This window comes from Eurosta solidaginis, chromosome 5 (assembly GCF_040869045.1).
Source record: "Eurosta solidaginis isolate ZX-2024a chromosome 5, ASM4086904v1, whole genome shotgun sequence".
NCBI classification, from domain to species: Eukaryota; Metazoa; Arthropoda; class Insecta; order Diptera; family Tephritidae; genus Eurosta; species Eurosta solidaginis.
The window spans coordinates 160,639,822-160,711,910 of NC_090323.1; the positions used below are offsets into that span (position 1 = coordinate 160,639,822).

The following is a 72,089-nucleotide window of genomic DNA, read 5'->3' on the forward strand; positions in this document are numbered from 1 at the left end:
TAAAAAATCTCAGTGTTTTGAGCTGGCAATGGCACTACATAAATAAAATTTTAATAAATAAAAAATTAAATAGAAACAATTTGAAATCATATTTCTCATTGTATGTTTGTACATTAAAGAAAATTAATAGCATAAATTATTATAAAAAATATATGTAATTTAAAATTTATCTCGATGTGCATAAATTAACGGTACTCGGATTAAATAAATCCGAAGAAAAAAATTTTAAGTATATAAGTGCATGTGTTAATTCTCATTAATTCATGGATGTTGAGAAGTAAGTTTTAGTGTGATTAAGTATGCAAAATAATTATAAAAAACATAAAAGAAATTGAAAAACAAAAATTAAAAATGAAATTGAAAAATAAAACGATTTCAAAATTCAAAATATTGCCTTTTACTCTTTTTTATTATTTTTTGGCCGGCGAGCACTTCTGCATCTTACCAACAAATAAATATAAAATTACCTCCATAGATTGAGTATCCCCCCAACAAATAAATAATTTAAAAATATAAAATTTATGAAGACAAATATTTCCCAAAATAGCCACTCATCATTCTTTGTTAAACCACACAAATTCGTATTCTTTCAGTGTATTCTCTTTGGATTGCACTGGCGCATCTAATTTGCGAAAACGTACACGCGGTTGATAGCCAAACTCATTGGCAATATATTCAATGGTGCGCTCAACATTATCATCGCCAATAGCGTAATAATTGCCTTCCTTATTGCCACTGCGAGCGCCTGTCTCTCTATGACCATTGTAATCGAGTATGTATTTGAAACTGTACAAATCACCCGTTTCGCTGGGTGTGCTACTACCACTCGTACCAGTAAAGCTGCTACCTCTGTCTTTAATTCCACCAACGTTGCCACTTTGTCCGCCACTCACACCCTGCCCGACACTGTTAAAACCACCATTACTACCACCTCCATTACTACCACCACCAATTCCTTTATTCGTATACGGCCGACTTGGACCACCGCCACCAGTGTTACCACCAGGAACTGCAGGCACTGTTAGCTCTTTTCTAGGGGTTGTTAAATTATTTATTGCTACCGTCGGTCCCGCAGATGGCGCTGCAAATATATGGATGAATATAATTTTAGTTAAATTTCTACTATAAAAAAATGTATTAAGGTTTAAATTAGCTTTAAATTTGGTTTGCCATAATTACCGTTTGAGGGTGCTTTTGGTGCATTTGCACCACTGAATGTGCTTGTTGTTGGTGTCTTCGCTTTAGGACCTATAAAAATGAATAAAAATTATAGCAAATTACACATCTTTTATAAAAAAGTTGTTTTGGGTTCTTCTATCGCTGAGTGTACACTTCGTATGAAAATGATACACGCAATTCCTTAAGTTTTCGGGTCATATGGACTTTTATATACGTTCCTATTACATTTTCCTCTTCATTTAAATGTTATACTCTCATTTTAAATTCACCGCACATTAGACGTGTTTTTTACACGCGTATACGTTTCGTTTGCGCGTGAAAAAAACGCCTATCCTCGCTTAGATAATGCTTAGGAGACCCATCTAGCGGCTGTGGTTAAACAACTAGCGACAGCAACAGGGTGTACCGAAAAGCGGAGACACAACGCTCCGATGGTCATAGGGTATAACATATAGCTGAATCAGTTGCGATGAATTGAGGACACACATAGAATATATAGAATTAGTGTAGAGGGTGAAACAAAGCCACATATTTCAGTTACATCTGAGTATAATGCGTATTGAAATTTAGTATGACAAAATTTATGCGCAGCAATTTCAGAGGTGTATTTAAAGTTTGTAGCAGTCCATATAAAGTTTAAGCGTAAACGGACATACGCGTGTTAAAAAACACGGCTATTAATCCAAAACATTCGATTGCTAAGTAGAGCATCACCCTATCTCCGAATATATTTTCAAAAACAAAAGGCCGTTTTGGCAAATTCTGAAATGGAGCGTTTTACAAAAGTTTTTTGAGGTGTTTTTGAAACGGCTGCCATGAAAGGGGGTGATATTCCACTCAGCCGTCGATTTAAAACAAGACTCCTATCCAATAAGTGCCTAATCTGGTCAACAAAGTTGAGATACAAATCAAAGCGATTTCAAGTCAAATCTCAGGAAGGTTTTCATCGACTGCTACTCGATGAGTGGCTATCATATAGAAAGTCCTTTGTGAAGAATGTTGTACGCTTCTGAGCAGAATCAGCTGCAGAAAACCTTGATATGCTTATAGATGTTCACTTTCTGGTTGAATCCACGGGTGCGAATACGGCACATCTAAAATCACGTTGTGTGTCAATCGAAAAAAGTTAGCCGAAAAGAATATTGCCTGCATTAAATAGATTATCTCTGTAAAAATCGGCGCGGGTAGATAGTACTCTTATCATTTATATTGCAGGAGACCCAGAAAACTTTGGTTAAGGAGCTAAAACAAATCATCACAATCACACACCGACTAGCTCAAAGTCATGCAGAGAGGGCATTAGCTGGTGGCCTAGGATTGCAGGACAATAAGTATCTCACTCGCGACTGCGTACACATAAAGTATTTGCTTCGTTATTCGAAACAACATATGTATTTTTGGGTGGGGATGGCGGGAGGGGGGGCAGTTTAATCTGGTCACATTCGTTGATGTAGACGGCAATTTCAACAAAGCGTACGCAATTGCGATATAATACGCTCGGAGGAGGGAGGTGGTGGTGCGGTCAATTAGGAATTAAATATTTTCTCTTTTCATAGCCGCAATATATCAGCTCTCTCGGCAAACGAAAATCATACTCTACAAGTCACTTATCGTTCCCCTCCTGCTATATGGTGCAGAAGCATGGACCATGACAACATCAGATGAAGCGGCTCTGTGAGTGTTCGAGAAATTTCTTCGAAAGATTTATGGACCTCTACGCGTTGGCGAAGAAGATTTAACGATGAGCTGTACGAGCTATACGCAGACATCAACATAGTCCAGCGAATTAAAACGCAGCAACTGCGCTGGCTAGGCCATGTTATGCGAATGAAAGATGACGCCCCGGCCAAGAAAGTGTTTTTATCACAACCCGCTTATGGAAGCAGAGGCAGTGGGCGGCCCCCACGCCGTTGCAAGGGCCAGGTGGAAAATGATTAAAACTCCCTTGGTGTGACCAATTGGCGCCGGTTGGCAGAGAGAAGGAGCGCCTGGAGCGCCATGTTGGTCGGCAATATCCCTTTAAACTGATAAGCGCCAATTAAGTAAGTGAGTAAGTAATATATCAGCTTAGCTAAGCGGAGTAGTAATAGTAGGTAGGGAAATATGTATTGGCAGACTACTGTTGGGGCTCATTACGATATATGATATGCTAACAAAGCTTAACCCAAGTGGTTTGAAGGTAGTGGAACACGGTAAAGATGGGGTAATTCTGACTTCGGACCGCTTCTCTTTCTGGAAAATTAAGTCGTTAAAAGAACGTTGACAAACTATGCAGGGGGCATAGAAATGCCGCCATGTCGTCCAGATCAAATGCGTTTACTACACTTTACAAGGTTAACAATCGATTGTGAATGTACGTTCGGTAGCAAATGAGGTATCAACGAGATGTTTGTGTTATAAGAACATGATTCAGTGGTGCGACCGGTACTAACACATTTCTCTACATAGAAATTACACACTGCGTACGCTTGCCCCACCGAATTTCTCGACTTTCTGTACATCGGCGTAACGTAGTGATCATAGATGCTGGAAGGATGCATAGCAAGCGCAGATTAGTTCCCTTTATCTACTTCCAGCGGCTTCAACTAACTAGATTACTTACCTCGGACGTTTGGGGGTAGCATTAATACTATTCTTATTGTTGTTCTTACACAACTGTGCTCTCATTTCGTATGCTAAGCACGAACAATCACTTTTTGGAAGCCCCTAACCTATACCGATAGGTTCAACGTAGATTAAATTATGGACACTGAAAACTACTCGAACTTCGACTTGAGCATTTCCTTTCTGAGAGATAGGCAGTAACAAGAGCGTTAATTGTATCCCACAGAAGCTCAAAGCTAGCAGTTCATACCAAATTTTACCTTCGTTAATTGAAATTTTATAAATTTCCTTTATCTGGGTTCCAGGTCACAGACGGACCGATGAAGATAAGATGATCGAGTACGTAATGGCATTGCCGAAGTAGGTTGCCAGACTACAACGAAAAAAGTACAAGAACTTTTACGGGCAGATGTAGAGCCGATATCTACAAGGTGAGAACGGTCTGCCCCGGTCATTGGTATATCAGCGGGAGTCGGGAACAGGTAAGTATTCGGTATAATGAACACTGAGGAAGCTGTAAAGACGTTACTACCACAAAGATAGTGAACATTTTCTATATAAATTTTTAACTCTATCTAGAACACATCTAGATTCCTTGGAAGCATTTTGGGAAAATCTGAGTAGGATTAAATTTTTATTTTTTTTTATTTTACAAGCAACTTGGTTGTAATTTATACCCAAACTAACATTCAGAAGGTTCAGATGAGTTTTATGTTATAAAACTGGCTTTTCAATAACTTATTGTTCGACCCGGTCAGCCGCCGTTAGACCTTTGTGTATACCTCCAAGACTTTCAATTAAAAATATATAAGTTTTGCTGCATGGTTTAAAAAAAAATGTATAACCCTTTTAGTTTGATCACTCCTTTTAGGTCTTATACAAAATCGTTAGGGAATATTTTGTGAAAAAGCTACTTGGTATATAACGGACAACGAAATTGAAAAGTATTTCGTAGGCAGATAAGCTTAAGAACTTTAATCCAATATCTCCAATTGTTTTGTGCGACTATAATTTGGATGCATAGTGTCTTGGTAAAAGCTTTCTATAAATTTACATACTTACTTGGTTCTCGAAAGGCTACTGTGAAAGGATTCAACTGGTTTGTGTCTGCGCTTAGTGTTTCAGAGGGTTGAGATGTTGCTTGTAATTGTGTTGGTGCATTGAGGGGTAGGTTATTTTGTGTGCTTTCTAAAGGAAATATGTTTTGTATTTGTGTTGTTGTTTGTGTACTTGGAGATGTTTCGTATATTTGCTGTGTTATTATTTGTGAGTTTTGTGTTGCAGCTGGCGCTTCTTCCACATCTTCTAAAATTTTCACTTCAATTCTGTTTGCCAAAAAATTGCTCTCATCAGTGGAAACCTTAGACACATGCGCTGCTGCTGCATTGACATTCTCTAAGCTTTTTGTTGTTACTTCTATCTCAAGTTGTTGCATTTTTTGCAAGAATTCTGGTAAAACGGTTTCTATTATTTGCTTACCATTTTGTGAGCTAACAATTGGAGGAATTAATGGTTTGGATAAAGTTCGTATTTCATATTTTTTATCTTCTGGTTTTTTTGTTGTTGTTGGTGCATTATTCTTAATAAAACAACCCGAACAACCTTGCACACTGAAATTATGTTTTCCGAATGGTTGCGGCTTTGCACGTTCTGTTGTTGTACTGGATGGTGGCGGTGCAATGGCTTTTGGTGTTGTTGGTGGTTTGGCTTTTGGTCGTACAATCATATCAATAGTTTCTGTGGAATAGATGCCGAGTTTAAATTCGTTTATTAAATACTAAGTTTGATATTTCCACTTACTTGGGTGCTCTTCGTAGGGATAACTACGCATAGCCAATATTCGAAACTTGCCTTCCTCATCTGTTGCATAGACGGTTACGTGATAAATGCCATCGGCCGTTATGAAGCCGAATTCGCCCATAACGATGCCACGCTCATCTAAAAAATTTTAAGCAATATTGCATTATATTTCATTTATTACATTTTAAAGTCTCTTTTTAAATGTTATCTTAATTACAGAAGGGTTTCGATAAAATATTCTACTTATTAAAAAATATGTGCTTAGATATTTTTGCGTACTTTGCCGCCCTCTCCTCGGAAGCACGTTGAACTCACTGCGTTTTACAAAAACTAAGAGCTTTTTAAACCTGAAATAACTTGAATAGTTTCCAGTTCATTTCCTCGCATGACCCATTGACAGTACTAATACCCGACAGCTTAGATAACCAGAATTCAGAAGTGGCCTAGAAGGGTTTGGGTTCAAAAACCATAGCAAGAACTTTTCTCTTTTATTGGTATATAATGTAATTTCTAAGTTTTAAGCAAGGAGAAAGAACTGACCCAATTTTATCGACTAGGAAGTGCCCTCAAGACGGTTTACTTTCTCCAATTTTGTGAACTTTAGACGTAGACCACTTTCCTTCCTAGCCTTAGAAATAGAGAAATAATACTAAGATGGTGTTTTTTTTTGGGGACAGGAAGAATAACTTCTTACGAGGAATGATAATTGAGTAGATTACATCCTTAAAGCGGAAATGGGTTTCTTCGCATGAAATCGACTTCACGGTAGCACTTTGTGATTCCTAGTTCGGCGTTGTACCGCAGAAACGGTTGGCGTAATGCAAAAACGTTTCATACAACACTTGTTGGGAGTAACATGGTAATAAATGAAGCCGTAAGGTCTTAGAAAACTACCATTGACCTTGCTTACTTACTTACTTAATTGGCGCTTAACCGTCTAAACGGTTATGGCCGTCCAACAAGGCGCGATAGTCGCTCCTTCGCTCCGCCAACCGGCGCCAATTGGTCACACCAAGGGAGTTTAAATTGTTTTCCACCTGGTGTTACCAACGGAGTGGGGACCGCCCTCTACCCCTGCTTCCATCGGCGGGTTCCGATAGAAACACTTTCTTGGACGGAGCATCATCTTTCATTCGCATAACATGGCCTAGCCAGCGCAGACGCTGCGTTTTTATTCGCTGGAATATGTGGATGTCTGCGTATAGCTCGTACAGCTCATCATTAAATCATCTTCGCTGGATTTCAGTGCTGATGTTGTTGCTAGTATTGATGCTGGTTCCCAAATAAACGAAGTCTTTTACTATTTCGAAATTATGGCTGACAACTGTAGCGTGGTTGCCAAGGCGCGTATGCGCTGATTCTTGGCTCGATGACAGCAGATACTTCGTCACTTCGTCACTTCAATGTCATCAGCATATGCCAGTAATTGCACGCTTTTATTGTATATTGTTCCAGTGCGGTTAAGTTCTGCAGCTAGTATAATTTTCTCCAGCATCATATTAAAGAAATCGCACGATAGGGGGTCACCCTGTCTGAAACCTGGTTTAGATTCGAACGGCTCGGAGAGGTCCTTCCCAATTCTGATTGAGCTGATGGTGTTGTTCAACGTCATTTTGCACAGCGGTATAAGTTCTGCGGGGAAACCAAATTCAGACATAGCGGCATATAGGCAGCTCGTTTTCGTGCTGTTCTCTTTTCACGGTTTTTTTCCAAGATTTGGCGCATTGTGAAAGTCTGGCCTATGGTAGATTTACCAGGTCTGAAGTCGCACTGATAAGGTCTAAGCAGGCGGTTCATGGTGGGCTTCAATCTTTCGCACAATACACTTGACAGGACCTTTATCCGATATTAAGAAGGCTGATTCCGCGATAGTTGGTGCATTTTGCAGTATCCCTCTTCTTGTGGACTGGGCAAAGAACACTTAGATTCCAATCGTCGGGCATGAACTCGTCCGCCCATATTTTGCGGAGAAGCTGCTGCATGCGCCTTACCAACTCCTCGCGCCCTACTTGAATAGCTCCGCAAGCAATCCATCAGCGGCCACGGCCTTGTTGTTTTTCAATCTTGTTATTGTTATTCTAACTTCGTCATAGTCGGGTGGGGGGACATATATTCCATCATCATCGATTGCTGGATCGGGTTCAAATTCAAATTCAAATTCAAATTTATTAGTTGAACAAAGTGGTTGTGACAGTTAGACGGAGTCTTTTATAGCACATCGTCCGTTTTATAAATACAATATAAATACCATAAAACTAAATTCGAGTTTAAAATTAACAATAAAACGATTTTCTTATAATTCAGATTAATGTTAAAACTAAATTTAGTGTTAAACCTTAAATACACACTTAAGACTAAAGAGTAGAGCCATTTAAATATGGTAGGAAAGAAAAAACCGAGATAGGAAGTGAAAGAGATATAGTCATGCAGTTATGTTAAAATAGCAATATTCACACTGAGCTGAAGTAATCATGGATCACCTTTTTGTAATTGCTCCTACTCAAAGCACCCTTGAGAAAATAAGGTATAGAGTTCCAAAGCCTTACATCATTTACAAAAAATAGCCCCGATGAGGCCAGGTAGTAATGTTTTGGGGATTATCAGATTGCGGAGCCCACAAGACTTTGGGAATTTAAGCTTTTCGTAAAGATTTTGAGGGGTTTTGAACTCGATGAGCTTGAACATATAAATACAGTTTCGCGCCTCAATGTACTCAAAAATACTGCATCCTAGTATTTCGCGCTTAAATAGAGAGATGTGATCATATTTCCTTAGGTCGTAGACATAACGCGTGATATTGTTGAACGCAACATCAATTTTGTGGTACGAGGGAGAATCAAACTGACTATAAACTAGCTCAGAGTACGTTATGTGTGGGACTATAAGCTGAAAAGCTAGCTTTTTTCTTGTCTCTAAGGGAGTAAACGAGGCAGACATTCTCAATCTACGTAAAACCGAATAAATATTACTCACGACTTTATTAACGTAGTCAACACAGTTCAATTTAGAATTTATCACAAAACCCAAATTCTTAATTTTGTCAGCAAACGGAAGAACACTATTGCCAACTGACAATTTAGGAATATCTTCAACGTGCACAACACTGTTACTAATGGGCAACACATAGGACTTTTGAGCATTTAGACAGAGACAGTTTTCAAACGCCCATTTCGAAATTGCAGACAAATCACTATTAATTTTAAGACACAAATCCTCGACGAGACCAACACGGCTAGACAAATATAATTGAATGTCATCGGCATAAGCATGGCCATTTACGTACTGGCAAACAGAGAACACATCATTGACAAAAAGACTAAACAGGAGAGGGCCTAGTACAGAGCCTTGTGGTACACCCGAGGAAACAGTACATGGTTTTGATGCAGAGCCTTTGCATAACACTCTCTGGGTCCTTCTCGCCAAATAACTAGCCATAAGCTTCACAGAACTGTCAGAGGACCCAAAATGGGACTCAAGCTTTTTGCATAGGAGACTATGGCTGGCTGAGTCAAATGCCTTAGAGAAATAAAGGAGACACAGGAGAGTAAGGTCACTATTATCAAATTTTATTCTTATATCGTCCAGTATTTTTATACTCAGTTGAGCAGAGCTCACAGAGTATATTAAGTTTGATTGGATAACGGTTGGTTGTACATATATAAAGGAATCGAGATATATATAGACTTCCATATATCAAAATAATCAGGATCGAAAAAAAATTTGATTGAGCCATGTTCTTCCGTCCGTCCGTTCGTCCGTCCGTTAACACGATAACTTGAGTAAATTTTGAGGTATCTTGATGTAATTAGGCGTGTAGGTTCCTGAGCACTCATCTCAGATCGCTGTTTAAAATTAATGATATCGGACTATAACCACGCCCACTTTTTCGTTATCGAAAATTTCGAAATACCGAAAAAGAGCGATAATTCATTATCAAAGACTGATAAAGTGACGAAACTTGGTAAATGAGTTGAATTTATGACGCAGAATAGAAAATTAGTAAAATATTGGACAATGGGCGTGGCACCGCCCACTTTTAAAAGAAGGTAATTTAAAATTTTTGCAAGCTGTAATTTGTCAGTCGTTGAAGATATCATGATGAAATTTGGCAGGGACCGTTACCCTATTACTATATGTACGCCTAATAAAAATTAGCAAAATCGGAGAAGGACCACGCCCACTTTTAAACAATTTTTTTTTTAAAGTAAGATTTTAACAAAAAATTTAATATCTTTAGAGTATATAAGTAAATTATGTCAACATTCAATTCCAGTAATGATATGGTGCAAAAAAATACCAAAAAAAAAAGAAAATTTCAAAATGGGCGTGGCTCCGCCCTTTTTCATTTAATTCGTCTAGAATACTTTTAAGGCCATAAGTCGAACAAAAATTTACCAATCCTTGTGAAATTTGGTAGGTGCATAGATTCTACGACGATAACTGTTTTCTGTGAAAACGGGCGAAATCGGTTGATGCCACGCCCAGTTTTTATACACACTCGTTCGTATGTCCTTCAGCATGGCCGTTAACACGATAACTTGAGCAAAAATCGACATATCTTTAATGAACTTAGTTCACGTGCTTACTTGAACTCACTTTATCTTGGTATGAAAAATGAACGAAATCCGACTATGACCACGCCCACTTTTTCGATATCGAAAATAACGAAAAATTAAAAAAATGCCATAATTCTATACCAAATACGAAAAAAGGGATGAAACATGGTGAGGTAATTAGATTGGTTTATTGACGCGAAATATAACTTTAGAAACATTTTTTTATAAAATGATTGTGACACCTACCACCTTTATGGCGATATCTCGAAACGGAGTCCACCTATGGAACTAAGGATTACTCCCTTTTAAAATACTCATTAACACCTTACGTTTGATGCCCATATTGTACAAACAAATTCTAGGGTCACCCCTGGTCCACCTTTATGGCGATATCTCGAAACGGCGTCCACCTATGGAACTAAGGATTACTCGCTTTTAAAATACTCATTAACACCTTTAATTTGATACCCATATCGTACAAACGCATTCTAGAGTCACCCCTGGTCCACCTTTATGGCGATATTTCGAAACGGCGTCCACCTATAGAACTAAGGCCCACTCCCTTTTAAAATACTCATTAGCACCTTTCTTTTGATACCCATATTGTACAAACAAATTCTAGGGTCACCCCTGGTCCGCCTTTATGGCGATATCTCGAAACTGCGTCCACCTATGGAACTAAGGATTACTCCCTTTTAAAATACTCATTAACACCTTTCGTTTGATGCCCATATTGTACAAACAAATTCTAGGGTCACACCTGGTCCACCTTTATGGCGATATCTCGAAACGGAGTCCACCTATGGAACTAAGGATTACTCCCTTTTAAAATACTCATTAACACCTTTCGTTTGATGCCCATATTGTACAAACAAATTCTAGGGTCACCCCTGGTCCACCTTTATGGCGATATCTCGAAACGGCGTCCACCTATGGAACTAAGGATTACTCGCTTTTAAAATACTCATTAACACCTTTAATTTGATACCCATATCGTACAAACGCATTCTAGAGTCACCCCTGGTCCACCTTTATGGCGATATCTCGAAAAGGCGACCACCTATACAACTACCACCACTCCCTTTTAAAACCCTCATTAATACCTTTAATTTGATACCCATATCGTACAAACAAATTCTAGGGTCACACCTGGTCCACCTTTATGGCGATATCTCGAAACGGCGTCCACCTGTGGAACTAAGCATCACTCCCTTTTAAAACCCTCATTAATACCTTTAATTTGATACCCATATTGTACAAACAAATTCTAGGGTCAACCCTGGTCCACCTTTATGGCGATATCTCGAAACGGCGTCCAGCTATGGAACTAAGGATTACTCCCTTTTAAAATACTCATTAACATCTTTCGTTTGATACCCATATTGTACAAACGCATTCTAGGGTTACACCTGGTCCACCTTTATGGCGATATCTCGAAAAGGCGACCACCTGTGGAACTAAGGATTACTCCCTTTTATAATACTCATTAACACCTTTCTTTTGATACCCATATCGTACAAACGCATTCTAGATTCAACCCTGATCCATCTTTATGGCGATATCCCTAAATGGCGTCCACCTATAGAACTATGGCCCACTCCCTCATAAAATACTCTTTAACACCTTTCATTTGATACCCATATTGTACAAACAAATTCTAGAGTCAACCCTGATCCACCTTTATGGCGATATCCCTAAATGGCGTCCACCTATAGAACTATGGCCCACTCCTTCATAAAATACTCTTTAATGCCTTTCATTTGATACACATGTCATACAAACACATTCCAGGGTTTCCCTCGGTTCATTTTCCTACATGGTTATTTTCCCTTATGTTGTCACCATAGCTCTCAACTGAGTATGTAATGTTCGGTTACACCCGAACTTAACCTTCCTTACTTGTTATTATTGCAGTAGAGCAACTATGCTTGGATCTATACCCTCATTGGAATGGGCTTAAAAGGTGGTATTCTAGGACATATTTTGAAATTTGGGCAGCCATCAAGGACTCACACACTTTTGCAAAAGCAGATAAGATGCTAATAGGCCTATAATTACTAAGCTCGACTGCATTATTTATTTTGGCGACGGGAATAATCAACGCCTTTTTCCATTCATTTGGAAAACATGACGTTGTGAAGCAGTGGTTAATTATATGTGTGAGAGTTCCTAAAACATATGGCAGCACTAGTTTCACGAACTTCAAACATATTCCATCTTCACCAATTACATTGGACTTAATGGCCATAAGTGGTTTTAGAACCGCTTCCTCCGACACTGCCCTAAACTCAAAGTTATTCTCCGGTGAATTGTTTCTAGTTATATGATTGGCCCGGCGGTTGCCTGAGCTAACAAAATAGTCATTAAGAGTATCCAGATCAACCTGACACTCGGATTGCTGCTTACCGTGTATATTTAGATTTTTCAAAATGCGCGATAAGTCTTTTGAAGGTAGTAACGGGTTTAGCTTATAATCGCAGTAGTGACTTTATTCCGGGCGGTTTTATACTGCGACCAGGCAAACTCGGTTTTGCTCCTCTTCCTCTTGGGATAAAGCTTGTTACGATTTTTAATTGCATATCTCACTTTTTCGTTATACCAAGGAACAGGGTTAGTTTTAACACTCACTTTTTTTAGAGGGACGTGTGTATCATATAGTTTACCAAGAGTTTTATTCAAAAAGTTCAGTTTCGCACCCACCGTAGCAATACTCCAACACGCGGTCCAGTCGACATTAGACAAATCCCAAAACAACGAGCGTACATTTATAGACTTAAAATCACGATATACAGTAGTAAGGGTATCAACAGGGCAATTAAAGGTAACATCCAGTGTACAAAAAACTAAGTCATGTTCCGAAATAAAGCTAATTTGGTCAAACTTAAGAACATGGTCCGGACTTGACGTGATAAAGAGATCTAACGAGATCATCTCAGCGCGGTGAATCGCTGCCTCCATTTAGGAGAGCAGAGTGGTGTTCCCTCCATAATCTGAGCACTCTCTGGACATCAGTTACAAGGTCGCCGTTTTCGTTCCTACAGGAATTTGCCCCGGTCTTAAAGCCTTCCGTCTGTCGACGTATTTTTTGGTAAAATTTTCGGGAATTATTCCTGGTGGCTAGCAGCTCAAGCTCCTCACACTCACGCCTTTCTACTTCTGTTTTTTTCTTCCTAAAAAGGCGTCTCCATCCCTTTTCAACTCACGATAGCGTTCACACACTCCCCTTGTTGCGCTCGCTTTTAACGTAGCCCGTAGCTGCAGGTTTCACTTATCAGAAAATAGGTAACGTTTGGCGGCTCTAGCTCTAGAGTTTTTATGCATTTTCAATTTTGAGTATATTTTGTCTAATGCGTTTTTAAAAGTCCTCCTGATATTGACTATTTTTGTAATTGTAATTAAGTTGGGCAGCTCACTTAGGCATGAAAGCCGCTATGAAATCACATAGCTAAGTCTGGATGATCAAGCATGAAGCAACTCGAAGATTGCACCTCACCATCTTCCACGTAACGCATGGATTCCCATTGGACAGTGACCCACCAGTGCATCAACTACCAATTATAAATGAGCATCTTTTCAAGAGAAGATTACAAAAAGCCATCCGAAGTCGAAACTTCTTACAGCCCACCATTCTTGTTTCAATTGTACCCATTCGGGATAAGAAATGCGCTACTCGGACTAAGAGATTCGCGTGATCATTGCTGGGAGATAACTAAGCCCGGGGACCATATAGCTTAAATGTGAAAGCAATTCGAAGAAATCAAAAGTGCGGTTGGCTGAGACCTGGCCAGACCATTTCAGACTACACCACACTAGCCTCAATCCTGCCGCAATCGAGCGCAAAGCGTTATTTGCTATTTGATTATTCCAATAGATGTTACATTTTCTGACCGCAGTAGCAGAGCATCCTATGTACCGAATCCTTAATAGTATCGACTCCCTTCTCTGGAACACTACCTTCACTAGTCAGCTTGAACTTGCAAATAAGTAAACTGATCTTCTCTCTCTGGTGTTATCCTCACATCTGATCTAGCGTCCAGTGCGTTCCACCAGACCAGCATCCTAAACAGGAGTATCGAGATGACTACTATCTCGTAAGGATAGTGCACCCCTATCCTTATTAGTTTTCAGTATAATACTAAATAGAGGGAGGAATCAGAGCAGTTATGTTAAATATCCGCGTAAAAATGCCTAGTGGCGTTTTTTTAGGGCTGACTGGAAATCAACATGATACCGATCATATATTCGATATATTGAGATAGTCCTGGAAAAGGTCGCGCAAGGCGATTAGAAACGCCCAAAAATCATTAGGGATTATTCTATAGCTACAGAAACGATACTGTTAGGTGCCCTTTCAAAGTCTACAAAACAAACCAGGAAAAATTACTTATTTTTTAGGGACTCCTCTGCTTTTAACAACAGAATGGAGAACTATTTTCATTAAACGGCGCTTGCTATAGGTATGCTGTAATACTGAGAGTAGCTTTCAAACACGCCTGTTTCAATTGTACAGATCACTCAGACATTTAGGGGCAAATTATGTATAACTCAACGGTAAATTTTTTCTAGTGCGAACTAAAATTCCTATCATATAAGAACATAAACCCAATGCAATGACTGACAGTAAACCTGTTTGTTTTTAAGATATTTTTGGTACTATATAGTGGTGACTGTGAATGTGAGTGAGTGCGACGCGAAGTGTTACGGCGTCATACATAATATAGCCCTTAATATTTTTAGAAGATTTGGGGTGAAGTTGAATTTTACCATGGTAAGACTTTATTGTAGAGAGTTCTATTTCGTTTATATATTAAGAAAGAGATTGTGTGCACGATCTTTTAACGTTGGGTATAAATATATCGTGTAGCTATGGAGTGAATATTAAAATGGAGAAATATCATTCTCATTTTCAATAAGAGTCAATATTTGTTGAGCATATTCTAGAGGAGACTTCCCAAAGAGTGAATATGTGGCATACTCAAAAAATATATTGTTCAAACCTGTGCAATTTATAAAAGAAGAATTTTAACGGATGTCCTGAAACAATAAGGACACTTCCCGAAAGTTGTGGGGGTGTTATCGAAGTTGATGGTCCTTTGCCGGATGCAGATCCGGTACGCTCCGGTAACAAGCACCAATAAAGTACAAGCCCAAACATCTCGGGAACGATTTAGTATGGCTACATGAAACCTTCTAGGCCATCGCGTCCTGCCTCCCCTAAATCCAGAGGAACTTAGGGTCGCCAGAGCCTCGGCGGCTAAAAAAAACAGAATTCGCCACGAAGAGGTGGGTGGACAATTCGTTTGGAGAACCTATAAATTACGCTGGCAGCCCCTTGAAAGGGTTACACTACACAAGCTCTTGAGGCAGTTTGGTACTTTAGTCGCCTCTTACGACAGGCATACCTGCCGCGGGTACATTCTAAGCCCCCTAACACACTGGCGGGAAAAGTTTAACGGTCAAGATGCTTTGTAATATATCCCAAAAAAGAAATCACCCTGACCTGAAATATACTGGAAATGAAAACAAACTTTCTCAGTACGTATCTATAACAAACAGTGGTTATATAACTTTAAGCCACGAAATTTTTTTGCCGCAAACTTGAATTTTTTTTAGATTTACTATTAAAACCGACAACGGAGTATGGATCTCCCATTGTGTCTGACTATTGACTACTTTATCCCCTTAATTTATTTTTAATTTATTAAATTATGTTTAATTTTCCAGAACAAATAAAAGAACTGGTCCTATACCGGATTAAACTTTATTAAGTTTATTGCTTGTGTTTTGTTTTTGTACAAATCAACAGAACAAATGGAATAAATTTCCCTAATCAGTGACCGCGCGCTAGGAAAAAGACGACGTCTTTGAGAATTTAATTTAATTAAATTTTACTTCTTTTAATTTGATTTTAAACTACTATAAATTAATTCACAAAAGTGTGAAAGATGAAAATTATTCAGATAAAAATCTGATTTGCTTAATGGTTATCCTTTATACCAGTTTAGCACTCTATATTTATGCATCATCTTAAAAAACTTTGACATAAATAACTATGGTCATATGTTAAAAATAACCAAGAATTTAAATAATAATTATACTTTTCTTGTACATTCTATTAGCTTATTAGTTTAAATTAGTAAATTAAGTTAAAACCAAAGTCACTCCAGCATTCTAGAACTATTCAATGTCAAAATGCTGTTCTTATACTATCATGCCCTTCTTTTTATACACAGCTCGTTACATCATATCCAAGCAGCGATGATTGTTTGTTAAACCCCGATTTATAAATCCAAATATATATATGCATAAACAATTAAAAATTTGAAATGAAAATTTTAACGAACTTATCAATTGACAATCAACGACGATTTTTTTTAGTTGTTCTTAGCACGCGTTAAAATCGCGAAATCTTAATTGATTGCCTACAAATAGCCACTTAGCAGCGGGTGACAAGTCGAAATCATTACTTGTAGATTTCTTGATATACATTAGACCGGGTAGAAAAAAAAGTTGCCAATGTCCGCCCCTAAATTTGAAGATTATGTTGAGAGGGTTTGGGAAAATTTGTTTTTAATTTTTTTTTATCCTTCGAAATACAGCCGAAAAGGTTTTTTCGTTGGTACTTGGTTATTTGACGTCCGATTTTTAAAATTGATATGTCATTATTTTGGCTTTGAGAAGCTTCACATTTCCGTTTAATGTCCTTTTAAGCTATGAAGTCGTTTTCGCATGATTAAGTCAGCTAACAAAATTTTACCCCCCCCCCCCCCTAATGTATGTTTTTTCCTCAAAAAACTAAAGTACTTAAAAATTCAAGAAAATGTTGCTTTGAAACCATATTACTTAAATAATAAACAAAGAAGTTATAGCACTTTCAATATTTAGTGCAACTCTTATTTACCTGATTCTTATTATACTTAGACCTGAAGCTCATGATATTTTTGGAGGAAAAATTGCAGGGTTTGCATTGAAAAGTTAATAAAGATATGCCAAATATCATGCATAGGGGAAGTTAAAATAAATAAGTGAGTCAAACCTGTTGTTTCGTATTTATAATAAAAACGCTATGCGACAAAATCAACTTTTTTTTCTGGGTATTGGACAAAACCCACTTTTTTGTAGAGATTGAGGCTTAAGTAAACAAAGTACTATCTCCGTTTTTCGAACTTAGCCTCCAAAAAATAGATATCGGCTTACAAATTCGAGGTTCGAAATTCTACATTTCGAAATTTTATTTTTTTGTTAACGCGTTCAGCAAATTGAAAGAGTAAAAAGTTACAACGAAAAAACATTTTCGGCTGTATTTCGAAGCATCAAAAAAAATTAAAAAAAATTTTTCCGAAACCCTCTCAACATAATCTTCAAATTTAGGGGCGGACATTAGCGACGTTTTTTTTTTTGTATGGGGACCAACCCAGTCTAATATACATATACCCTACAAACAACGAATACCGAAACTACAAACACAATCATACAAATTTCACAGCACCTAACACAAATAAACCTTGAAAATAAGCCGTTGGTAAACAACTGTTGGTAAATGACTCGAGTATCTCTCAAAGAAGCTACCGATATATTGAATTCTCAGCTACAATACCGAGGAAATAGCAAGTACCTATAAATATCACAGCGAAAAATGCGACTAGTCTAAGCTGAATCCGCCAGTTCTGATCTCTTCATATGGGTTGGAGTGGTCCCTTTTGTTTGAGCATGTCCTATGGAGAGACCAATTGTACGTGTTTATGCCTGAACGGGTATTGTCGAACTGGTCCTTTTTATACCCCTACGGGTACTGTCGGACAGATCTTTTTGTAATGTTTGACACTTCTTCTTTATATCCCTTTGGGTACTGTTCGACACGCCCTCTTTTTACTCCTATGGGAAGTGTCCGATCGGCCATTTTTGTATCCATACGGGAAGTGTTGGACAAATTCTCTTCAATGTCTTTATATAAGGAAACATTTTTCGCTGATTTTTGTCCATTTATATAAAAGAAGAGCTTAAATTTTTTTATTTTATTTTTATATTCTACTTTTCTTACAGTTTCTCGGTGTCTTAACCTATCTGTTAACTTTTACGCTTGTAGCACAAACAGAATTTACATAAAAATCAATCCCGAAATTCCCTCCGCTCCGTTTTATTTTTCTAAATATCCCAGTCCGTGCGCCTCTAGCGAAACTTTTTGTATTGTGTCATCGGCTGTCATCGACCTCTCAATTAAGCTCTAAATTTTTAGCCTCTAGCTCATCGAGAAGTTACTGAAAACACGGTTTCAAATTTCCAAATTATTATCTAATTTTTTCGATCTGTGCGCTACCTAACGGATTTTTTTTCTCCTTTTGTTCCTTTGTCACAGGGTCTTAACCTGTCACTGAGTTTGCATGTGTGTAGCTCAATGAAAAGTTACTTTAAAATCGATCTCAAAACACCAAATTTAAAAATTCTTATCTAAATATTTCGATCTGTGCGCCACCTAGCGGAATTTTTTCTCCTTTTATTTGATACTTTTCCTTTTCTTTCATTGTCACGGTGTTCTAACCTAAACTGTAAAGTTTCACGTTTGTAGCTCAACGAGAAGTTACTTAAAAATCGATTGCAAAATTCGATTGAAAGGCGGACAAATATTCAACCGACTTAATATAATAAATGAAGTAAAAAGGTTATTTTTTTTGGCTAGGAATAAGGTATTACTTTTTACGGTCTGATCTGTAAGAAAATTGAAGAAAGGTGTACGTTAGGGAAACTTATATTTTAAGTTAAAGAGTATAAAGGAGTTGAAGTTAAACCCTAGCAGATTTACAATAAATAATTTCAGGCTTTTTGAGCTTTGTCGGGGTCTTATCGGTAATACCCGATACTGAAAATTTGTCGTCTTATTATCAGTATAGCTTGTTAAGGGCACGCCATCGCCTTCATATCGGCTGGTTATAGCTATGCTACATATGTGGTATCATTTTTAAACAAATGTACGTATAGCACACCGAGAAAAAATTGTTAACAAATCGAAAATAATATAATATATAATTGATAAACCTTTATGCAACTTAGCGATATATTTATGATAAATTATCGATAGTAAGTCGATAACTTAATGACAGTAAGTCGATAACTTAACGAAAACATAGCCGACAGTTTTTTTTAAATCTATTACTCTTCGATAATTGAAAACATTTCGTTAAATATAAATAAATCGACAACCTTTCGATAACAAGCAGATAATTCGTAGATAGAACAAGTAAGGAAGGTTAAGTTCGGGTGTAACCGAACATTACATACTCAGTTGAGAGCTATGGTGACAACATAAAGGAAAATAACCATGTAGGAAAATTAACCGAGGGAAACCCTGGAATGTGTTTGTATGGCATGGGTATCAAATGAAAGGCATTAATGAGTATTTTATGAGGGAGTGGGCCATAGTTCTATAGGTGGACGCCATTTAGGGATATAGCCATAAAGGTGGATCAGGATTGACTCTAGAATGCGTTTGTACGATATTGGTATCAAATGAAATATGTTAATGAGTATTTTAAAAAGTAGTAATCCTTAGTTCCATAGGTGGACGCCGTTTCGAGATATCGCCATAAAGGTGGACCAGGGGTGACCCTAGAATTTGTTTGTACAATATGGGCATCAAACGAATGGTGTTAATGAGTATTTTAAAAGGGAGTGGGCCTTAGTTCTATAGGTGGATGCCGTTTCGAAATATCGTCATAAAAGTGGACCAGGGGTGACTCTAAAATTTGTTTGTAGGATATGGGTATCAAATTAAAGGTATTAATGATGGTTTTAAAAGGGAGTGGTGGTTGTTGTATAGGTGGTCGCCTTTTCGAGATATCGCCATAAAGGTGGACCAGGGGTGACTCTAGAATGCGTTTGTACGATATGGGTATCAAATGAAAGGTGTTAATGAGTATTTTAAAAGGGAGTAATCCTCAGTTCCATAGGTGGACGCCGTTTCGAGATATCGCCATAAAGGTGGACCAGGGGTGACCCTAGAATTTGTTTGTACAATATGGGTATCAAAAGAAAGGTGTTAATGAGTATTTTAAAAGGGAGTAATCCTTAGTTCCATAGGTAGACGCCGTTTCGAGATATCGCCATAAAGGTGGACCAGGGGTGACCCTAGAATTTGTTTGTACAATATGGGCATCAAACGAAAGGTGTGAATGTGTATTTTAAAAGAGAGTGGGCCTTAGTTCTATAGGTGGACGCCGTTTCGAAATATCGCCACAAAGGTGGACCAGGGGTGACTCTAGAATGTGTTTATACGATATGGGTATCAAATTAAAGGTATTAAAGAGGGTTTTAAAAGAGAGTGGTGGTAGTTGTATATGTGAAGGCGTTTTCCAGATATCGACCAAAATGTGGACCAGGGTGACCCAGAACATTATCTGTGGGATACCGCTAATTTATTTATATATCTAATACCTACCAAGATTTTAAGGGTTTTTTATTTCGCCCTGCAGAACTTTTTCATTTTCTTCTACATAATATGATAGGTGTCACAACCATTTTATAAAGTTTTTTCTAAAGTTATATTTCACTTCAATAAAACAATCCAATTACCTTACCATGTTTCATCCCTTTTATCGTATTTGGTATAGAATTATGGCATTTTTTTCATTTTTCGTAATTTTCGGTATCGAAAAAGTGGGCGTGGTTATAGTCGGATTTCGTTCATTTTTCATACCAAGATAAAGTGAGTTCAAGTAAGCACGTGAACTAAGTTCATTAAAGATATGCCGATTTTTGCTCAAGTTATCGTGTTAACGGCCATGCGGAAGGACAGACGGACGACTGTGTATAAAAACTGGGCGTGGCATCAACCGATTCCGCACATTTTCACAGAAAACATTAGCGTCATAAAATCTATGCCCCTACCAAATTTCAAAAGGATTGGTAGATTTTTGTTCGACTTATGGCGTTAAAAGTATCCTAGACAAATTAAATGAAAAAGGGCGGAGCCACGCCCATTTTGAAATTTTATTTTATTTTTGTTTTTTGTTGCACCACATCATTACTGGAGTTGAATGTTGACATAATTTACTTATATACTGTAAAGATATTAAATTTTTTGTTAAAATTTTACTTTAAAAAAAATTTTTTTTTAAAAGTGGGCGTGGTCCTTCTCCGATTTTGCTAATTTTTATTAAGCGTACATACAGTAATAGGAGTAACGTTCCTGCCAAATTTCATCATGATATCTTCAACGACTGCCAAATTACAGCTTGCAAAATTTTAAATTACCTTCTTTTAAAAGTGGGCGATGCCACGCCCATTGTCCAAAATTTTACTAATTTTCTATTCTGCGTCGTAAGTTCAACTCATCTACCAAGTTTCGTCGCTTTATCTGTCTTTTATAATTATCGCACTTTTTCGGTTTTTCGAAATTTTCGATATCGAAAAAGTAGGCGTGGTTATAGTCCGATATCGTTCATTTTAAATAGCGATCTGGGATGAGTGCTCAGGAACCTACATACCAAATTTCACCAAGATACCTCAAAATTTACTCAAGTTATCGTGTTAACGGACGGACGGACGGACGGACATGGCTCAATCAAATTTTTTTTCGATCCTGATTATTTTGATATATGGAAGTCTATATTTATCTCGATTCCTTTATATATGTACAACCAACCGTTATCCAATCAAACTTAATATACTCTGTGAGCTCTGCTCAACTGAGTATAAAAACAGTTACTCATTGATGACTTCGCTATCGAAAGAAAGTTTATAACGCGTCTTTAACTTGTCTATACCTCTTCGATTATTAGAAACACTCCCATAAAAAAAATATCCATTCGATATTAAATCGGTAGATGTTTGATAACGAATGGATAGTTTTTCGATAACAAACCGATACATTTATGTTAAAAAATCGTTAACGCGCCGACAGCCAATTTAAAACTTGTTGATATCTTTTCTATAAATAATCGATAATCATTCGATAACATCCTGGATTGCGAGGGGAAGATCTTGGTCATAGCTGACCCTAGGACTAGGCCACCGCAGTCATGGAGATCCATATGAACCTGCATCCTACTGTGTGGCATAGTCCCGTGTTCATCGACTAAGCCCTCGCATAGCGGCAAGATGTCTGTCCTTCGCAATCAGTCGATAGCAATCGACAGCTTTTAAAAAAATTGATTACATAATCGATATCTTTTCGTAATAAATCTGTAACATTTCCATAACAAACCAATAACGTGCCAATGTAAAGTCAGTTACTTACTTTGGTATCGATAGCGAACTAAAACATTGGACGATGAAGACTTAGCAATCTCATAATTGGATCTACCTGCGAGCTGTGACAGGTTCAGGAAATTTCTCTATTCTATTCCAAATTAAATGACAATTTTTCAATTATAGAAAAAAAAACATAATAAAATAAAAAATAATAGTTATCACAAAAGCTATTGTTATAAGGCTTGAGCTCTAATTCGAACCAAGAATCCTTAATTAATAGGCCGATAAAAACAAAAACAATTATTAGTAATCAAATATGTTTACACACCAACAAGCAATTACTTTATGTTTGGCTGTTTCTTTTCTCTTACGTATACGATTAAGTACAGAAAGCTTGTGTCTTAAGTCTTTTGTAATGGAGCAAAGACATCTACATAATTCGATTTCACATTTTTGAGTAGTGAGCAGCCCCAAATTGTACTTGTGCGTAGCAACAAATAAGAAACATTTTACTGCCCTTTGTCATTCACAATCTCGTAAAATGATTCCTAGTTTAATATTTTACAACCGAAACCATATAAACAAAACTTAAAAACATCAACACCAATTTTCACTTGAACTTTTCCATGTTAAGATGTTTTTTATGAAATGACTGACAAAAAGCTATTAATAAATAGCTAGTTGAGTAAATGTTTATGAGCGTACATAAACCTATAAACATATTATAAATGTATGTTGGTATGTGTATTGTGTTGTAACTGCTCCCAAGGAAATTGTGTTGATTCTTATAGTAGAAATCTTATGTTATTTGGTCAAAAAGCTATAGAAATTTTAGTGATAAAAAGTATTACTTTACTGTGGGGTTGTCGTTTAGTTGACAGCCACACAAAAAAGTACGCATACCAAAAAAATTGAGGGGATATGCAGAATATCATTGATTAACATAACGGGAACCCTAGAAACTACTCTTATTGCAGCATTACATGCTATTCTACACATCCCGAATGCAGACCTAATGGCCAACAACTCCTCAGCAATTGCAACAAGGTTTAAGGCCTCGTAGCAGCTTAAGTGCAGGTCTTATAACCATAGCAATATAGCGCCAACTTATATTGGGCGGTCAGAATTGAGCCGCAATGTTGGTGCCAGGGTGCAAAAATGAAAGAACATATTTTACACGTGTATACCGATGATTCCAGATTGATCGAAGGGTCTGCAGTTTATTGTATCGATACAGAAATAAGCAGATGCTACAGGTTGCTAGATTACTGCAGAGGCTTTCGAGCGGAACTTATAGCCATGAAAAAAGCAGCGGAAATTCTAAACGAGGCGTGCTTAAGCTACAGTCGCGTCAATATATAGATTGATAGTTAGGCGGAGATTATGGCAATAATCTCACACAGCACATTATTAGGGAGTTTTCTGGAATGCAATGAAGCATTGGAAAAACTTCGGTCAGGCTGGACCATACATCTTCACTGAGTTCGGCCTCGTCAGTAACAGCGGGAGTAGGACGGGCGAGCTGCAGGTTGAGCACGTTCTGTGTTTTTGTTCCGAGCTCGCCAGGTCGAAGCTGCAGCTATAAGGGGCGGCAGAGTAGCCAGTTCTCGAGGTAGCAACTTAGCTAGGTCCTATAAAACTTTTAGTATTTGCCAAGCGGACGGAGTTCTTCTATAACGTAAGTCCTGGCACCTGGTTTGGACTCTTACTTTTGGTCGTCAAACAAATTCTGGTAACACTATGGGCACATTCGGGATATTTTAGCCGCCTTTTACCACAGGCATACTTGCCCCGGGTATATTCAAACACCCTGACCCGCTGGGGGGGGGGGGGGAGTTTAACAGTCAAGATGCTCTGTAATATAACCCAAAAAATAAATCACCCTGACCTGAAATATACTTGAAATGAAAACAAATCTTCTCAATACGTATCTATAATAAACAACAGTGGTTAAATAACATGAAGCCAAGAAATTATTTCGGCGCAAGCCTGAATCTTTTTAAATTTACTATTAAAACCGATAACTGAGTATGGATCTCCGATTTTGTCTGACTATTGACTACTTTATTGCTTTAGTTTATTTTCACTTCTTATAAGTTTATTAACGTATGCATTAATTTTCCAAAAAAAATAAAATAACTGGTCCTATACCGGATCAAATTTTATCAAGTTTATAGCTTGTGTTTTGTTTTTGTATAAATCAACAGAGCAAATGCTATAAATTTCCCTAATTAGTGACCGCGCGCTATCAAAAATAAAACAGGTGTTGCTTTTTTCGAGAATTTAAATTAATATTAACTATTATAAATTTATTCATAAAAGTGTGAAAGATGAAAATTATTCAGATAAAAATGTGATATCTTTACTGGTTATACATGATACCAGTTTAGCACTCTATATTTATGTATATTTATGCAAAATTTTGACTAGCTCATAAATAGCTATGGTTATATGTTTAAAATAAGCTAAATAATAATTGTGTTTTTCCAATCAATTCTATTAACTTATTAGTTTAAATTAAATTAAAACCAATTTCACTCCAGCATTCTAGCACTATTCAATATCAAAATGCTGTTCTGAAGCGATGACTGTTTGTTAAAAAACGATTTGCAAATACAAATATATTTTTGCATAAGGCTAGTCATATTTAAAAAATACAAGTTTTTTAATAAACCAAATATTTTAAAGAACTTTTCCATTGCCAATCAATGGCGATTTTTTCTAGTTGTTCTTGGCACGCGTTAAAACCGTGAAATCTTAATTGATTGCCTACAAATAGCCATTTAGCAGCGGATGACAAGTCGAAATCATGATTTGTAGATATGTCTTTATGTGCCTAAATTCTTACGTGTGTGCTAGTATATAAATATTTCTTTATTTCTAAATAAAATGCTTGATCAATTTACTAATTTCTACCAAATTTTTATGAATGACAATTATGAGATTTACAACTATTCAACATATCCGAGGCTTTTGCCTAAAACTGTAAACAAGTTTATCTTATTTACATAAGAATTTTGCAAATTATTTTTGTTTGCTGTTTACTTTGATTCCATTTTAATAGATAACTAATTTAAATAATTAAAAAGTCCATTTTTTTGGTTTAGCATTTTTTACTAGATAGCGTTAGAAACAAGATATTACCTTTTACTGTCGGATCTGACAGAACAACTAGAAAATGTCTGTTTTAAACTACCGAGTGCCCAGTAGTTGAATTATAACCCGAAAGATGCAGATTTACCAGTAACAAAAAATTCTGGACTTCTGAGCATTGTCGGCTTCTTATCGGGAACAACCGATACCGAAAACTTATTATTTTGTTATCGGCATAACTTGTTATCGGTATGCCATCAGTTTCATAGCAGGTTGTTATGCCAAGGCTGCGGATGTGCCATCGTTTTTGAATTTCTGTCGTTATCTTCTTAATAAAAAACGGATAAGCCACCGATAATAAACATATAGCACGCCAATAACAAATTGTTTATAGTCCAATAAACTATATTTTCGATATCAAATCGATAATTGTTTAATAACGAATCCATAATTTTTATATAATAAGTCGAAAACTTGCCGATAGAAAATTGATAATAGTTTTTTATAACTGGGCGATATATTTATGATAAGTAATCTATATTAAGTCGATAGCTTTACTTAATTTTTTTTTTAAATCTTATGTTTTGCGTTAATTTTATAGAAAACATTGCGATACATAATAGATAACTTTTCGATTGTAACTCGATAACTTTAAGATAAGAAGGAGATAACACGTCGATAAAAAAATAGTAACTCATTGATGACTTCGATATCGAAAGAAAGTTTATAAGCGTCTTTAACCTCTCCGATTATTAGCAACACTCCCATAAAAAATATCCATTCGATATTAAATCGGTAGCTGTTAGATAACGAATCTATAATTTTTCTGTAACAAATTGATAATTTTTCGTTAAAAAATTGGTAAAATTGATAGATAATAACTGATGATAATAACGTTTTGAGAACTTTTCGATATCTTTGCCATATATGATATCTTTCGATGTATAAACGGTTATGATAACATATCGATACCTTAAAAAAATCGATGACCTTTCATAAAATAGTCGATACGTTTTCGATTATGAATCGATAACCTTTCGGTAACAAGCTGATAACTCGTCGATAAAAAATCAGTTACTCATTGATGATCTTGCTTTCGAAAGCTAGTTTAAAACACAACTATAACTTATCTACACCTCTTCGTTAATTGGTAAAAATCCCATAAAAATCGATATTGATTCAATATCAAAGCGATGTCTGATTGATAACGAATCGATATTTTTTCGATAACAAATCGATAAATTTTCGTTAAAAAATCTATACCATGTCGAAAGCAAATTATTTACTTTTTTGATAACTTATCAATATCTTTTCGATATAAAAACGAGTATGAGTCAATAACACATCCATACCATAAAAACAGGGATTTTTTGGATACATTTTGATAAAACATCGATTATAATCGATATAAATCGATAACAAGTAGATAACTCGCCGATAAAAAATCAGTTACTCACTAATGACCTTGCTTTCCAAAGCAAATTTATAAGGTGTCTTTAACGGGTCGATAATTGGTAACACTCTCATAAAAAATCGATATCTATTCGAAATCAAATCGTAAAAATGCGTACTATCGACGAAGACTTAGCAATTTTCGAAATTGATCTATCTGCGCAGCTATGGCAGATGTATACCTACAGCTTTCTTTCTTTGTATTTCTATTCCAAATAAAATAATTGTTTTTCAACTATAGAAAAATGAAAAGAATTAAAAAACAATAACTAACACAAAAACTATTGTTCTAGGCCTTTAGCTCAAATTCGAATCAAGAATGCTTAATTAGTAGGCCGATAAAAACAAAAACAATTATTAGTACGCACATATATTTATACATGAGCAAGCGGTAAATACTTCATATTTAGCTGTTTATTATAAGCGATAAACCATTCCCTTACGCATGCGATTAAGGCACAGCAAGTTTGTGTCTTAAGTCTTTTGTAATGGAGCAAAGGCGCCTAATTCGATTTCACATTTTTGAGAATGAGCAGCCCCCAATTTTATTTGTACGTAGAAAATAAGAACCTTTTATTGCCCTGTTTCATTCACACCCTCATAAAATGATTCCTATTTTGATATCTTACAAACAAACCCGTAGAAATAAGACTTTAAAACTTAAACACCAAATTATACTCGAATTTTTTCATATTGATGTTGTTTATGAAATTACTGACAAAAAGCTATTAATAAATAGCTGATTGAGCAAATTTCTATGAACACACATACACCTATAAATATATTTCTTAAAGAGTATGTGCAATTATTTGTAAATATGTATGTGTATGAAATGCATATATAAGTATCTATTTATATATGTGCTTGAGCATTGGAATTTTTGCAATTTTGTAACTTTTAAAGACCAATGTGGCCACTTAGTGAACCAGTCATCATTCAGGCAACAAATGTTGCTTCATACCATAATAAACAATGTATGTATATAGTATATTAGACTGGGTCGATTTCCAAACGATATAGCGCCATACGATTTTTCGATAGGAATTTTAAGGTTTTTTCCTTGACCTACTAAAAATATTTTCAAGCATACTCTATCCGACCCAAAAATGTACGCTAAAAACGTTGGCGATAACAGTTTTTTGAAAAAAAAAAAATGATTTTAGCGGACATTTTTGGGTCGGACATGGTATAAATAAAATTTTTTTTGGTAGGTTATGAAAAAAAAACTTTAAAAATCAAAACCAAAAAAACAAAGCAAGTAAAGGTGTCTAACTTCGGGTGTAACCGAACATTATATACTCAGCGTGAGCTTCAGTTGCATATTTCATTTCAGATAAATTACTTTTCTACATAACACATGGCACAGCCAGTTAAAAAAAATGTCTCCCATTTCCTCTTACAATAAAACTTGATAAGTGAAATATCATTGCTTCAAAACTATTTTTTGAATAACAATGTTTGTAAAATTTATTCTATCACAAGTGGGCGGTGCCGCGTCCATTTAAAAAAATTTTTTTTTTTAAGTTTTTTCAAGAGTCTCAATATCAGTCCACACGTAAAATTTCAACATTCTAGGTGTATTATTTACTAAATAATCAGCGTTTTTGTGTTTTCCAAAATGTTATATATATAAAAAGGGGGCGTGGTTATCATCCGATTTCGCTCATTCAAACCAATCTATTCTGGGTCCAGACAAGCTCGTGTACCAAATTTGGTGAAGATGCCTCAATATTTACTCAAGTTATCGTGTTAACGGACAGACGGCCTCGCGGACGGACGGACATGGCTCAATCAAGTTTTTTTCGAAACCGATGATTTTGATATATGGAAGTCTATATCTATCTCGATTCCTTTATATCTGTACAACCAACCGTTATCCAATCAAAGTTAATATACTCTGTGGGCAAAGCACGCTGAGTATAAAATACAAAAAAAAAAAAAAAAAATTTCTCAGGCTCGAAAATTATTTTTTTGGGTATGCGTAGTGGAACTTTTTTTCCTGAGCCCAAATTCTATCGGAAAATCGATGGCGCGATATCTATTAACTTTCGTACATACAAATCGACCCAGGTTAATATATATACACACAAGCAAACCCATAAGAGAATATAAGTACATTAATCTTCTACGGTCAAATGAAACAAACATTGCTAAATAGAGATGACAAAACAATAATTCATAGATAAGTCAGGTGAAAAACTGAATGAAATTGTGCTAACCCCTTATTAGTCAATTTAACGAACATAAATGTATGTTGGTATGTGTATGGTGTTGTAACTGCCCCCAAGGAAATTTTTTCGATTCTTATAGAAGACTTCTTATTTTATTTGCTCAAAAACATACTTCAGCACCCCATGAATATGTAACATGAAGAAAAAAAACTTCGCTGTGCGGTCCGGGGTTTGCGAAAATTGGAAATTTTGATTTAAAATTTTAAGAAGCTTCCCCATAACCCAGATAGCTAAAACTTTGAATGAAACTTCGGACTTTATTTGGTTGTGATATTAAGGATAAAAGAGTTTTCTATATGGGACAAGGGTCGAGATATATAGAGTTATTATAAAGTGCATTTAGAATTGTGGAATGCTGCGATCGATTTTTAAGCGACTACTAATTGAGCCAGAAAAATGAGAGCTTACACATGGTTGAAGTCACCTTGGGTATACAAAAAAAAAAAGAAAATTTAAATAGAAGATACAAATTTTGTAAGTACTTTCTTTATATAAATGGACTGGAAGAAATGAAAAATGTCTCTTTGCACAAAGATATAATCTGGTTTAACTTTGATATTAAAATTTTTAAGTATATATAAAAATAAATAAATGTAAGGCGCGATAACCTCCGAAGAGATCTAAGGCAGAGCTTTTCTTCTAATTTGCGTCGTACTTCTCTTGATTTTCCCTACAAATTGGCCGGACGGGATCTAAATGTTTTATGCCGACTCCGAACGGCATCTGCAAGGCAGATGAGTTTTGACTGAGAGCTATTCGTGGCAGAAATACACCCGGAGCGCTTGCCAAACACTGCCGAGGGGCGCCCCGCCTAGAAAAATTTTCTTCTAATCGAAAAACCTTGTTTCTAAAATTTTGATGTAGCTTTGCCCGAGGTGTGAACCCAGGGCATACGGTGTGGTAGGCGGGGCACGCTACCATCACACCACGGTGGCCGCTGAGAATGGAGAACAAATATATAAAGCTGGAGTGCAATAGATAGACTTTCGATATAATCTTTACGTAAGTGCGGAAATGTGCGCTATACCTTTATATTTTGGTTCACCATAAAAACCTTTACAGGGTTATGTTAAAATTAGAATACCAAAGTTAAAAAAAGATTATATCTTTGTTCAAAGAGACATTTTTCGTTTCTTATGGTCCATGTATATGAAGAAGTACTTTAAAACTGTTTATCTTCTTTATTCTTATTATTATTTTTTTCTTTTGAAAAAATTATGTTCCTAAATTAGACTCAATTTGATAGAAATTTTGGCGATTGAATGATCACTCCTATAATGAATTTTGGAATAATTGCAGAAAGGATAAAGCCCGGGTTTGGTACTTTGAATATTCTACTTTTCACCACCTGGAATGTTCATTCGCCCCATTGTGCGATGTACTATATTTGTTCTATCACACGGTTTATCTATAAGCAAAATAAGCAGCGTTGTTGTCGTATTTCTTAGCGCTTACAATCGCTTTTGCTATTTTTGCTGATTATGTCACATTATCTAGCCAAATTTTCGCATTATGCTTAGAATAGAGAAGGAAGATGATTTGGAAGTAAAATTTACTTGTGGTATAGTGTGCAATATAGAAACTCTTAATAATTCACATATTACATAATATATTAACCATTTTATAGTTTTTCGAAAGTGTTGCTCTAACGCCAAAACTGGTACACTAAAAAAAAGAACGAATGGGTGTTTTTAAGTGATTGTTGCTGGTCATTAAATGAAATGGCGTTCAATTCGCGGCATAATCCCGTAATTATGCTAAAAAGGATACAAAGTAAAAATGCAAATTAATACAATGCATAACATGAGCGGTTTGTTTAAAATATATGATTTGTCATGTTTAAAAATACGTTAAATATTTTTTAGTAATAAACATATGTATTTATTTTGGTTTTGCCAAAATTTGAATGTTTTTAAGCTATTGCATAGATTTTATCGCGGGCTTGGCGACTAAATCAAAAAAACCGTAACGGATATTTGTCAAAAAAGATCCGAAAAGGCTCGAAAAGGTTCGAAAAGATTCGAAAAGGTTCGTAAAGGTTCGGTGTTAGCAACAGGACAAATACATAAAATTGGTTCTCTATCATAAACAGCGGTGGGCACCACTACATTTACACGGTTACCAAATTGAGAATGTGTTAGTCAACACGAACGCGTAGCGAGCACGAAAGCAAAATCAATTATTTATTTAGTTTGATTTCAAAGCTTGAACGGTGAACACGTGTCACACGCACTCTTTGGTACTCTGTTTTAAGCGCGCGTGCGACACTTCCTCACCATACGACCATCGAAATCAAACTAAAAGAGCTGTCGTTGATTTTTACGAAGTAGCCATTGTGCTATCGCTTATCGTATACATATATGGTCGCTTACAAGTCAACCTAATAAAACCGAACTGCGTTGTTTTAGCGCACGCCAACAACCGGCGTTTTTTGCCCTAACCCAAATAAGCATGCGTTGCGACAATGTAAAGCATAGCCGGCCAAAAGTTGCACATTGTGCAATTTGAGTTCGTATTTTCACACATACACTAACGATGTGCGATCACGATCGTTTGCTTTCGCTTGTCACTCACTAAAATCAACAGTGAATGCAAAAGGAAAAGTCCATGGTACTTTTTGGGCACATAATAAAAACAATATGCTGCAATGTGGAAGTGACTTTTAATACGTTTTAGTTAGTATTATTAAGTTCCTTTGAACATACATATTAATATTGACAATTTAAATATTAATAATTAATTAATTATTAATAAATATTGACAATTTAATATAAGTAACTTTTTATACGTTCTACTTAGTTTTATTAATTTGTATACATTTTTTTTTATTGAATAACTTTATGTTTTGAAAATATACATTTCTATCTTTACATTTGCTTGGTTTTGTAGTTCTTTCTTAATGAAAAAGTGATTTTTTTAAGTAAATTTTGCATTGAAGAAACACCATACCTTCTTTTATAAAAACTTTTATCTGGCTAGCTCGACCTACACGTTCTTAGTTATATGAATATAAGTAAATATTGTTAGAATTAGCTTGAAATCAAATAACCAGAGTTGTTTTTAATTTCGAACTTCACAGTCCACATTTTCTTTTAGCACACTGTGGGGAGTTGTCACTCAATTTTTACACACACTTATGTAATTATTTTAGTATTTGTGTGGCCGGCTCTGATGTAAAGCATGTGTGCAAACGTCAAATCTAAATGTCACGCAGAACAAAAATTGGAAAACGAGTTAGGTTTTCACGCAGCAAATTCAATTTGAGTTGCTCTCATACAAGTTGTATGTGCATGAGACATTTTTGACAGAAAATCCTTGCGTGCGTTTATATTAGGTTGGCTTGTTAGCAGCCATCAGCAGGTGCTAAGCTCACGCCCACCCCGGATCATAAAGTTAAAGTTAAAGTTAAAGTGAATGTTAAACTTAAAGCGAAAGTTAAAGTTAAAGTTAAAGTTAAAGATAAGGTAGGTAGGTAGGTTGGGTGGTAGCTTCCCTGATGAGAGGAAGCTCACTTGGACAACATGACGGTCCGTTGTGATACCACATATAATAAACTAAACTAACGGTGACGTAGATATAACTACTTAGAGAATCGTTGGGTAGCAAAGTTAAAGATAAAGTATAAAGTTAAAGTTAAGGTTAAAGTTAAAGTTAAAGTTAAAGTTAAAGTTGAAGTTAAAGTAAAAGTTAAAGTGAAAGTTAAATATTAACCACTCATTTATTCAATAAAAGTAAAAAATTTGTTTTCTTATCGGTCACCACGCTTAAAAAGGTTAACTTGAATTAATATCAAAGACAAAACTTGAATTAATATCAAAGAAAACAAAATGTTGCATAAATATTATAATTGCATAAGTTGATAATATGCAATAGCTTTACCGCGGAAGTCCCCGAGTGCCACACGTCCTTTTTTTTATAATAAGAATATTAATATTAATGTATTTCATTGTATGTATTTCAAAGTTGTTAACACTGCCAGACGATTTAGCTATTCGAAACAATTTTGTTTGGCGATACCTGACGTCGTGAGTTTATGCCAACAGTCTTATATAACATTTACACAGGTCTCAAGTGCGTACTTCCAAATTAGTCATTTGAAGCGTTTACATTGGCCTCATTCGCATCTCGCACAAACTTCCCTGCAAAATGCTCTTATGTATTTGATTAAACAAAAGTACAAAAAAAAAAAGGACGTGTGGCACTCGGGGACTGCCGCGGTAAAGCTATTGCACATTATCAACTTATGCAATTATAATGTTTATGCAACATTTTGTTTTCTTTGATATTAATTCAAGTTTTGTCTTAGATATTAATTCAAGTTAACCTTTTTAAGCGTGGTGACCGATAAGAAAACAATTTTTTTACTTTTATTGAATAAATGAGAAGTTAATATTTAACTTTCACTTTAACTTTTACTTTAACTTTAACTTTAACTTTAACTGTAACTTTAACTTTAAATTTTACTTTAAATTTAACCTTAATTTTAACTTTAACTTTGACTTTAACTTTAACTTTAACTTTAGCCTCAACTTTAACTTTAATTTTTACTTTAACTTTAACTTTAACTTTCATTTTAACTTTAACTTTATTTTTAACTTAAACTTTAACTTGCGCTTTAACTTTAACATTCACTTTAATTTTAACTTTAACTTTAACTTTGACTTTAACTTTAACTTTAACTTTGACTTCAACTTTAACTTTAACTTTAACTTTAACTTTAACTTTAACTTTAACTTTAACTTCAACTTTAACTTTAACTTTAACTTTAACCTTAACTTTAACTTTACCTTTAACTTTAACCTTAACTTTAACTTTAACCTTAACCTTAACTTTAACATTAACTTTAACTTTAACTTTAACTTTAACATTTACTTTAACTTTAACTTTGACTTTAACTTTAACTTTAACTTTAACCTTAACTTTAACTTTAACTTTAACTTTAACTTTTACTTTAACTTTAACTTTAACCCTATAGAGTCCGAAATGATTGGCATATAGACAACACCGGCACCGCCGCAATCTGGATGACAGATGCAAACGCCAATATTGTGAACCGTGTTGCCGGACAAGGCTACGTCCGCCTAACTACGAATAATACCACAATAGTAAGCTGCTACTTGTCCCCGAATGATCCCATTCAAACGTTCAGGGAGAAGCTTGAACTTATTGAAGACGACCTGAGGGACTTAACTAGTAACCTGGTTGTGGCGGGAGACTTTAACGCAAGAGCCGTCGAATGGGGAATGCCGCAGACTAACACCCGTGGAAGGTTAGTCCTTGAGATGGCAGCCAGGCTCGGTTTGAACGTGCTTAACACTGGTACGACCCCTACATACCGACGGCCAGGCTTTGGATACTCGATCCCCGATGTAACACTAGTGTCAGAAAGCCTGCTGCTGACCGCTGCTGGATGGAGAGTCATAGAGGATCTGACTGGCAGCGATCACAACTACATCACTTTCCACCTAAACGATCCCGGTCAGAGGCAGATTCCGAACGGGCCACGCAGAACAAAAGCATGGGACGCATCCAAGGTCGACTCTGCCACGTTCTCCGCATCAGTACTGGGGGATGCCCGACGGATAATCAACAACTCCAGTCCGACGGAAGAGACGGTTGAAAAGACAATGAGCTGTCTTCGCCACGCTTGCAACCTCTCTATGCCACGGAGGGGAGTGTGGAGGGGTAAAAAGCAGGTATACTGGTGGAATAGCGAAATCGCGGAGCTGCGGAAAATATGCCACAGGATGCGAAGGATAGCAACTCGCGCGCGCGGCAGGCCTGAGGCTCTAGAAAAGTCGGAAGCGTACAAAGGAGCGAAGAAAGCTCTTAGTGCTGCCATTAAGCAAAGAAAGCTTAAGTGCTGGAAAGCGCTTTGCGAGGAAGTGGATCGAGACCCATGGGGGCAGGGATATAAGATAGTAATGAAGAAGTTCCGTCCGCCAAACCAGCTGATGGACGAGAACCAAATAAGGAACATTGTGGATGGCCTGTTTCCCACCCAACTGCCTAGGGAGGGCGGGTACGTTACCCATGAAGATCGCAACGTGGAACCATTCCAAGAAGAAGAGCTTAAAACTGCCGTGCGAACTATGAAACCTAGGAAAGCATCTGGGCCCGACGGAATACCCGCGGAGGCAATTAGACTAGCTGCAAACGACTGCCCAGAACTTATGTTGCACATGTACAACAAATGTCTCGAAGAAAGAATTTTCCCCACCATATGGAAGACAGCACGACTGGTTCTCATTCCAAAAGGGAAAGGAGATCCCAACTCTCCATCATCCTACCGTCCCCTATGTATGTTGGACACAGCAGGGAAATTGATGGAAAGTCTCCTGAAGCAACGCCTCACCAGAGCGTTACAGGACGCCGGAGGACTGTCGCCCAGACAGCATGGTTTTCGGAGGGGGCACTCCACAATCGATGCGATAGCAGAAGTTATAGACGCAGTCAAGAAAGCCGAGACAGCGTGCCACAGAGCAAGACCTATAGTGTTGCTGGCCACGCTGGACGTCAAAAACGCTTTTAACTCAGCTAGGTGGTAGGACATGCTTGAGGCACTAGAAAGCACTTTCAAAGTACCGCAATATTTATTAGAAATTTTGAGGGACTACCTAAGAGAGAGGTATCTAATATATGAAAGTACTCACGGTCAAAAAAAGTTAAAAATAACAGGTGGAGCAGCCCAGGGTTCGGTACTAGGTCCCGATCTCTGGAATATAACTTACGACAGTCTTCTTCGATTAGACATGCCAGAAAGCACCTTCCTCGTTGCCTTTGCAGACGACGTGGCAGCTGTGATAACAGCACCAAGCTGCGAGCTGGCACAGCTAAAATTAAACCAGGTCATGCGTAATGTAAATAGGTGGATGGCTGAGCACGGTCTCCAGTTAGCAACAGCCAAAACGGAGATCGTCATCCTCACAAAGAGACGTATTCCCACTACCAGGAACATGATGGTTGGGGACCAGCCAATAGAAACACTCGCTTCAACGAAATATCTGGGAGTGTGGTTAGACAGCAAACTCAACTTCTCGGATCACATACGAGGGGCCTGCGAAAGAGCTGCGCGCATAATAGCGCAGTTGAGTAGATTAATGGCAAACACAGGTGACCCAAAGCCATGCGCAAGGAAGTTGCTTGCATTAGCCTCAGATTCTATACTCTTATATGGTGCAGAAATCTGGGCGAACGCAATGAAATACCGGAAGAACCGAGTCGCCCTCACCTCGGTCCAACGCAGAGGGGCGCTGCGAATATCTTCGGCTTACCGCACGGTATCAGCTGAAGCTGTCCTGGTCGTTGCGGGAACCATACCGATATATCTTCTCGTTGAGGAAAGAAAAACAATATATGACAACGGATCGCAAGCAAGTAGAGCTGCTGTTGCCATGCAGGCGCGAGAAGAATCGATCCGACGTTGGCAAGATCAGTGGAGCAACAGCATCGTAGGAAAGTGGACTAGGGAACTAAACCCTGAACTGAATCCATGGTTGAAGCGACCGCACGGAGAGGTAGACTTTTACCTGACCCATTTTCTAACGGGACATGGCTACTTCCGCAAATACCTACACAGAATGGGTAAGGTTGATAGCCCGAGCTGCCTGTACTGTGGGGAAATAGACGATGTACGCCACACCTTCTTCGAATGCAGGCACTTCTCCCATCAGCGAAGGAGGGTAGAAGATGTACTTGGCGACCTATCCCCGGGCAGTGTCATTAATAACATGACCTGTCGAAGAGACAGATGGGATACGGTCAGCACATATGTGAGGCATATACTTACCAGTAAACGAGAAGACGGATGCCTAGCCCATTAGCGTGAGAGTAGCCATAGAGCTCACGTAGCGCGCACCCGTACCCGAAGTAATGCTAAACGCGGTCCCAGGTACGGGGATTAGCGCGGGCCGTGGGAGGTTAGGTTTTAGTGGGTAGGCCTTCATGGAAGAAGGGAGTCCTACACTCGGAGAGTCTCGCAGTGAGGCTTAAATATCCCGGTCAGTGCATAAATCATTTCCTCCTTCCACGAAACACAAAAAAAAAAAAAAAAAACTTTAACTTTAACTTTAATTTTAACTTTCGCTTTAACTTTAACATTCACTTTAACTTTAACTTTCACTTTAACTTTAGCTTTAACTTTAATTTCAACTTTAACTTTAACTTTAACTTTAACTTTAACCTTAACTTTAACTTTAACTTTAACTTTAACTTTAACTTTAACTTTAACTTTAACTTTAACTTTAACTTTAACTTTAACTTTCACTTTAACTTTAACTTTAACTTTAACTTTAAACTTAACTTTAACTTTAACTTTAATTTTCACTTTAACTTTAACTTTAACTTTAACTTTAACTTTAACTTTAACTATAACTTTAACCTTAACCTTAACTTTAACTTTAACTTTAACTTTGACTTTAACTTTAACTTTAACTTTAACTTTAACTGTAACTTTAACTTTAACTTTAACTTTAACTTTAACCTTAACTTTAACTTTAACTTTAACTTTAACTTTAACTTTAACTTTAACATTCACTTTAACTTTAACTTTGACTTTAACTTTAACTTTAACTTTAACTTTAACTTTAACTTTAACTTTAACTTTCACCTTAACTTTAACTTTAATTTTAACTTTAACTTTAACTTTAACTGTAACTTTAACTTTAACTTTAACTTTAACTTTAACTTTAACTTTAACTTTAACTTTAACTTTAACTTTAACTTTAACCTTAACTTTAACTTTAACAAAGAGACGGTTGAAAAGACAATGAGCTGTCTTCGCCACGCTTGCAACCTCTCTATGCCACGGAGGGGAGTGTGGAGGGGTAAAAAGCAGGTATACTGGTGGAATAGCGAAATCGCGGAGCTGCGGAAAATATGCCACAGGATGCGAAGGCTAGCAACTCGCGCGCGCGGCAGGCCTGAGGCTCTAGAAAAGTCGGAAGCGTACAAAGGAGCGAAGAAAGCTCTTAGTGCTGCCATTAAGCAAAGCAAGCTTAAGTGCTGGAAAGCGCTTTGCGAGGAAGTGGATCGAGACCCATGGGGGGAGGGATATAAGATAGTAATGAAGAAGTTCCGTCCGCCAAACCAGCTGATGGACGAGAACCAAATAAGGAACATCGTGGATGGCCTGTTTCCCACCCAACTGCCTAGGGAGGGCGGGTACGTTACCCATGAAGATCGCAACGTGGAACCATTCCAAGAAGAAGAGCTTAAAACTGCCGTGCGAACTATGAAACCTAGGAAAGCATCTGGGCCCGACGGAATACCCGCAGAGGCAATTAGACTAGCTGCAAACGACTGCCCAGAACTTATGTTGCACATGTACAACAAATGTCTCGAAGAAAGAATTTTCCCCACCATATGGAAGACAGCACGACTGGTTCTCATTCCAAAAGGGAAAGGAGATCCCAGCTCTCCATCATCCTACCGTCCCCTATGTATGTTGGACACAGCAGGAAAATTGATGGAGAGTCTCCTGAAGCAACGCCTCACCAGAGCGTTACAGGACGCCGGAGGACTGTCGCCCAGACAGCATGGTTTTCGGAGGGGGCACTCTACAATAGATGCCATAGCAGAAGTTATAGACGCAGTCAAGAAAGCCGAGACAGCGTGCCACAGAGCAAGACCTATAGTGTTGCTGGTCACGCTGGACGTCAAAAACGCTTTTAACTCAGCCAGGTGGGAGGACATGCTTGAGGCACTAGAAAGCACTTTCAAAGTACCGCAATATTTGTTAGAAATTTTAAGGGACTACCTAAGAGAGAGGTATCTAATATATGAAAGTACTCACGGTCAAAAAAAGGTAAAAATAACAGGTGGAGCAGCCCAGGGTTCGGTACTAGGTCCCGATCTCTGGAATATAACTTATGACAGTCTTCTTCGATTAGACATGCCAGAAAGCACCTTCCTCGTTGCATTTGCAGACGACGTGGCAGCTGTGATAACAGCACCAAGCTGCGAGCTGGCACAGCTAAAATTAAACCAGGTCATGCGTAATGTAAATAGGTGGATGGCTGAGCACGGTCTTCAGTTAGCAACAGCCAAAACGGAGATCGTCATCCTCACAAAGAGACGTATTCCCACTACCAGGAACATGATGGTTGGGGACCAGCCAATAGAAACACTCGCTTCAACGAAATATCTGGGAGTGAGGTTAGACAGCAAACTCAACTTCTCGGATCACATACGAGGGACCTGCGAAAGAGCTGCGCGCATAATAGCGCAGTTGAGTAGATTAATGGCAAACACAGGTGGCCCAAAGCCATGCACAAGGAAGTTGCTTGCATCAGCCTCGGATTCTATACTCTTATATGGTGCAGAAATCTGGGCGGACGCAATGAAATACCGGAAGAACCGAGTCGCCCTCACCTCGGTCCAACGCAGAGGGGCGCTGCGAATATCTTCGGCTTACCGCACGGTATCAGCTGAAGCTGTCCTGGTCGTTGCGGGAACCATACCGATATATCTCCTCGTTGAGGAAAGAAAAACAATATATGACAACGGATCGCAAGCAAGTAGAGCTGCTGTTGCCATGCAGGCGCGAGAAGAATCGATCCGACGTTGGCAAGATCAGTGGAGCAACAGCATCGTAGGAAAGTGGACTAGGGAACTAATCCCTGAACTTGATCCATGGTTGAAGCGACCGCACGGAGAGGTAGACTTTTACCTGACCCAGTTTCTAACGGGACATGGTTACTTCCGCAAATACCTACACAGAATGGGTAAGGTTGATAGCCCGAGCTGTCTGTACTGTGGGGAAATAGACGATGTACGCCACACCTTCTTCGAATGCAGGCACTTCTCCCATCAGCGAAGGAGGGTAGAAGAGGTACTTGGCGACCTATCCCCGGGCAGTGTCATCAATAACATGACCTGTCGAAGAGACAGATGGGATACGGTCAGCACATATGTGAGGCATATACTTACCAGTAAACGAGAAGACGGATGCCTAGCCCATTAGCGTGAGAGTAGCCATAGAGCTCACGTAGCGCGCACCCGTACCCGAAGTAATGCTAAACGCGGTCCCAGGTACGGGGATTTGCGCGGGCCGTGGGAGGTTAGGTTTTAGTGGGTAGGCCTTCATGGAAGAAGGGAGTCCTACACTCGGAGAGTCTCGCAGTGAGGCTTAAATATCCCGGTCAGTGCATAAAGCATTTCCTCCTTCCACGAAACACAAAAAAAAAAAAAAAAAAAAAAAAAAAACTTTAACTTTAACTTTAACTTTTACTTTAATTTTAACTTTAACTTTAACTTTAACTTTAACTTTAACTTTGACTTTAACTTTAACTTTAACTTTAAGTTTAACTTTAACTTAAATTTTACCTTAACTTTAACTTTAACTTTAACTTTAACATTCACTTTAACTTTAACTTTAACTTTAACTTTAACTTCAACTTTAACTTTAACTTTAACTTTAACTTTAACTTTAACTATAACTTTAACCTTAACCTTAACTTTAACTTTAACTTTAACATTCACTTTAACTTTAAATTTAACTTTAACTTTAACTTTAATTTCAACTTTAACTTTAACTTTAAATTTAACCTTAACTTTAACTTTAACTTTAACTTTAACTTTCACTTTAACTTTAACTTTAACTTTAACTTTAACTTTAACTTTAACTTTAACCTTAACTTTAACTTTAACTTTCGCTTTAACTTTAACATTCACTTCACCTTTAACTTTAACTTTAACTTTAAGTTTAACTTTAACTTAAATTTTACCTTAACTTTAACTTTAACTTTAACTTTAACTTTAACATTCACTTTAACTTTAACTTTAACATTCACTTTAACTTTAACTTTAACTTTAACTTCAACTTTAACTTTAACTTTAACTTTAACTTTAACCTTAACCTTTACTTTAACTTTAACTTTAACTTTAACCTTAACCTTAACTTTAACTTTAAGTTTAACTTTAACATTAACTTTAACTTTAACTTTAACTTTAACCTTAATTTTAACTTTCGCTTTAACTTTAACATTCACTTTAACTTTAACTTTAACTTTAATTTCAACTTTAACTTTAACTTTAACTTTAACCTTAACTTTAACTTTAACTTTCACTTCAACTTTAACTTTAACCTTAACTTTAACTTTAATTTCAACTTTATCTTTAACTTTAATCTTAACTTTAACCTTAACCTTAACTTTAACATTAACTTTCACTTTCACTTTAACTTTAACTTTCGCTTTAACTTTAACTTTAACTTTAACTTTAACTTTATGATCCGGGGTGGGCGTGAGCTTTGCACCTGCTAACAAGCCAACCTAATATAAACGCACGCAAGTCATTTTCTGTCAAAAATGTCTCATGCACATACATCTTGTATGAGAGCAACTCAAATTGAATTTGCTGCGTGAAAACCTAACTCGATTTCCAATTTTTGTTCTGCGTGACATTTAGATTTGACGTTTGCACACATGCTTTACATTGTCGCAACGCATGCTTATTTGGGTTAATGCAAAAAACGCCGGTTGTTGGCGTGCGCTAAAAAAACGCCGTGCGGTTTTATTAGGTTGGCTTGCAAGCGACCATATATGTATACAATAAGCCATAGCACAATGGCTACTTCGTGAAAATCAACGACAGCTCTTTTAGTTTGATTTCGATGGTCGTACGGTGAGGAAGTGTCGCACGCGCGCCTAAAACAGAGTACCAAAGGGTTCGTGTGACACGTGTTCACCGTTCAAGCATTGAAATCAAACTAAATAAATAATTGATTTTGCTTTCGTGCTCGCTACGCGTTCGTGTTTACTAACACATTCTCAATTTGGTAACCGTGTAAATGTAGTGGTGCCCACCGCTGTTTATGATAGAGATCCAATTTTATGTATTTGGCCTGTTGCTAACACCTAACCTTTACGAACCTTTTCGAATCTTTTCGAACCTTTTCGAGCCTTTTCGGATCTTTTTTGACAAATATCCGTTACGGTTTTTAGATTTAGTCGCCAAGCCCGCAATAAAATCTATGCAATAGCTTAAAAAAAATAGAAACTACAGAGTGGTTTTTTTTTATAACTTTCAGTTTGGCTTTAAAAAAACGCGCGAAAGCTGCTATTTAAAACTCTTGCACATCACTAAGATTATGATACGTTGTTAAACCATTGTGCTCTTGCCGGGTTTCTTTACGTAAGAAAATGTCAAAAGCGTGTGCGGCTCAGATGTGAGGATTGCATTTGCAGTCCGAATGCGATCAAATGAGTGATTTCGGAAATGCAATTTGTATGAGGGAATACGTCACCCAAATCACGAATTAATGTGATATTTTGACCTTTCTATTCAGGGACACCAAACATCTTTTCAATTGTAATGTTAAACCTACGCCTCTAACACCAACCTCGGTATGGCCCGCCCCTGTTGAAACTGCCAGTTTCCGTGGACTTCTGTAAGAGGATTTTGATGACAATTTGTGAGTAGCCGTGCCTATTGAATGGGCCGCAATAGTGTTAACACAACAACATTGCCTTAATTGCTGCTTGACTGTCAATATAAAAGTTAACACGGCTACTGTTTAAGCTATTTCTTATTTATCTCCCAGTGTTTCTACAGCTTTGTTTACCGCTAATACTTCCTCTGTTTATTTCTGGATCAGCACAGTATATCGCAGACCCTACTCCTTCCACTATTTTGGAACCATCTTTGTATTCATGTAGCCCTTCGTCCGCCATTTTAGCACCCCTGAGCGAACCATCTACATATATTGTGGCTTTAAGAGCCCCCTATAAGCGCAGATAGGGAATCAGGTACACTGTTCGCCCTGTAATTGATGAGGCTATACTACTAAGGCCTTATGGTCTGCGCTCAAGATGCCCCGAGGCACAGAGGCATGTTGCAGTTGTTAACGCTATGTTCTTTGCTCTTTGCCGCCAGGCCTACAGGTGGTGTTTGCAGTATAGGGACAGTTCACATTATTTAAACATTAAAAATCAAATTGTATGATACTAGGTAAAAGTAAACATTTTTGGGGTTTGCATATTGGAGGTGACTAAATATGGGGCCATCTTCCAGAGAAATAAATGTAGTCTCAAATAACGCTTCTTTGTTCTAGAGCATTTCTTATTTATGTATATTAGGAACGAGGTCTTACAGTATACTAATATACAGGTTTTAACATCAGGCTAGACAACCTGACTTGGGCTACGATGGATTGACGAAATTAAGGCATCGCAGATTATTATAAGTGTACAATAAAAGATACATGAAGGGCAACAAGAAACAGGAGCATAAGCGAAGAATGAGGAAATAGTAGTGAAGTATGAAGTGAATGAACTGAAGGGTTTAAGTAAAAAAAGGGCAGTGAAAATCAGCAAACAAAGTAAAAATAAGAAAAAAATATAAATAGAATAAAGAGCCTAGCATAAAGACAAATATACTAAAGACAAGCAAGGAAGTCTAAGTTCGGGTGAAATCGAACATTACATGCCAAGCTGTACACTTGAAATGCTGTTGTTGTTTGTTTTGTATGCTTAATAGTGTTACTAGGCTGCGCAATAATACATATATGTACATATGTGACCCGGCCTATAAAAGGGTGGCTTATGAGACTCAAAAAAAAAAAGAAAATTGTTAAGAAACTGAAGAAATGCATTGTTTATCTTTAACAGCTGTTTCCCGCAATTTCTTTTTTGAGTCATACGCCACCTTTTCATAGGACGGGTCACATATGGTTCTATCCAGGGATGCACCTTAACGTTAAGCTAATCGTTTATCAAAAAATTTCCACCGTTTCCGTTGAAACACTTCGAAATATTATCGATAAAGAAATTATCAAGATAAATTGTATCTCGTTTTTAACCGAAACGAAAAGCTTTCGTTAACGTTAAAAACGTTAACAAAAACGTGATACTTTATGTTTGAATTGTGCTGGCAATGCTATAGCCATGGTGAAGCCGTAAGGTGGCAACAACGAGCGCACATACACACACAAACTCTATGTAATTTGTTTGTGTAATTCGTTGGTGGTAATGTCAAAAATACTCTGAGAAATGTTCATACTGTCAAAATTCATGAGAAAAGTTGCAATCAGCTTGGCTAATGCTTTCACCTTTAATGACTCCGCCATCAATCAGCTTTGCCAGCATAGTTTGAAATTAATAATCAACATAAACGATTTGATTTCGTTTTGATATGGCAGAAAACGAAACGAAATCATTTCGTTAATTTGACGATTTTAACGTTAATAAACGAAACGAAATGACTTCGTTTCGTTTATTAACGTTGATTATCGTAACGAAATGATATCGTTTCGTTGGTTAAGCATGCCTGGTTCTATCCTGAACTAATTTTTCTTCGAGTTATGGCTCCCGAAAGATAGAAAATTGCTTAGTCATAAAAGGTGCGGTGCCACGCCCATTTTTTTTTAATTTGAAATTTTTCCTATTTATTGTTATAAATCCACCTGGGAAATGAAATACTATTGATATAAAGCTCTTTTTTGCAAAGATATAGCTTATTTTATTCGTCCACGACCCTTTTAAAAATCTTTTAATATAAAAGTGGGCGTGGTCCTTAACCGATTTCGTAAATTTTTCTTCAAAGTATTCCTTATAGTAAAGGCAACCTCACTGCCGAATTTTGTTACGATAGATTTAACGATTTTTGATTTATGATTAATAATATTTGTAAAATTAATTTTATCACGCGGTGCTACGCCCATTTTAAAAAATGTTTTCAAATTTTTATCAAGAGTCTCAATATCAGTCCACACGTCAAATTTCAACATTCTAGGTGTATTATTTACTAAATAATCAGGGTTTTTGTGTTTTCCAAAATATTATATATATACAAAGTGGGCCTGGTTATCATCCGATTTCGCTCATTTTCAATACCAATCTATTCCGGGTCCAGATAAGCTGGTGTACCAAATTTGGTGAAGATATCTCAATATTTACTCAAGTTATCGTGTTAACAGGCAGACGGACGGACGAACGGATGGACATGGCTGAATCAAATTTCTTTTTCGATACTGATGATTTTGATATGTTGAAGTCTATATCTATCTCGATTCCTTTATACCTTACAACCAACCGTTATCCAATCAAAGTTATAATACCCTGTGTACAAGTACAGCTGGGTATAAAAATATAAGTAGAAGTGAGAAAATTCATTTACAATGGTACTAATTATCATGATGATAGCAACAAGAGGGAGACTTATGAAAGGAAGGGCAAAACAAAGAAAATAAGGTAAAGAAAAATGAAAACAGTGTGGTAGAAGTCGAAAGGGAAGAGGTTGAAGATGACGGCAAGAACTGAAAAAAACGGAAACAGATAGAGAAATCAGAGAAAAATGGCAAAGTAAGATATGAAGAAAACGAAATAAGCAATAAAAGTAAGAGGGTAAAGAACAGGAGAAAAAGGAAAAGAAGATTGTTCTGGCTGCAAATGATCGTAACTTGTTACAATATTATGCATACTACAAAGGCAAAAAAAAAAATTTAAGGCGCTATAGCCTCCGAAGGGATTTATAGGCCAAGCTTCTCTTCCAGTTTGCGTCTTCCCCATTTTAAAAGTTTCCTACAAATTGGCGGGACCTACATATTTCATATAGACTCCGAACGGCATCTGCAAGGCAGATAAGCTTTCACTGAGAAGCGTTTGATGGCAGAAATTCACTCGGAGAAAATCAAAGGTATCCCGCAGCTTTCAAAAATCTTGTTAGTGGCTAGCCGTGCCCTGTCACCGCTTTTTTGATATCGAAAAATAAACGTATTGACGTTCGTTTAAATAAGAATGAGCCCGTTCGTTATTTCTGATCCACTCAGCGGTTTGGATTTTAATGAGCATTCCTTTTTCTTTGCTACATTCACTCAACGTATTTATTCGGTTATCTGAATATGAATCTGAAGCGTAGCAAATTATTTAAGAAGTCGTTTTCCTTAAAATTTAAGAATCAACTCATATGGCAGTTGGCTCAATTTGCTGCACAAAAAACAAAAATTTCTATTACACAACTCACGGAGACATGTTTGCTGTGTTGGCTGAAGGCGCCGAATACTAACCTTTTTTCTCTTGACGATGCTGCTGCTTCTCGATTGTGAAACCAAATTGATAAGGTCGTTCAGTTGATGCAGTTTCCGTATGAGGCAAACAGCAGAGCAATACCGTTAACTTCAAGCAAAAAAAATGTCACAATGAATATCAAAGAATTAACAAAAATTTACTTATTAACACAACAAATTACTTACGCATGCAACAAAGGACAAAGTCGGCACCAAATGTAACTGCATTTTGTATTGACCTTAATATTGATGAGTTGATAAATTAAGGTTGACCAAGTAACAGAAAAGTATGCAAGGATATTTTTTATATATTTTTTCCGAATTTTGTTTAAGATATTTGCTAGCTTTCCAGATGTTTGTGCAACATTTTTGATAACTTAACTGGGATTTTAAAAAGTTTTTCGTTTTTTTGAAAAAAATATTTTTCGTATCAATATTTAAAAGAATTTTTTTAACTTACAATTTCTTTTAATTACAATTTATTTATTTATTTTTTTTTTCTGCAACCACCCACAACTTGCACTGCACTTTAGACAACTATCAATAGCACCTTGTCACACTTTGCTGCAATTTTTTATGATGCGCCTGCGCAACCGTAGCTAACGTAAGCCAACACGCGGATACTACGAGCTTTGGGCGTTACAAAATAACATTTTACACCTGCGCGTCTATCTGTTTGTATGTTCGTATGTCGGTTGCTGAGAGCGTAGTCTTTGGCCACCGTTTTGAAACACACCTCGTTGTGTTCTGTGTAAAGTTGACAAAGTTAATAATATTAAGTAAACATTAGAAAATATTAGAATCGCGCCAATCGATGCGTCTTCGCCATCGTGACATATCAGCACATTCATTAATTATGCATGTAGTTGTGTTTATGTAGCCTTACGCGACTTTTTGCGTTTCTTTTATTGTTTTGCAGTTATTGTTTGGCGCACTCATACAAATTAAAAAAACAAGCAAGGAAGGCTAAGTTCGGGTGTAACCGAACATTACATACTCAACTGAGAGCTTTGGAGATAAAATAAGGGAAAATGACCATTTAGCAAAATGAACGTAGGGTAACCCTGACCCCAGCGGGTTAGGGTCAGAATATTCCCGCGGTAGGTATGCCTGTCGTAGGATGCGACTAAAATACCAGATTCAAGGGGCTGTGTAGCGCAACCATTCAGGTTGGCAGCGCAATATATAGCTTCTCCAAACCCAATTGTCAACTTCACCTATCCGCGGCGAATCCTGTTTCACTAACAGACGAGGCTATGGCGACCCCAAGCTCCTCATGGAACTTGGGCGTGGGGAGGAAGGGGATGGCCTGAAGGTTTAATGTGGCCACATAAATCGTTCCCGAGATGGTCGGGCTAGCACCTTAATGGTGCTGTGGTACCGGAGCGTACCGGATCTGTATCCGACAAAGAACCATTACATCGATAACACTCCCCAAAGCCTTCGGGGAGCAACCTTATCGCTACAACAATAATAACAACAGGGTAACCCTGGAATGTCTTTGAATGGCATGGATTTCAAATGGAAGGTATTTAAGAGTATTTTAAAAGGGAGTGGGCCTTAGTTCTACAGGTGGACGCCTTTTCGAGATATCGCCATAAAGGTGGACCAGGGGTGACTCTAGAATGTGTTTGCACGATATGGGTATCAATGGAAAGGTGTTAATGAGTATTTTAAAAGGGAGTGGGCCTTAGTTCTATAGGTGGACGCCTTTTCGAGATATCGATATGGGTGGACCAGGGGTGACTCTAGAATATGTTTGTACGATATGGGTATCAATTGAAAGGTGTTAATGAGTATTTTACAAGGGAGTGGGTCTTAGTTCTATAGGTGGACGACTTTTCGAGATATCGCCATAAGGGTGGACCAGGGGTGACTCTAGAATGTGTTTGTACGATATGGGTATCTAATTAAAGGCATTAACGAGGGTTTTAAAAGGGAGTGGCCCTTAGTTGTATATGTGAAGGCGTTTTCGAGATATCGACCGAAATGTGGACCAGGGTGACCCAGATCATCATCTGGTAACGCTAATTTATTTATATATGTAATACTACGAACAATATTCCAGCCAAGATTGCAAGTGCTTTTGATTTCGCCCTGCAGAACTTTTTCATTTCATTCTACTTAATATGGTAAGTGTCACACCCATTTTACAAAGATTTTTCTAAAGTTATATTTTGCGTCAATAAACCAATCCAATTACCACGTTTCATCTCTTTTTTCATATTTGGTATAGAATTATGGCATTTTTTAATTTTTCTATTTTCACGGAAAACAGTTACCGTCATAGAATCTATGCCCCTATCAAATTTCACAAGGTTTGGTAAATTTTTGTTCGACTTATGGCATTAAAAGTATTCTAAACGAATTAAATGAAAAAGGGCGGAGCCACACCCATTTTGAAATTTTCTTTTATTTTTTGTTTTGTTGAACCATATCATTACTGGAGTTGAATTTTGACATAATTTACTTTTATACTGTAAAGATATTAAATTTTTTGTTAAAATTTGAATTAAAAAATTTTTTTTTTAAGTGGGCGTATTCGTCATCCGATTTTGCAAATTTTTATTAGGCAGACATATAGTAATAAGGGTAACGTTCCTGCCAAATTTCATCATGATATCTTCAACGACTGCGAAATTACAACTTGCAAAACTTTTAAATTACCTTCTTTTAAAAGTGGGCGGTGCCACACCCGTTGTCCAAAATTTTACTAATTTTCTATTTTGCTTCAACGCACCTACCAAGTTTCATCGCTTTAGCCGTCTTTGGTAATGAATTATCGCACTTTTTCGGTTTTTCGAGATTTTCGATATCGAAAAAGTGGGCGTGGTTGTAGTCCGATTTCGTTCAGTTTAAATACCGATCTGAGATGAGCGCCCAGAAACCTACATACCAAATTTCATTAAGGTACCTCAAAATTTACTCAAGTTATCGTGTTTACGGACGGACGGACATGGCTAACTGAATTTCTGTATCTATCTCGATTAGTTAATACCGTTACGGATTACAGTTATGCGAACAAAGTTAATATAGTCTGTGAGCTCTGCTCAGCTGAGTATAATAAGAAAACGAGAAATAATACTAAGAACAACAACACTTTGACTCATCACAACAACTGCGTAGGGTTGCTATGTATTGTGGACCGTTAAATAGTAAAAAAATTAACAATAGACACCAAAAACCTTTAGTCTATTGTGAATAAGTCGCACGTGCGAAACGAGTTATCAAATTAACAAAAACATGTCGAATATCCAGAAGCTGTGGTTGTGTGAGTATGTAAATATATTGGCTCACGCGTTTGGTGTTATCATTTAACAGTTATTTTTTCAACATTTTGTTATATAATGTGGTTCATTTTTGTTCACCAATTTGAATATTGATTTGTTAAGTTAGAAGACGAAAGACAAGTTAAAAAATATATATATGGAAATCTAATATCAGTAGTAACAACAGTACGCTTCATTTAAATATGACTGGTTACTTCCGGACTTACCCCAAGGATTTCTGCGGCAACATTTTAAGTGATATCCTCTTTCAGGAAAATCTAAACGTCTTTCTTAATAAAGTAATCACGACGTGGTTAATGGGTTCAGGAAAAAACTTAACCGGTTTTGTAATTCAATTTTTTTTAGAAATATTAAAATATTCATAATCTATTTATTCCCTCCATGTCTTCCGTTAGGCTGCTTTTTAAGCTCACACTAACTGGATTTCAGCCAGGCCTCCTACAATACAAACGAGGTCGTTGAAATTTGATTGTCGTACATTAATTTTGCCTGTCCGTTGAAAAGTACTAAATTAGTAGTGTACCCGGTAGAAAATTGGTTTACCTACAATTGGAAAAATATCCTTTCGCCATCTCTATCCGATCCTTGTCTACCACATCTTCCATTTCTTCTTATTCCTGTGCTTCTTTTTTCCATTTATCTCCATAAATTACTCCTACTTTTTCTCCTCCAAGTACCACTCCCAAACTTAAACTAATTCGCACCCTCACCCCCACCCTAACTCCTACTCCCACTCTCACTCTTACTATCACTCCCACCATTACCACTCCCACTCCCATTCAGAATTTCGCTTCCATCCCTTCTACCTCGCCCACTCTAATATCCATATATAATTTGTACACTGAATTTTGTATACCTTCTACAAATAATTTCGCAGATATGACATTAAAATTTTTCTTGATAACGAACGCGATACCACTTCTCTAAAATTCTCTATAGATTTTTCAGTAAGGAGAACAAACTCAAATATCTATACATTGAGTAAAACTTACTCTGAAGTACCAACTGCCTACGAAAACCTATTTGAAATTTTATCATTATCGGCTAAGAACATTCGACGCCCACAGCACACACGCACCCATATACACACAGCCATCCATTTGATAACTTCATATAGCATACTCTTTTTGAAAAATCCATTTTATTTAGTCCAAATTCTAATACCATCCCTTTTCCACTAACTTTTCTCTTCCGTTTTCTCCATCTGGTGTGATGGTAGCGTGCTCCCCCTACCACCAAAGATCCTGGATGGGCAAAGCAACTTCAAAATGTTTCAATTAGAAGAAACTTTTTCTTAGCGAGGTCGCTCCTCGGCAGTGTTCGGAAAGCACTCCGAGTGTATTTCTGCCATAAAAAGCTCTAAGTTAAAACTCATCTGCCTTGCAGATGCCGTAGATAATCGGCATAACACAAGTAGGTCCCCTCCTGCCAATTTTTAGGAAAAATTAAAACAAGCACGATGCAAATTGGAAGAAAAGCTCTGCCTAAAATCTCTTCGGAGGTTATCGCGCCATACATTTTTTTTTATTTTTTCTCCGTCTGCGCGTTTCCCTCCGTCTTTGCCTTCGAAATTTTCTCTCTCGTGACCTTCACATTTTTCCTCTCTTCTACCTCTCCTCTTCTTCTTCCTTTGAACTTCTCTATACCTATCCTTATCCTCTTCTCTTCCTCTCCTTCCCTCTCCTTCTGTCTACGTTTTGCCTATGCCCGTCCCTCTCTTCGCCCCTGACTATGTGCCTCTCCCATTTCTGTGTATATTCCTATTCGTTTCCATGCCTTCATCTTCCTGGCAATATCCTTACCAAATTACGATTAGTATTTTGTTTAAATGGCCCAACTTCGCTCACTTCCTGAAAAAAGGTATAGCATACAACAACCTAGCCAAAAGGTTTATTTTTTATCAAAATTATAAGCAAATCACATCATAAATAAAAGTTTTTGGAATAGTTCGGGCCTTTTCCACTTTCCGAAATTTAAAATATCTGAAATGTAAACTTGGTCTAAGATATACTTCTGTACCAAATTTCTAGCATTAGTTTTATTATTTTATATATTTACTTGCTTATACCCGTGGGTTTTACCCCACGTTTCTATAAAAATATGCAGGCTACGCGTAACTGGCCATGGGTAAAAGTTGGTAAGCTCTGCTACAGCTTATGACTTTTGTTGTTTGATATATTCATATTGGTACAGGATTCCCCTCGCATATGTGAGGTTGATAATGGAGTTGCAGAAGCCCTGAAACTATAAAGGTTTGTACTGCGCTCATCAATCCCTTGATTCGTAGCTAATAACCGTCCTTGAGCTTCATTGATAGGGACAGGAAATTTGAGGCATTTAAAATTGAGAAGACAAATCTATCGGTATCAATGGAATCCTTGGTTTTAAACTTTTTTGTTTTCGAAATTTTCCGATAAAATGAACTGCTTTAATGACATTCATAAAGTTGTGTGATAAAAGCCTTGTTCCACTACATAAGCGTGGAGAACCGAAATAACGAAGCATAAATATTAAGATATTATGGGCCCTTTTTTAAGGATCAATCGATGAGGAGAAATTTCTGATGGCTCAATAGAGCTAATAAACTCAATCGGATATGCACAGCTTGGGACTTGTTGTTGTAGCAGTGCTTCGCCCCACCTAACAGCTGCGACCGGTCAAAAATTGTAATCAATATCCTCTAACGGGAGTCCAAGGAAGCTTGCTGTTTCAACAGGGATGGACCATAATGAAAGGGGTGTTAGAGGCGTTTGTTCCATATTACAATTAAAGAGATGGTTGGTGTCATGTGGGGACACATTGCAGGCGGGGCATACATTTTGTATTTCGGGGTTGATTCTGGATAGGTAAGAATTTAACCTGTTACAATATCCAGAACGAAATTGAGCTAGAGTGACTCGCGTTTCCCTGGGGATTATGCGTTCTTTTTTCGCAAGTTTTGGGTACAGTTCTTTGAGTACTGGATTCACCGGGCCATTCCTGGCATAAAGGTCCGACGCCTGTTTGTGGAGTTCACCAAGGACCTGCTTGTGTTTTTTTGCTTCATACGGCTGAGTTCTCAGGTGCCGTATTTCTTCAAAATGCTTACGGAGATGACTCCTTAAGTCACTAGGCGGTGTTGCCTCGTCAATCAGATGTCTGTTGGGATGCCCAAGTTTCTGGGTATTCAACATGAACTGTTTGGTTAGCATCTCATTTCTCTCCCTGATGGGGAGTATTCTCGCCTCATTATGTAGATGGTGTTCTGCGGACATAAGACAGCCCGTGGCGATTCTGAGAGCAGTATTTTGGCAGGCCTGTAGTTTCTTCCAATGGGTAATTTTAAGGCTTGGCGACCATATAGGAGACGCGTAGCAAGCAATCGGACGGCCAATTGCTTTGTATATGGTAATGAGCGTTTCTTTGTCCTTTCCTCTAGTACTGCCAGCAAGGGATTTGAGGATTTTATTACGGCCCTGGATTTTCGGAAGAATTGCGGCTGCGTGCTTACCAAAATGTAGATCCTGATCAACCGCCACACCCAAGATTTTGGGGTGTAAGAACGTCGGTAGCGTAGTGCCATCGACGTGGATGTTCAAAATTGTCGACATTTTGGACGTCCATGTTGTAAATAGGGTCGAGGAGGATTTAGTCGTTGATAATGCCAGGTTTCGCGAGGCGAAAAAACTGGAGAGATCAGGGAGGTAGTTGTTTATTCTGTTGCTAAGCTCATCGATATGTGGGCCTGCGCCTGTGGCCATTATTGTGCAGTCATCGGCATAGACCACGATAGTGGTGGCGAAGGTAGCTTGGATATGTAGAAATTTAACAAAAGTGGGGATAGGACATCACCCTGTGGTTCCCCCTGTTTAATTCTTCTTGGTTTTGATGTTTCATTTATAAATTTCACCGATGCCTGCCGACCACTCAAATAATTTGCGATCCACCTTTTAAGACATGGGGGAAGGGTAGACCCTTCCAGGTCTTGCAGTAACGTGCCATGGTTGACCGTATCAGAAGCTTTTGATAGGTCTAGCGCAACAAGTACTGTTCTATGGTGGGGGTTTGATTTAAACCGCAATTTATCTGGGTGCTGATAGCATTTAGCGCGGTGGTGGTGCTATGGGGTTTTCTGAAGCCATGCTGATGACAGGCTAGCTGCAAATTTGCTTTGAAGTAGGGGAGCAAAATGGCTTCAAGCGTCTTGGCTACTGGTGATAGGAGAGATATCGGGCGATACGACTCTCCTATGTTAGCTGATTTTTCAGGCTTTAGTAGCGGGACCACCTTGGCCATTTTTCATTTTTCGGGTATGACAAAAGTGAAAAGAGACAGGTTGAAGACATGTGCTAAATATTTGAAACCCTCTTTCCATAGGCTTTTAAGCGTCGGCATAGATATGCCGTCTGGGCCCACTGCTTTGGATGGTTTAGCATGACCGATGTCATCCTCAACCTCTTTGGCGGTGATGGTAATTGGTGACGCGCTGAATTTATGTTTATGTGCGTGTATGTTGGCCCTCCGTCTGTCTTTGTCGACCGTAGAATGCACTATATATTGTCCGCAGAAAGCGCTCGCACATTTTTTCGCATCCGACAGCACTTTATCACCAAAGGCGATGGAAACTTTGTTATTGTGCCTAGGCGGATTTGATAGGGACTTAACGGTGGACCAAAGTTTACCTACACCGGCAGAGAGGTTACAACCGCTTAGGTGCACCTCCCATTTCGCCCGCTTGTGTTCATCCACAAGCAATCTGATGTGTTGGTTTATATCCCTTATTTGGGGGTCGCCGGGATCGAGCTGTCTTAAAAGGTCACGTTCTCTCCCTAAATTTGCGGCCTCCGCCAGGAAGTGGGGCCGAATTTCTGGAATTCTACCGGCGGGAATGAAACGTGCCTAGGCGGATTCAATGGCCGTGCGGAAAGCACGCTCCCCTTGGAGGGCATCTGTCGGGATAGGGAGGGCAGCAAAGCGGTTGTCTGTAAAGGATTTGTATTCGTCCCACTTTCCTTTTTTAAAGTTTATGAAAGTGCATTTTTCTGTGACGATGAAGTCGGCGGTACGCTCGAGCGAAATAAGTATAGGCAGATGGTCGGATGCCAATGTTACCATCGGCTGCCAGTTGACACAGTTTACGAGTTCTGCGCTCACGATTGAAATATCCGGCGAACTGTGACAGCTTCCTGCCATACGTGTGAGGGCGTCTCCGTTTATTATGCAGAACGTCGTTTCTTCTATTTGATCCGCCAACATCTCACCCCTACTGTCCGCCGGCAAGTTTGAATGCCATAGATCGTGATGGGCATTGAAATCGCCTAAGATAATGCGATTGTTGCCAGTGAGTAAGGCGCTGATATTAGGGCGGTATCCACTGGGGCAACATGTGGCAGGAGGGATGTAGACGTTGTTGATTTCTAGGTTTGCATCGCCTGACCGGATTGATAAGCCTTGACGTTCTAAGACACTGTCCCTGCGGTCGATGCCGGGATCAAATATATGATATCGCACAGAGTGGTGTAGGAAAAACGCGAGGCCGCCTCCATTTCCACTCTCGCAATAATTTCTGTGGACATTATACCCAGAACAGGTCTGCGGTGCGGATCTTGCTGTGAGTTTAGTCTCTTGAATCGCAGCAATGCGGATGTTGTGCCGCTTCATGAAATCGACTATCTCCGTGATCTTCCCAGTTAATACATTACAGTTTAACTGCAGAATTCTGAAGTGCATAGGGGGAGACGTCGCCATTCTGGGAGTAAGTGACGGATGACTACGCCTGGGTTGTGGAAGGCTATGACGCAACTGCTGTTATGGTCCAGCGACTGGACGTCCTTGACCAGAACGTCTAGGAAAGTGGCACCGTCCATGGCAGGAACTGCACTGGCCGGATGTCGCAAACATATATATTCTGTGCTGGCAAACGGTGCAAAGGGAGGTAGGGACTAAGAGTCTGTTTCCCTGACCTACACAATTGCTGGCGGAAAATAGGGAGGGGGGGAGAGAAGACGGGGCAGGGGCTGATGCTCGGCATTGTTCCCGACTCTACTACGGAGATTGTAGGTATGAGTGGGAGTAGCCGTATGAGTTGGTGGCGCCGTGGGGCGCGAGCAGCAGCGGGTACTTGTTGTGGCTCGTTGAGCAGCGGGGCTGCTGGAAGGTAGTGGAAGGATGCAATCATCCCTTACACGAGACACACTGACAAGAGTAGGACCGTCTTAAAAAGATTATTTTCCGGCAGATGCAGCAAAACCATTTCTCAGGACCGGGGTCAGGAGACGGACCCGGATTGGGTTCGATACCTTCCCGGAGCAAGAGAATATGCAGCAGTCCCGCTGCAAGGAGCTCCTGGGAGGATGACAATTTGTGGGAGGGACGCAACAAATTAAATGGGGTTTTGGGACTCTTCGACGACTGTGTTAATAGAGTGATAAATTGTCTTGGTTCTAGTGATATTAACATCCTCATTTTAAAGTGCCTAAAATGCCTTTTCTCAAAGCCACTTATAGTTTGTAAAGATAGGTTCAATATTTCGAAGAAACATTAGCTATTAAAGCTTCAGGTGATGTCATAATTTCTCAAAAACTTGCAGGAAAAGAAATCAAATCTGCTAGTAAAGAAATAGGAATTTTGCCGTAATTAATTTCAAGACGTTGCTTAGCAAAAGCTGCTGCTGAAGTGTTTCCGCCAAATTGCCCGCTCATATTTCTAAAGAGAGTAAATTTTGTTACGTAAAGCCGGCTGTTCCAGCAAGTAACAAGAAAGCACTACCTTTGGGATGGTGATTACACCTTAAATTCTTAGGTGTTTGGCCTGAAACTTGCAGCGACTGTTTATGAGTCATGGTGCACACATCGCACACCCTCACTTTGGCCTGACCATTTGCTTATGTTACACATCGGTGTATCAGATGTTTGCAGACAGTGGTCATTTAAATTCGCAATTGTACGTCCACCACACAAAGGGTATCCGCGGTATCTGAGAAAGCAACTGCCATAGTGATTTCTATTTTTGGTCTTACATCAATTAATATCAAATTAAACAGAAATGTTTTTTCTGGTTCTTCCAGGCGTATCCAAAAATACCAACCCTAAAGATAACATAAAATAATGCTAAAGGAACAAGAGCCAAACCCAACTCTGCAATCAAACTTTACGTGTTCAAATAACCTAAGTTTTTAAGGCAGCCATAGTTCTGAAAGTCCAATTTGTCTTGTATTTTTTTTTTGGGCAATTCCATATATTACTGGTGCTGTTATTACTTACCGTCATATGTATGGGAGGTGCCACGCCCCTTCCTAGTCACCCCTTATTTTCTTAGTGGTGTTAAGGAAGGATCCAATTTAACTCTTTACAGGATTTCAATGTTCTTGTATGAATACTTCCAGAGTTATGCTGTATTAAACATTCCATTTGTATGGTAGGTGTCGCCCCCTTTTTATACTCAGTTGAGCAGAGCTTACAGAGAGTATATTAACTTTGTTTGGATAACGGTTGGTTGTACAGGTATAAAGGAAACGTGATAGATATAGCCTTCCATATATCAAAATCATCAGTTCGAAAAAAAATTTGATTGAGCCATGTCCGTCCGTCTGTCCGTTAACACGATAACTTAAGCAAATTTTGAGGTATCTTGATGAAATTCGGTATGTAGGTTCATGGGCACTCATCTCAGATCGCTATTTAAATTGAACGATATCGGACTATAACCACGCCAACTTTTTCGATATCGAAAATTTCGAAAAACCGAAAAAGTGCGATAATTCATTACCAAAGACGGATAAAGCGATGAAACTTGGTAGGTGAGTTGAACTTATAACGCAGAAGAGAAAAATAGTAAAATTGTGGACAATGCGCGTGGCACCGCCCACTTTTTAAAGAAGGTAATTTAAAACTTTTGCAAGCTGTAATTTGGCAGTCGTTGAAGATATCATGATGAAGTTTGGCAGGAACGTCACTCCCATTACTATATATATGCTTAATATAAATTAGCAAAATCGACCACGCCCACTTAAAAAAAAACTTTTTTAAGTAAAATTTTAACAAAAAATTTAATATCTTTACAGTATATAAGTAAATTATGTCAACATTCAACTACAGTAATGATATGGTGCAATAAAATGAAAAAATAAAAGAAATTTTCAAAATGGCCGTGGCTCCGCCCTTTTTCATTTAATTCGTCTAGAATACTTTTAGTACCATAAGTCGAACAAAATTTGCCAATCCTTGTGATATTTGGTAGGGGCATAGATTCTACGACGATAACTGTTTTCTGTGAAAAAGGGCGAAATCGGTTGAAGCCACGCCCAGTTTTTATACACAGTCGACCGTCTGTGCTTCCGCTCGGCAATTAACACGATAACTTAAGCAAAAATCGATATATCTTTACTAAACTAAGTTCACGTTCTAATCTGAACTCACTTCGTATTTGTGTAAAAAATGGCCGAAATCCGACTATGACCACGCCCACTTTTTCGATATCGAAAGTTACGAAAAATGAAAAAAATTCCATAATTCTATACCAAATACGAAAAAAGGGATGAAACATGGTAAGGTAATTGGATTGTTTTATTGACGCAAAATATAACTTTAGAAAAAAACTTTGCAAAATGGGTGTGACACCTACCATATTAAGTAGAAGAAAATGAAAAAGTTCTGCAGGGCGAAATCAAAAGCCCTTGGAATCTTGGCAGGAATACTGTTCGTGGTATTACATATATAAATAAATTAGCGGTACCCAACAGATGATGTTCTGGGTCACCCTGGTCCACATTTTGGTCGATATCTCGCAAAGGTCTTCACATATACAACTACCACCACTCCCTTTTAAAACCCTCATTAATACCTTTAATTTGATACCCATATCGTACAGACACATTATCGAGTCACCCCTGGTCCACCTTTATGGCAATATCTCGAAAAGGCGTCCACCTATAGAACTAAGGCCCACTCCCTTTTAAAATACTCATTAACACTTTTCATTTGATACCCATATCGTACAAACAAATTTAGAATCAGCCCTGGTCCACCTTTATGGCGATATCCCTAATTGGCGTCCTCCCATAGAACTATGGCCTACTCCTCTTAAAATACTCTTTAATACCTTCCATTTGATACACATGTCATAAAAACACATTCCAGGGTTACCCTAGGTTCATTTTCCTACATGACGATTTTGCCTTATTTTGTCTACATAGCTCTCAGCTGAGTATGTATTGTTCGGTTACACCCGAATTTAGCCTTCCTTACTTGTTTATATTGCAGTTATGTTTAGCCTATGACCATCTTTGGAAGGTTTCTAGTGGGTGATTCAAATTTAGTTGTGATCGGCCGATCCTTTTAGCGCGAAACCCAATTTATACCTACATGCAAACATTCATAATTTTAACTTTACATATATATAGATAGAAGATGTGGATAAACTGAAGTTAACAAAAAATTTTAACGGTGGAAGATTACTAAACATCCAAAAGGAATAACAGCCAAACAACTCGGTAGTCAAACTTTAGCTGTTATAATGACCTAAGTTTGTACGGCAGCCATAGTTCTGAAAAATCCCATTTGTAGGGAAGATGCCAGGCCCCTTTTTCCAATTCCACATTTTACTGGAGGTGTTAGGACTTAACCTCATATAGCTCCTTACCAATTTTCATTATCCTACTATTACTACATCCAGAGATATGCAGTATGATATATTCCATTGATATTGGAGGTGCAACGCCCCCTTATCCCCCACCCCACATTTTCTTGGGGGTGTTAGGGATTGACCTCATATACCTCCTTACTGAATTTCAATGTTCAAACATGAATATCTTCAGAGTTATGTAGTAGAGATATACGCCGCCGTTATACGCCGCCACCGCCGCCGATTTTAGTCGTTTTTCTCACGCCGCCGCCGAATGTCAAAAATATCGGCGCGGCGTCCGGCGCGTTGCTATATTTTCTACTCGTTTAAGACAGTTTAGGCCATTTTCGAAAATTTGTCAGTTATGGTCGAAAGTGGTATCAACGGATGCGCATCACTGCCAGCTATAAGAAACTAATTGCCAAATTTAGCTATTTCTAACTGTTCAAAAGTTATTTTAAACAAGTAAATAAGTCTAAGTTCGGGTGAAACCGAAACATACCCAGCTGTACACTTGAAATGTTGTTGTTGTTTGTTTTGTGTTCTTAATAGTGTTACAAGGCTGCGCAATAATACATATACATATGGTTCTATTTTGAACTAATTTTCGTTTAAAAGAAGCAAAAAAGATACAGAAGCTAACACCAATGACCTTGAGCGTGAATAATGCAGTTTTCCTTCAGATATGGGAATTTTCCTACTGTTTATTTTAAAATAAAGATATAACAGAACAATAAACATAAACACACAAGTGCCATTGTACTAAGAAGCGTTATTACAAAAAAAAAAAGGGGAGGGTTATTGACGAAATTTTCCTATTTTTACTAGAAATAGCTTATTACATGCATCTGCGCACTTTTACAAAATTTTTTATATAAAAGAAGGCGATTTAACCGATTTAGTCCATTTTTACTGAATATATTTCCTGTTAAAGGGCATGCATGCTCACCAAATTTTTCTTCGAGTTATGGCTCCCGAAACATTGAAAATTGCTTAGACAAAAAAGGGGCGGTGCCACATCCATTTCAAAAAATTTTAAGTTTTTCCAATTTAATGTTATAATTCAATTTAGAAAGTAAAATTCTATTGATAAAAAGCTCTTTTCGCTGAGATATAGCTTATTATTTTCGTCTACGACCCTTTTAAAAATCTTTTATATAAAAGTGGGCGTGGTCCTTAACCGATTTCGTTAATTTTTCTTCAAAGCATTCCTTATAGTAAAGGCAACCTCTCTCTAGGTTTAACGATTTTTGATTTATGATTAATAATATTTGTAAAATTGATTTTATCACAAATGGGCGGTGCCTTTCCCGTTTTAAAAAATTTTTTCAAATTTTTATCAAGAGTCTAAATATCAGTGCACACGTCAGATTTCAACACTCTAGGTGTATTATTTACTAAATAATCAGGATTTTTGTGTTTTCCAAAATGTTATATATATTGTAACGGATTTACTTGCAAATCCTTTTATTTGCAATCCTCTGCTAAGTTCGAATCACTAAACTGTTGAATAAATAACTCCAATATTGAATAATGGAAAAATGGCCTTTATTAAAGTACTTCACAATAACACTTATACTTTGCTACTCGCTGGCTTAATAACCAAACTGACTGATAACTCAAATGAAACTCTACTATTGACCGCCAGATCGCGTGCTTAATCAAACTGATTGATAGCTCAACTCAAACTGAATTCCTTCTTACTCGCCTGCCCAGCTTTTATAGTTTACGCTGCATACTTCTAGGCTCTTCGATTTCCAGAACTTACTAGTTATTTTCGGCTACAAAATCGCCAGCCACAACTACGTGCACAAATTATTGCTCTCTCTTGTGACAACTCAGATATATGCATGTGTTTGTGCATTGCCGCTCCGCTGCTCGTATACGTACATATGTGTAGACGCAATAATTTATTCGTTTATGTAGATACATAATGATTGAATTATTGATGTGAATGTTTGTAGTTTACAGTCTGCCTTATATATGTGCATACATGATTTGATTATTGCCGCAAATACTGCTTAGCATGGCTTTAGTGATGGTATAGCTTAGTGATGCTAATATCCGTGACACTGCCCTCCACCTAAGTCTGATCGTCCCGATCAGACAAATCTCCCGATCTAACTGCCGCTAGCATCTCTAAATGTACCACTCTTCTAATCCGTGGTTTCCCAGTGGTTTGTATTCGGTAGATGGTATCACCGATCTTCTTCGCAACTTTGTACGGGCCTTCCCAACTGCACCGAAATTTGGCTGGAACACCTCTCCGCCGGTGGGGGTTGTTTAACAATACCAAATCTCCCGCCAAGGAACCTTCCGAATTAAAGTTCTTGTCATGCCAGTGTTTCATCCTACTACTCGTTGCCCTGGGCCGTTCCTTCACACTCTGTTGTTTGGTCAATGAACCACTTCGTAGAGCTTGCGCTGGACGGATTTGCTTTGCATAATCGGTATCGTTCCCACATTTAACAACAGTAGTGCGCTCCGGCTTGAAACTACACTCGCATTCTTTCTCGGAAATTCGTTGCTTCGTTTTCCTGCGTCTTTTAGGTTTTGTCAATGCCAGTGTTTCTCTCGCAGGTACTTTTGATTTTGATTTATTTGGCCCATTCGATCTATCAACCTTTGCCTTTGACTTTCATGGTCTTTGTCGAGTCTTTTCCACCAGTACCCGATTACTGCTGAACCCTTTTTCCAAACTAAAGTTAAGTGGTATTTCCTGGTTCTTGTAGCGCATAATTTTTCTCCGCATATCGATCCTGACGTCATGGTCAACCAAGAAGTCCACTCCCAATATGACTCCATCAACGATCTCCGCCACAACGAATTTGTGTAGAACCATGACTTTTCCAATTAATACCTCACATACCACTTCGCCTTGGACTTGATTATACTCGCCTGTGACCGTACGCAACCTTGCTCCAGGTAATGACTTTACTCTCCTGTAGACCAAATCAGATCGAATCAAGGAATGAGATGCCCCCGTATCTACAGTCAGTACACGCTCTTTACCATCCACATTCCCTCTGATGGTAAGACTGCTTGATTTCCTTCCAATCTGCGACACAGATATCACAGGACATTCAATAGCCGGGGCAAGTTTTCGTTCTTTACATCCGACACGCTCTTGCTCATTTCCGCCAGCTTTGCGTTTACAACCACCCACATTGTTGGAACTATTAGGACCAATATCGCAATGACGTGCAATGTGACCTGGGTTGCCGCACTTGAAACATTTAATAACTCCGGCATTCTTCTGTTGAGATCCCTTCAGTGCTTCCAAAATTGTGTCTGCCCACTCTGGCCTTTCTACTTCCACACGGCGTGCTTTGAAAACTGGCTTACACAGAAGCGACGCTGTTTCTTGAATCAGAGCATGCGATACCGTTTCAGCAAATGTTAGTTTTGGATTCGCATATGTAGCCCGCTTCGTTTCCACATCTCGTATGCCATTTATGAAACTCTGGATTTTTACCCTTTCAGTGTATTCCACGGGTGCGTCCGCATTTGCAAGATAAGCCAGTCTTTCAATATCTGAAGCAAACTCCTGCAATGTCTCATTTGCTCTTTGGTAGCGGTTTTGCAACTCAATTTGGAATATCTGTTTTCTATGCTCGCTTCCATAACGTCGTTCTACAGCAGCCATCAACGCTTCATAATTATTCCGCTCTCCTTCGGGAATCGTCTGTAGGATTTCGGCTGCTGGCCCTTTCAATGCCACGAACAGAGCTGCAACTTTATCTTCAGCATTCCAGTTGTTTACTGCCGACGTCTTCTCAAATTGGAGCTTAAATACCTGGAATGGAACAGAACCATCAAACGCTGGGGATTTTACCTTCAGAGTAGACGTTGAAGTGATTGTACGGTTCAATTGTAACTCCTGAATCCGATCTTTCAAAGCATCCATCTCGGCCTCCACTTTATCTTGTTGTTCACTAACAGCCTCCAGCTGCGATGAGAATTTTGTTTCCTGTGCCTCTAACTTTGTTGAGATACGCTCTTCTTGTGCTTCGAGCTGTAACGTTATGCGTGCCTCTTGTTGTTTTAATTGTTCTGCAATTTGTGACGCCATGTGTGTTTTCTGTTCTTCCAATTGTGTTTCCATCTTGGATGTTATTTCTGACGACATCTCTGAGATACGTGTCTCTTGTGCTTCAATCTTCGATGTAATCTGTGTCGACATTTCTGACATACGCGACGACATTGATGCTACTGTCGATGTTTGTGCAGATATTGCAGCCAATATCATGTTCAAGTCTGTGCTGGTAACCGTCTGCGATATTCCGTTTTTCTCCGCCAAATTTTGTTGTCTCATCGCCATCAAGATGAAAGACATACTCCTCCACGTCAATTCCTTCTGCTTCCATTGCCTCTCTTAGCCGTGCCTGAAGTTCGTGTTTAACGCCACTTGTATTCAATGCACGGCTCTCCAACTCCTTCTTTAGTTGCTGGATCTTCAATTCACTGAACTTTGCCATGTCCTTGTTGTCCTCTGGAATTTATTCAACAATTCCTCTTCTGACACCAATTGTAACGAATTTACTTGCAAATCCTCTTATTTGCAATCCTCTGCTAAGTTCGAATCACTAAACTGTTGAATAGATAACTCCAATATTGAATAATGGAAAAATGGCCTTTATTAAAGTACTTCACAATAACACTTATACTTTGCTACTCGCTGGCTTAATAATCAAACTGACTGATAACTCAAATGAAACTCTACTATTGGCCGCCAGATCGCGTGCTTAATCAAACTGATTGATAGCTCAACTCAAACTGAATTCCTTCTTACTCGCCTGCCCGCTTTTATAGTTTACGCTGCATACTTCTAGGCTCTTCGATTTCCAGAACTTACTAGTTATTTTCGGCTACAAAATCGCCAGCCACAACTGCGTGCACAAATTATTGCTCTCTATTGTGACAACTCAGATATATGCATGTGTTTGTGCATTGCCGCTCCGCTGCTCGTATACGTACATATGTGTAGACGCAATTATTTATTCGTTTATGTAGATACATAATGATTGAATTATTTATGTGAATGTTTGTAGTTTACAGTCTCTCGCGCATACATAGGCGTATAAGTATATGCATCTGTGTGTGACATCTCTCGGCTGCCTTATATATGTGCATACATGATTTGATTATTGACGCAAATACTGCTTAGCATGGCCTTAGTGATGGTATAGCTTAGTGATGCTAATATCCGTGACAATATATAAAGTAGGCGTGGTTATCGATTTCGCTCATTTTCAATACCAATCTATTATGGGTTCAGATAAGCTCGTGTACCAAATTTGGAGAAGATATATGTTAACGGACAGACCGACACGGACTCGACTCAGCACTGTTAACACAACAACAACAACCAAATTGTGAATATATTCTCAAGTCCCCTTGAACTCACATAAAATATTTCATCAAAGTAGAGTCTATGTACAGATAAGCAAGATAATATAGTTCTTTTCTACCTTTACTGCCAACCTTCATCAATATTTATATTTATGCAAAAGCTAGCTGAAACAGATACCAACTGATATGTAAAAAAGTGAGTGAAACATTAAGTAAGATTTCTAGAATTTAAACAAGACTTAGCTAATGATGTGTTTAAATAAACATGTTTGTATACTTGACATGATGATATGATTAGCACAATGAAATACAACCTAAGCTTGTAATTTAAATTGAGTATTCTTTTATCGACATGACACTTTAAGTTTATTTATGAGCTTGGAAATAAATAATGCTTATTAAGAATGATTACAAATACCAAGTGTGTAATTAAGCATTTATCGGGTTAAAGAAGATTAACTAATGAAATTTAAAAAAACTCAATGATTTTTTTTGTCGCAGTTATTTCAAAACAATCAAAACTTAGGCTTTGATTAGAGAAGATTACACTGGTGAACAAAATAGCACTTTTCGTCTGTTGCATGGAGTTTTTATTATACTCAGCCTGCTTTGCACGTAGAGTAAATTAATTTACGTAGCATAACGGTTGATCTTAACGGCAAATACGAGTCTAGAGAAATATAGACTTCCATTTGTCAAAATCCTCAGAGTGAAAAAAAGGAATTGATGAAGCCATGCCCGCCCGTCCGATAGTCCGTCTGTCTGTGCACACGATAACTTGAATAAATATTCTTGAAATAAAATCTTATTTAATTTTTTTATATTCCTTGCACTCATCTACCATTGTTCTTTAAAATGAGCGAAATCGGATGATACCCACACCCACTTTTTATATATATAACATTTTGGAAAACACAAAAAACCTGATTATTTATCTTTTTTTATCTTGATAAAAAAATTATGAAAATGGGCGTGACACCGCCCACTTGTTATAAAATCAATTTTACAATAATAATAAATTAAAAACCGTTAAACCTATCATACCGAAACTCGGCAGAGAGGTTGCCTTCATAATATAAGAATCGTTTCGAGAAAAATTAGCGAAATCAGTTGAGACCACGTCCACTTTTGTATAAAAGATTTTTAAAATGGTGGTATCTTTGCAAAAAAGAGCTTTATATCAATGGTATTTGTTTTTCCAATTGGAATTATAACAAGAAATATGAAAAAATTCAAAGATTTGAAAATGGGATTGGCACTGCCCCTTTTATGACTAAAGCAATTTTCTATATTTCAGGAGCCAATACTCGAAGAAAAATTAACGTATCGTTATAGAATTGGGAATTCGTACTTTCTTCTTTATAGCTGGAAATATATTTAGTAAATGAACGAAATCGGTTAAGGACCACGCCCATATTTGTACAAAAGACTTTTAAAATGGTCGTAGAAGAATATAATAAGCTATACCTTTACGAAATGGAGCTTTATATAAATGGTATTTTACTTTCTAAACGGGATTATAACAAAAAGTTAGAAATATTAAAATTTTTCAAAATGGGTGTGGCACCGCCCTCCTTTTGACAAAGCAATTATCTAATTTTCAGGTTCAAAAACTCGAAGAAAATCTAACATATCATTATAAAATTGGGAAGACAGACTTTCTTTATAGCTGGAAATATATCTAGTAAATGGTCGGGATCGGTTAGGGACCACGACCACGTTTATATAAGAAAATACCTTAATGAAAAATAATTTTGCATCAATGATATTTCACTTATCAAGTTTTATTGTAAGAAGAAATTTTCAAGTACCAAACTCCTGTACTATGCCGTCGGACCATCACAGCGACTGCTATTTCTTTTCTGTGTGTAAATATAACAGGATTAAACCGCAGAAATCACTCTGAAACGGATCTATCCAAATCTACACACTGCTACAGAATAATATTACCTCCTCTGCATTAAAAATTGGGTCTTATGAAACAATATGTAAAGGCCTTAGACAAAAGTGTTGAATATTTCAAAAACATTTCCAAATCATTTCCAAAATTGAGTTCTGAAAGGGTGAAAACTGAGATTTTCGAAGGTCCACATATTAGAAAACTGATTTATTTATTTATTTACCCATCTTCAAATTGTTACATTTCTTACAGACTAATGACATATATAAAGACTTAACCACTAATTTAACATTTGGTTAAGTAACAATTTAAAAGTATATTCAGAGTAGGAAAAGTCCAAAACTGACGAATTTGAGAGCAATTTAAGCTTTTGAGAGCTCTGGAAAGAGGAGCATTTGCAGCATAATTAGTTTTTGCTAATCCCACAAAAAAATACACATTATTTCTTAGGCATATATGTGGAATAGCAAGGAAAATGCGTTCTAAAAGGTAGGGACAATCAACAGCCCCACGGATTAAATTAAAAACAAATATTAAAGAGAGAAAAGTTCTCCTGCAGTTCAAAGTCTTAAGATTGATAAGCAAACATCTGGATTCATAGGAAGGAAAAGGACTCTGGAACGCGCATTTGTGAATCAACTCATAAAAGAAAATCTCTTAAAATACAATTTAACTCATTATAATTGATCATATTAAATTTTATTTATTAAATAAGTCACAGTTTGGAAAGAAGTTAATAGTTAAAAAGCAAACATTTTGTGTTCGGCTCACTTCACTGGTTATGGTCTTTTTCCTAAAATGGTCACATGGTCAAACGGAAATTTGGTCGACTCTTTGAAGTGGTCATAATGTTAAATGACCTTATGTCGATTGAGCTTATGTCACGCCACCATTAAGCTGTTGCTTTGTCATTAGTGCTTGATACGTGTGCAAAGTTTCAAATCAAGGGATGGCGGAAAATCGTTTTAATATATATCAACTAACCGTCGTGTCGGAAAATCAATACAACAAAACGAATCAGTTTAAGATTAAGTTACATAAATAATACATACATACATAAATCATACATAAATCATACAACATAAATCATACATACTAAAATTTACGATTTCTTGAAATTATTCGGGAGGAGATTTCTCGCGAGTCTCGCCTTCTCGCGAGATTCTCGAATCTCGAATTACTCGTAAGGCTCGTGATCCTATCGACATTCAATTTAATAGATGCATTGGCTATTTTATATAGCGCTCACGATTTCTTCTAGAGCACAAGCGAAAATGTCCACAAAACCACAAGTAAATAACACCGAAATGTATAGAATATTGCCAATGCAGCGATTGAATTGAAAGTTGAGAAGCTCGCGAGATTTACGAGTACTTCGAGACACGAGAATCTCGCGAAAAGTAGAGTTCTCGATTTTTTGGGTTTCGAAAATCTCGCTTGCGTTCGAGGAGGAATCATAACCTCTAATACATACAACCTAAGCTAATAAAAGCTAGGAAAAAAATATAAAGTTTTGCTAAAAGACTTTATTATTAAATATTTTTGAAACTAGAACAGCTAAAAAAACGGCTTTTACATTTGAAATAAGGGTAAAAAGTACTTTAGTAATCATGTTTAAAATCCTATGCAACCGAACCAATGTCGACCAGTGTTATCCTTAAATACTACAGAGTAAAACAAAAGTACACTATTTCGAGCTCTTAGGACCGGGTTTTCAGTGCGAATTATAACTCCAGTTTAAGTTGACTAGCGTTTAACCTTGCCACTTTGTTCGATAACATAAAATTTTACTGCTAAACTCAGCTTAAGCAGCCGAAAGGGCAAGGTTGAAGTCTTGTCAACTTTAACTTTAGTTAAATCTCGTACCGGCCTATGAAAGTGTCCTCATGTATTTATCTTCAATATTGTGTTCAAGGTCACCACAATCTCCTCAATTTTAACACAGGCTGCATTACAAGATGCTAACCCATATTGTTAAAAAAAACAAATGCTTATACTGTTTTCACACAGAAACTTAATGATCTCATTTCACCTGCTAATGAAATCTTAAATTTTTTGCTTTCACACAGAAGTAACTGCTCAATTAGTATGAAGGATGAGACAGACAATCATGGCGGAACGATACAAGGTGGGAGCATGGTGACATACCTACAAAAAAACAAAATTCCATGTACTTGTAAATTCGATGGACAAATGTCAAAATCGTACTGCGCCGGTAGTTGATGTATCAAATCAAATAAAAAAGGTTATAATCAGCTGTTCGATGCGGCCACCTTGTATCGGTCCGCCATGCAGACAATGACATTTGCTTTGACAAATGACATTTTTAAGAACTGAACACACCAAAAACTAAGAAGCGGAAACGGAAGCGGAATGCTGCCAGCAGAGTTGCATTGTGCTTTTGACTTCATTAGGCATTCGATTAGCTACTAATGAAATAATAATAGATTCGAATTTTGTAGGGAAGATTGAGCTCAATAAGCGTCTTAATGTAGAAAATTGCCTTTATTATTCAATAAGCCGTCTGTGTGAAAATAGTATTACAAATGATTACCTACATAAATAAATTTAAAGTTGCAGTTAAGATCTTGCATGCCACGTTGAATTAACCCAATGACAAAGATATGTTTATTCAATGCAAAAATTCTTCAAGCAAGGAAACTAGTTGTGTATGCGACAGCTTTGGCTAAAAAACAACAAATCAATGTTAATAATGCACTATCAAAAATTTATATGGTGTTGTGAGTACAATAAAGTCCTTATCGTAATGTTTGTTAATGCTAATGAGTTTAGTCGTTTTTACTAAGTGAATTATTAAAAATGCACACAATTAATTGAAGAATACAAATAAAAACCAATATAAAGTATTTATGTGGATACAAACAGTCTGACATTTAGAATAAATTGACTTTAAAAATGTCAGCTCGGTCACATAAATATAGCATTGTTCAACCGAAAACAATACTTAGGCATGATGCATGAAACCGAGCCTTGAATACGCAATTGGTAAATAGTATTATGAATTTATGATAGAGGTGTGGGTCGAAATCCACGTAATTGAGAAAATCTCCTTATCGCCATCCATTTGGGAATGGCTATGGCAATTCTTTTACCTATGTTAAGGCAATTCATTACTTCCGGTCTCTAACGACAAAGTATCCACCATCCGTTTATTGGTGAGCTAATGCGATAAGAAAGGTTAGCTGGAAGATTTCACCGGCAACATCGCGGCTGCTAGGGATCGTCATAAGTCTTGGCTCACTGTATTGCAATACCGTTGTTCCCTTTGGGTGGATTGTGTACAAGGCTTGGTTTTCGCAATGTAAAACCCCACTCACACAATGAGCCACAAACAAGCATTGGATAAAGAGACCACCTCATTTGATGACGACCCTTGCAAAAGTTAATATGATTTGAGGGTATGCACCTGGTACACAATTTCCCTTAATGGGATTGGTGCCGATGCCTGGCAAAAAAAGCCAGCACCAAACAAATAAATGGAAATATAGACGTTGAAAGACTGCAACCGCAACAGACTGCGAACGATTTCTCAACTCAGTCAAGAGAGGACACGACACTATATGGAATGCAGGGGCAGTGGGCGACGTAGAAACAATACCCCGTTTTCAAAAGATAATATCCTAACCTAAGCTTGAAAAAAATACCCCAAAAACACTTGATCGATTTAAAGCTGCCTTAGACAACACGAAGCGGAGTTTCCTACATGCCTCTGTATCTGCATTTGGGTTTCCCGCAAATCGTAGGCGGCTGTGCAAAATGACGTTCATTAATGCCACTAGCTCCGTCAGAATTGGGGATGACCTCTTAAACGAGTTTTCAGAAAGGGTTTCATACGATTACTTTAAATTAAAGTGCAAAAAATAGCCAGACTGAAAAAATTGCAATTATTCGCATCATTGATATCATCGGACTGCACGCCCACGCCGTAAGCTCTCATTAATCAAAGCCTGCTGTCGTCAAGGGAAGAGCAAGCATTTACGTGTTAGCAGCTACGTCATTGCTGGTAGCCCCCTCCCCGCAAACGGAAATCATGCTCTACAAGTCAGTTATCGTACTCGAGGTGCAGAAGCGTGGACACTGACAAACAAGATCAAGTGGCTCTTTATGCGGACGTCACTATTCAAAAGGTGTTGGAAGCAGAGGAAGAGGGGATCACTCCACGGGGAATAATATATGAAAGCGACCTCGGATAACCTTCCAATAAACATTGCTCATCACTTTGAGATACCACTCATAATAAAATAAAATAAAGCCAAACAAAATTTGGAACAGGGGGATTGGAAACATGTCCTTTTCATCCTCCCATTATATGTTAAGCTGTGCTGATCGGAATTTTCCGACAGCGTTATAAATGAAAATATATATGTTAAAAATTTTGTTGCCTTATGCTGGGAGCATTGGAGGATTGGAAACGCGTCCCTTCCAACCTCCCTTAAAAGAGTGGCTCCCAGAGTGATCCGTTTGTCATGCTAATAAATATGCTGATCGGAATTACATGGCATTCCGACAGCATTTTCAATAGAACTAAGTGATTTTAATAATGAATTGTAATTAGTAGTTTAAGTTTTAGGCCTAAACCACCGTAATAATAAATAAATTAAATTAAATTAAATTAAATTAAAATAAATTAAATTAAATTAAATTCAATTAAATAACATGGTGCTAGAAGCTGGCGTTAACAAGGCAAATGAACAAGCGAATAGTACGAATTGCTGGACGTTCAAAACCCTTTAAACGTTTAAAAACTAATTAACAAAGCAAATAACTAAATTGAATTATTTGACACTCTTCTGAAAGGAGCTTTGGAAATACTTTCCCAAAGCCATAACTCTTCAAGGAACCCGCCTATGGAAGCAGAAGACGAGTGAAACCCACACTTTTCCGGGAGAACCAGCTGGAAGCGACTTAGGTTCTCTTGGTGTTGGCGCCAGTTAGCTCAGCGAAGACGCGGCTGGCGCGGTATGTGTGGGAAGATCTGCCAATTTTTTCACTATGAGATTTTCGCCACGTTTACGCACATAACCAGTTTTCACAAGAGTCATCTTAAAAACAACAAGCAATGATCAACTTAAAAGATAAAAAAAAACGCCATAAAAAGCAATACTTTTTTTTTGCACATTTGCTTACACCTTTTAGGCCTCAAAGCCATACATGCAGCAGTTGGTGGCGCTTCTTCTTTCTGTTTTTTTTTTGCTTGCAGTATAACAGCAAACGCCATGTCATTGACCAAATAAAAATCCATCAATGTTAAAATCGACAGCATTTAGCTTTAGAGTCAAAGTCGTTGATTATATTTTAGTATGACTAGAATATATTGGTTTTATGTTTGTATGTATGGATGAATGGTAATATTTGTGAGGTGGCATTAAATGTTGCTAACTACTTGATGAGTACCAAGATTAAAACTCTATTGCACAATATAATTTCCTTTAAATTGTTGGTAGATTAGGCAATATGACCTTGCAAAGACAGGTTGTTATTTAGGTGAGCACACAAAATGGTGATGCCTTAAAAGGTGTTTAAATAAAATTCTTGCATTCACAACAAATATTTGCAATAAAATAATTTAAATTTAATTATAATTGCAATAATGCAATACTCAGAATTTAAGATGCACAGGTGGCTGCCTATGATAAGTTAGTATGTAAAAATATTAATAGGAAGTATTTATGCAGGAAGTTTCATACTCTATGCCAACTATCACGATGGGGCGTCTACTGGTTGAAGATCAAATGATTGTTTCCGCATAAGGATCATGTTTTAATATCTGAATAATGAATAAATTATAGTTGGCAATATATGAAATTTAATCTAGACATT

The 72,089-nt window shown here is 37.6% G+C and overlaps 1 protein-coding gene across 4 annotated transcripts; it reads right to left on the bottom strand.

Moving 5' to 3' along the window:
• Positions 1-381: 381 nt before the first annotated feature.
• Positions 382-46,877, bottom strand: l(3)mbn (lethal (3) malignant blood neoplasm). Of its 4 annotated transcripts, none has more exons than XM_067792492.1 (7): positions 46,567-46,877; positions 46,293-46,345; positions 46,107-46,215; positions 5,584-5,721; positions 5,263-5,520; positions 1,180-1,248; positions 382-1,081 (listed from the first exon to the last, which is right to left on the bottom strand). In XM_067792492.1, exons 2-7 carry the CDS (start codon positions 46,332-46,334, stop codon positions 555-557), a joined length of 1,143 nt encoding a protein of 380 aa, XP_067648593.1. In that variant the 5' UTR covers positions 46,335-46,345; positions 46,567-46,877; the 3' UTR covers positions 382-554. The 4 variants fall into 4 exon arrangements, with proteins under 4 accessions (XP_067648593.1, XP_067648592.1, XP_067648591.1 ...); XM_067792491.1 differs by having other exon boundaries at positions 46,293-46,487; positions 46,567-46,876; XM_067792490.1 differs by having other exon boundaries at positions 46,293-46,876.
• Positions 46,878-72,089: the final 25,212 nt, after the last annotated feature.